The 63,160-nt window shown below is 39.9% G+C and overlaps 1 protein-coding gene across 1 annotated transcript; it reads left to right on the plus strand.

The window, feature by feature from the left end:
* The first annotated feature begins 18,225 nt into the window (after window positions 1-18,225).
* Window positions 18,226-60,427, plus strand: il17rb (interleukin 17 receptor B). The gene is made up of 12 exons (XM_073867471.1): window positions 18,226-18,937; window positions 19,024-19,048; window positions 19,182-19,304; window positions 26,159-26,278; window positions 30,930-31,067; window positions 31,154-31,183; window positions 53,736-53,875; window positions 53,966-54,034; window positions 54,148-54,217; window positions 55,288-55,368; window positions 58,549-58,818; window positions 59,026-60,427. Exons 1-12 carry the CDS (start codon window positions 18,842-18,844, stop codon window positions 59,310-59,312), a joined length of 1,449 nt encoding a protein of 482 aa, XP_073723572.1. The 5' UTR covers window positions 18,226-18,841; the 3' UTR covers window positions 59,313-60,427.
* Window positions 60,428-63,160: the final 2,733 nt, after the last annotated feature.

The raw sequence follows: 63,160 nt of genomic DNA on the forward strand, positions 1-63,160 counted from the left end.
TATGTTAATAACTAATTATTTGAACATTATTTGCATAAAACCGATGCAATTAAGAATGCTAGTGTCTCTTAACGACTATGAAGTCAATAGGTGATGGTTTTATGTCCATTTTGTTGGTGGAAGAAGGAAATATTTGTTATTTGGTTTAGCCAATACTTTACATAGCCATGCTGTTTCCTAAAGGAATTTTTATGATCACCCTGGCTTCAGATGAGAGTGAAGAATAAGGAGAAATTATATGGACCAATCAAAACGTCCTTTTCTCAGCTTTGGCACCGAGGTCAGCCATAAAAGAAGTCTGTCAGTCCTAATGTATGGGCACCCTCCTCCAATCCAGTTGGTGGGGGGCTAAAATTCTTGTTATCTGTTGTTGCTACACATCCTCATCCCATGGCGTCAATATTTGACGCACTTGACCATTCGTCAATATGTTACGCGGAGGGTATACCTTTCGCGTCTTTTTTTGACGAACTGGGGACTTCAATACTATTACGTCCGTTGCATTCTCTTTCCTATTTTCTTACCATTTTCGCGTCGGTTTAGGGTTAGATTACGCAAAATTAAACAGTGTACGCGAAATTAAACAGTTGTCACCTGGCGTTGGGGTTAGAGTTAGGTACGACAGTTGTCACCTGGCGTTGGGGTTAGAGTTAGGTTTGGGTAGGGATGTCAATATGTAAATCTAACCCTAAACTGACGCGAAAATGGTAAGAAAATAGGAAAGAGAATGCAACGGACGTAATAGTATTGAAGTCCCCAGTTCGTCAAAAAATGACGCGAAAGGTATACCCTCCGCGTAACATATTGACGCATGGTCAAGTGCGTCAAATATTGACGCCATAGGGGTGAGGATGGGTTGGTTGTTGCTATAGCATTGACAAAACCAAACCATAATGATCAGGCTTTGTTGGAACCATAAGGCTTCTTATCAACTTTCTCTGTTAACTCTTTCACCGCCAGCGTATTTTAAAAAAGTTGCCAGCCAGCGCCAGCGTTTTTCATGATTTTCACCAAAGTTTAATGCCTTCCAGAAAATGTTCTTCTTTAAATATATAAACATACAATACACCAAATGAAAGAACAGACCCTCTGCTTTCAAACAAAAAAACCCGTTTCATCCTACCTTTAGTGGTTCTTTTGTAACCAGCTTTTGAATATGGGTAGGTTTCTGCAAAAACACCACATTTTGAGCAAAAAGCAGAGAGAATTCAATTTTTGTAACGGACTTTTCATAGAGATCCCATTCAGAGCGATCTTTAAAACAAACACGGACATGCAGCCGCTTGCCATAGGGCAATACTTCCAGGTATAAAAAGCGGTATTGCGGATAGACGGAAATACTCGTCATTGGCGGGGAAGCGTTTTCTCTTAATTGGCGAGATATCTCGTCAATGGTGGTGAAAGAGTTAATTCAGGCTTTGATCTTAAATTTATAATTAATTCAGGAGTGTGTGCAGACAAGAGAGTGACGTCGACACTGAACAGCCAATTGCATTCAACACAGACAGGGCAAGTTCCAGATTTCTCAGTAATAATTTTTTATAATTATGTGCAAATATTAAGTATTAAACAATTTACTGCAGCCACAGACTTATACTGTTTCTCTGCTGCAAGAAAGAATTTGAGAAAGTTTGCTGATAGATGATGAATGTGTTAATGTTCAAGTTAAACAAAATTGTAAAACAGTAATGTCATATATTGTTGTCAGGACTCTGCCTTGAAGTCTTGTTATATTTGTATTTTGTCATGGTGGCAGAGTTCTGGCAGTCCCTGGCCTTGTGTGGAGGTTCATGCCTTGTTTTTGTGTTTGGGCATGTACCTCCGGTGTCTTGTCATTTGTCCCCGCTCCCTCGTCCTCCTGCTTATTGTTAATTATTACTTATTCCCATCACCTGTTCCCCGCTCGTTATCTTGTTTGGTTTGTTCTATTTAATGTCAGTGTTTCTTTAGTTCTGTGCAGGATCATTGTGTTGTGTTGTGTGCTCGTGTTGCGTGTGCATTCAAGTCTAGCGATCTAGTTCAAGTCATAGTCTCAGTCTCAGTCTCAGTGTTATCTGTCAGTTTATGTTTCATGTTGTGCACCCCCTCGTGGGTCTTTGTTTTGTTAAGTGTTTTGTAATAAAGTGTTTTCTGTTTTCCCTGACATCGTCTGCTATTGGGTTCATTCGTCCTACAATCCTCACAGAATGATCCTGCCAAAACTGAACCCAGCGACGGTGTCGGGGTCCGTCGCATCGCCTCCAGTCACGGTTCTGCTGCCCATTGCTGTGCGTCCAACTCCTTACTGGCTGACGGAGAAGACACGCACAGCACTCTTCAATGCGCTCTGGAGAGCCATTGCCATGCCAGAGCCATTCCTCAAGAGGTCTGCCGCCGTGCTCGGTCCATTCCTCGGTTTGGCCGCTGTGAGGGTTACTTCACCTCACGGGATGACAGAGCCCGCGCCGCCGGCGCATCTGCAGCCAGAGCCGTCTGCCCTTTCCGCGCAGCCAGAGCCGGAGCCCGCGCTTTCCGCGCAGCCAGAGCCGGAGCCCGCGCTTTCCGCGCAGCCAGAGCCAGAGCCGGAGCCCGCGCTTTCCGCGCAGCCAGAGCCAGAGCCCGCGCTTTCCGCGCAGCCAGAGCCGGAGCCCGCGCTTTCCGCGCAGCCAGAGCCAGAGCCGGAGCCCGCGCTTTCCGCGCAGCCAGAGCCGGAGCCCGCGCAGTCCCAGCTGCGTCCTCGCCCCAAACCCCCGTGGACTGTTCTGTTTAGTATCTCGTGGACTTATGTGTGTATGATTTAGTTTGGTTTTTTATCCTGTTTTTGGCACCTTTTGTTATGTCCTATTCTGATATGTTCTTAGTCTAGTCTTGTATATTATCTGTCATGTGTTCTTGTCTTGTGTGTTCCCTTTATGGACGCCAGGTGGCGTCCTTTGAGAGAGGGCTACTGTCAGGACTCTGCCTTGAAGTCTTGTTATATTTGTATTTTGTCATGGTGGCAGAGTTCTGTAACATTATTTGCAGTAACCACAGATTTACAAGAAACATGTGGTAACACAAATGCAATCAATCACTAAAATCATGCATACTATGAGTTTACTGTAATAAAACAATAAATGTGCATGTAAATGTACACAAAATAAAAATATAAAATAATATCGCATGTGAACTGTGATGTAGTCGCCCCACTCACGTGTCACTTTGCTCAAAGCTGATTGGATGAACTTCCGTGTGTGATCTTTGATCCACAACTTAAGCTCCCCAGAGCCGGTTAGCCGTGAAGCAACCTTACAATGGCAAGGAACACCATTTAAAGCGGAGCAACTTTCATGGGCCCAATAACCAGGATTGGCACAAACTAATCCTAAACTTACCTGGCTAGCCAACTAAACCAGCTTCATGGTATAGGCCCCTGCTTACTGGTCAGTCCTCATATTACCTCTGTGTTAATTACACGACTCCCTCAAATGCTTGATTCTGATTGGCCAGTCACAAGATTCCAGGGTATGTAATTACTAGATATCAACCACCTGTAACAAAACACAAGGTAACTCAGATGCTGCAATTCATTATAACAGGTACAGTTTAATATTACACAAAGATTAAATATAAATATGTCTTTTAATAACATATATGACATCATATTTACAAATGATTAAACCAAATACTGTGTTTGTGACATTTAAGTATCTTGTCTTATCTTAAAACAGAAAGTTAACGGGTTTATCTCACGGAAGGTCTGCATTTGTTAAAAATGAGAAAATAAATAATTTCAAATCAATATTTAATGTTCCTTACCTTACTTATAAGGTAAATAGCTGTGTAATAAGCAGGAAAATGTACAGTCAGATGGTCGTTATCACAGAAATAAGACCTGATCACACTGTCTGGGCTTATTTCTGCAATAACAATCTGATACCTTTACATTATTCTAGGAGTGACCCCGAATAGTCGAAGATTCGATGCATCGATAGGAGAAGCCTGATTCGATTACCAATCTCACAGTTGAATCGTCGCAGATGTGTTATGAAATGAGGATCCTTCAATTTTGGCCATAATGGGTGCACACACTATCTGATTTCACATATAACAGCTTTCTCCCAATATATTAATATACATCATATTATTATAATCCTGCAAATAATATGTGAAGTAGCAGCTTTCGATAAATATTTTTTAAAATGCGTTAATAAATCCAACAATCCCTGTGACAGGGCTACTGTACACGTCCAACAAGAGGTTCCTATGTTAATAAACCATTTGCCTTTTTGTTTCTACATTTAAAAGACCAAACTGGCAATTCTGGCTATACTTTCGTTCTTTTAATAATTTCTTTATTTTATTTTATTTATAAATCACTCTGGGTTATCTGATTTATCTATTTGGCTTGTGTTTTGTTTTCGTGCACTTGAGGCATTTTGCACATTTGTTCTGCACTTTGTTACTTCTGACCTTATTTTATAAAAAAATGTATTTATTATAAACGTGAATTCTGATCTAATTTAAGTCTGTGCATTTTGGATTGCTTTTCGTTGTATCGATGTTGCGCTATTGCGTGCTGGCCATGCTTGCGCATGCAATTTAAGCGAACGCGCTAGGTGATCTGCGTCTCATATTTAGGACTTCATCAAACTAAACATTAAAAAACGGATGTTTTTCGACGAGTATAAGTTTTTAAAATGTATTTAAAACATAGTGGTTATCTTGTCAAAAGTTAAACTACAAAACAGGTAAGCTGTTTCTTCAAATTTCGGTGATGAAACGGAAAATATCTGCACCGAACCTATATTTATGCCTGACACGCTTGTCTTTCTTGTGATTTAATATTACGGTCGGTGTTTACTTTCAAATGATAGCAAAGAGATTCCTGAAATAAATAATATCGTCAGGTTTTTTTTGTATCTAAAGTAAATACAGAGATGATCAAAGTCAAAGCAAGCAAGCAGGTATTTCTGTGTTAAATAATACGCGTAGTGTCTATAATCATTCATTTCAGTGTTTTAATTAACTTGTTATAAATTAACGTTTAATGAATTGTATATAAAGCTTAGTTTTTATCATTTGCAGTAACAATCACAAATTATTTGTCATTTCTCATTTGTTGTTTTTTGGGTCATGACTGCTTTGACGCGCTAAATCTTCAAATTAATTAAAAACACTGAATTGTAGCTGGGGTTTCCAAGGCAGGATCACCTTTGCGGTATATTTTTAGGTTTAGTTATCAAAACGTTTTTTTGTGTGATGTTCTGTAGATCGTGGCTTTAAAATGTTATGAATAATTAAACAAATGTTGCCTTACATTTTACCTCAAAAATATATAAATGCATCGTCAGTTTTGTCTTCGTTCATCACTTGAAATACAGTTTTGGTCACTTTATCAGAAAATTGTTTATGTGTGCTGCTTGTGAAAGAAAATAAAAGTTACCAATTTGTACCTGGTCTGACACCCTCCCAACCCTTGCACACACATAGATGATTCGACTATCGGTCGACTATGGAAAGATTCGACAATTCTGATTTGAATATGTAAATCCTTAGTCGAGGTCACCCCTACATTATTCCTTACATAAAGTCTAGTATTGTGTTGATAAAGTAGTCCTCTATTTCAGTACCTTGTTTTAGTAAAAGTATGTTTATTAACAGCCTTGTCGTCATTGCCTGTCTCTACTTCACCACAACCGTGACACATGCTTACAGACTAATCGCAAGTTAAAAGATCAAAGCTTTACAGAGAAAGCTGATAAGCTGCTTCATGGCAGAGCCTGATCTTATCTGTTTGTTTTTGTCAACTCAAGCAAATCCTGTAACTCCGAGCTTGTTTTACCATCTTCATGATACAGGTAAAAAGTGTCATTGCTTCATCCCTATGTCTACTTATAACGTTTAGCATTTCACCTGACAGTCTGTTAAAATCCTCTGCTAGTGAAAATTAAGTTGTTCTTTATACGTCTTGTTTTATTGTGCGGGTTTAAAAACACCTTTAGCCTTGGTTTTTTTTTTATTACCAATTTTTGTTTGTAGTACGTACAATAATCACTATGTCCCCACCTATCTGACAAGCTAATAAAAAAATTTCACTTCAGTCCGTCAGGAGACGGCCTTCATGGGATGTTTGTTAGCGCTAAGGTTCTAGTTAGAAGCAAGCCTTTTCTAATTCAAAGTAAAAGAGCAACAGACTGTCACCGGAGAAACAAGGTCACGTCCAGTTTCTGTCAAACTTGTCAAAAGTTGCCACGTCCAAATTCCCCTTCAGTTATGTCACAGTCCTTGGGAAATGCATTCAAAAGAAATGCATAAATACGCCAATATTCCTTTGTTCCTTTTTGCAAGATATCCCATCTGATGGTACCTCACTTGTCTATCCTTTATATGTTTAATGCATTACTCTTTCTAATACATGTTTTTTCTCTTTACTTCAATAAACAGTTGATACAATATTGTGTTTTTGTTTTTCTTTAAACATGCAACATGTGAATTATCATGCATACATTTTTTAAACTCAATGGTTACAATAATACTTAGTGCACATAGTAAAAATAACAACCTACAGGTTATTAGTTGTTTTCAAGGTGATATAGCATAATACAACTCTTCTAAGGGTTTCTAAAGGTTATATAGTAAAATAGTAATACATATTACAAAAGGGTAGGACAACTTTTCATTTCACTCAACTGTCTCCGTGGGGTTCTTAATATAAACTGTATTCATCAGTCAAAAACAGCACTGCCGAACATTTTTGCCACTTTACTAAAGCCTTCCTTTTTTTACATCATAATCATCTTGTAACCAATCACATCGAGTGTAAATCAGATGGTACGAGCTGTTGTAATTCAGTGAAGGTGGGTATTAATTTGCATTTCCAAGTATTCTCAAATACTAAATTAAGTAATGGTGTACAGTTACATTCAAGCCTTTTTAAGACATGATCAAAAATGAGTTTTAACTGATAAATTATCGACTACAGAGAGACTTTAATGTTCAGCTCAACCATCATCATGGGTATCATCAGTATATCAGTGATATTGACTCTGGCATTATTCTTAATAAAGAGATATCAATGTTATTGTGTAATGTCAGTCAGTATTTATTTAGGCTACGTTTACACGTGGGCGGCTATTTTCATAAACTGACATTTCAACCTCTTCGGTTTCAAAAATAATATTGTGCACACATGTAAGTTTTCAGAAAAGTGTTTATTTACTTGTACCCGTGCATGTATGCCGTCAAGAGAAGCTCAAGCCCACGTAAGCCAATTACTGGCGGCGCTGGTGGTGACGCCGACTGGTTCTTCATTTTGGAGGGAGGAGTTGTTGCAGTAGGTGTTCGATTACGTCAAAGTACCGCGAGAGCGATTAGAAATGAGACCTCTACGTGTGATTTCTCCACTCGCTCTCGCGGTACGTTGACATCATCCGCCTGCCGGTTGTTGCAGCGCCGCATGAAGTCGAACACGCGTAAAACTGCTGACCTCCGAGCACTCGTCTCAGCTCCTCGACATAATGGAGCAGCTGTATTTGCAAATACAAACAGTTTGCACGAACATATATGTGATCATGGAAGCATTCAGAGTAGCAGTCACATGTAAACATAGGTCGCACTTTTGACGTAGACGCGAGCTCTGTTGCGTTGGCTGCCTAAACATCCAATTGTCTCAGTTTACATGCAAGCGTGCAAAGAAGGTTTACAAAATATCCACTTTGGCGAGTTGGCTTTTATCCACTTTCGGAGTTTTTAGAAAGAATCAGTTTCAGAGGCAAAATCTATGTTTACGTGTGAACGAAGGGCGCAAAGGAAAGGTAAATGTCTCCGTTTTTCAAAATAGCCATGTACGTGTAAACATAGCCTTAGATGAAGGGGTTATTAAAGTTCATTATATATCAGGGAGAGAAGTATGAGAAAATGAGAAGAGAGTCATTGGATTTGAGGTGTTGATATATGAGTGAGATTAAGATAAGACGTTTGACACGAATCAAAGCAATTCAAGTCAAAAGGAAAGAGAAATACTGCAGAAATACTCGGTTTCTGTATGACTAGTTGATACATATATCACATTACAGAAATTGTGTAAACTTAGAGCGAGTTTTAAGACATAAAACGTGTTGGTGCATGAATCAAGTGTTCTCCACTCCAGAAAAGTCCAATAATGTATTTTTTGAAATTAATTCCTCAGGTGGTCTATTACAACAAGTCATAATGCCATAAAATAGAGATGACTAGGTTTTTTATAAGCAAAACTCCTCTGTATGATGTTAGTGGTAATAGTGATTCTTCAAACAATCAGGCAGACACCTTTTCCAGCATTCCCATCAAATTTTTATTTTGGAATTGTTTATTTCCTATAAAAAAATGCTAACATTTTTAATTATTCTCTTTCCCACAACAATCCACCTGGCAATTTTAGAGACCCTAGTCCACCCGTCCAGGGACCAATAATAAGACACTTTCCCCCCAATTTACTCTTGCTGATGATGCCTTCTCATATTTCTCAATATTTTTTGGTAAATCATGACCCAAAAGTCAGTCCTAGGGCCCGTTTCAGAAAGAAGGTTAAATGCAAACTCAGAGTGTCTTGTGGTCTGCCCGCTTTTTTTTAAAGGGGAAGTCCAATCTAGACATTTATTCCAATCTAGACATCTAAACAAACGATTTAAAACAGTAAATTGAAATGACTTGTAAAGCCAATTTGATATACTTATGTGCAGAGACCATATAAGTGACTAAAATATCATGTCTTTTATAAGGGTCCTATAGATGATGATGTTGCATTCATTTGTAGGGAGATACATTTATGTTGGGCGAGGATTGTGAGATCCAGAATGTCATATCCATGTGCATTTATTTGAGCAAAATCATTTTTCTTTGCATTTATTTTTTATATATTTCAAAACTCATCCTTAAATGACTATCAACCTTTGTGGTCTTGCTCTTGCATCTGAAAAGTGCCTTTATGTTTCTTACATATTCATTCATCAGAGCTGCTGGTCTCTAGTGGGTAGTGCAGTGTGCAAGGCATTTTCGGCGACATGAGTTGGCGTATTTTGGTTTCATTAATTTCAAACTTTGTAAAGTTAGCTAGCCTTTTATCCCCAAGTCTTATTCCTAATTTCATTTTTAGCTGCTGTCATGTTCCATCTGTCCATGGGATTGCATCTGCATAAAAATTTATATAAGGTTCAATAACCTGCAGTTCTCAGTTTATTTACATCTGATATTTTAACCGTGATGAAAAAATTAATGTACAAATTCCCTAAAGTAGCAATTTCCTACAACAACTCTTTTCCTTAAAATACATGCTTGTAGTTGCTGTACACTTGCAGCATTTTTTCAAAATGCTATAAATCTGTTGAATCAATATATTCATGAATCAATGCATTCATCTCTGCCATGTTGTGTGATATATGTTATACTGATTAAAAAAATAAACATTAATGGCATTAATCAAAACACTTACTTTGTCATATTGCTGCTGTCATCCTTGGGACGTTGTCGCTGAACTTTTTTGACAACGATCAGCTGTAAAATATTTTGGTCCTGCTCGATTTTCATGTCATGGCTCTGCAATCAAAAAACATTGTTATAATGGAAGTCAATGGGGCAAAAATGGCCACAAACCATAAATGAGGGAGAAAAAAATCAAATCTGATGCTGCACAAAAACAAAAAATGCAAATGTAATTTATAATATAAAGCGTTACCAAATCATTTTATGCAGTATGATGCAGACATGTAGTTCCAGCACTATCTTTGACCTTCGTTTTTAACTGAACTAAATTACACATTTAGAGTTGTTGTTTGGTTTTGCACTGCAGTAAGTTGGACGGGGTACCTAAGAAGTGACAATTGTTCTAAATCTTTGTCCATGTACAGCACAAGATGTTTAGTGTGGGACTCAGATAGAAAGCAGAATGAGCATGATCATTAGAAATACTACTTGATGTATCTTGATGTACATTATTAACAGGGACAAACTATATTCTGGAATACTCCAGGTCACCACAGGCTCTATGAGAATGCAGCACTGTCCTGTCTTCTACTACACCTGCTCCCCTCTCCAGATCCATCCAGAGGATCAACAAGGATAAGGCTGTTGGTGTCTATCAATCACAACATTCACAATTTAAGTAAACCTGAAATTTAACCAAACCTGCCCTTTAATCAAATTTTGCCAAGACTGGACCCAAGAAGTCAACATACAAAAAAAACCTAAATTATGATATTTCAGGAAAAAAAACACAGAAACCTGGAACATAAACACATATTTACTCTGAACAACACCACACTTCAACACACCTCACAATAATTACCTTGGTCTGGTCTTAACTTCCTCTGGAAATTTCAATTTAGCCACTAAAACTTTACTTATGAAAGCCAACAGAGCAATGCATGCCATACGTATGAAATTATTCAAAATAAACATCCCAATCAGAATCTGGAAAAAGATATTTGATTTATATAGCAGTGAGGTATGGGGTCCTTTGAGTAACCATAGTCATGAGGTTTGGGATAAACATCCATTAGAAGGTCTACATGTAGAGTTCTGCAGAAACATCCTACATGTTTATAGAAACACACCTAACAATGCTTGTCGAGCACAACTAGGCCATCTTCCTCTTAATTTAACAACTAAAAAATAGTTTTAAAGTTCTGGATTCATTTAAAATCTAGTTCTGAAGACACAATACATTATAAAGGCCTCAAAGCTCAAGAATTGAGTTTACTTACAAAAGTCCTCTTTGTTTAATGGTGTGTCAGAACTGACTAACTAAACTTTCAACATCACAAGACCTGATATTCCTGGAGGAATTATAGAAATAATGACTAAAGAGAAACAGACATACAACACTGGAAAGAACAAACTAAAGGCCAAAGTCGTCTTCAATGCTATCTGAGATTAAACAGAGATTATGGTCTAGCTGAATATATGGTCACAGTCAGAAATATAAAATACAGAAGTTTATTAACTAAATACAGACTGAGTGACCACCAGCTGGCCATAGAAAGAGGCGACATAAAAAGACTTGGTTACCTAAAGAAGAGCATATATGTAATGAATATACATCAGAAGTTGAGACTGAAGAGGATTTTCTACTTCAATGTAATAAATACATATCTTTAAGAGATTTACTGTACAGTCAAATACAGAAGATTATTCTGTATTCTAATATGAGTTTCAGTCATTTGATGAAAATTAGAAATTACGGTGAAGGACCTACTGCTTCTTCGGTTGCACTTTAAAATTATAACTGTCACAAACTTAGAAGGATGAGTGAAAACATCCACATTAACTATATAGTATGTTATGTTTTATGTACCTCATAAAATGTAGAAATGTCTGTTTAGTTTATAAAAGTATGCATAGTTTAGCTCCTCCGCCTTTACTTGGCCTTATCAATTATAAATCGACTGCAGATAGAGTTACAAGAGGTGCAAAATTGCTATCTGGGTATGTTATACTGATTAAAAAAATAAACATTAATGGCATTAATCAAAATACTTACTTTGTCATAGTCATAGCCAGAAGAGACTGTACAATTCTACTTTAAAAAAACGACATTTAGTCAGGCCGACATTTAGTCAGGGCGTTTTTTCATTCATAGCATCACATCAATGGAATTCAGTAGCACCATTAATTAAAGACTCTCCATCCTATTATTCATTTAAGATTAATGTTAAGAAATGGCTTATTGAAAATCAACAACATAGATATTAGTCCCATTCACCCATAAATAACTGTATCATCTATCGCTTATAATTATGGTTTATTTCTTAGATATTGATTGTTTACCTCGTTTTAGATTAATTGTGTTTTTTAACATAGTTTAAAACTTTTTTATTCTTTTAGATTAATTGTGTTTTTTAACATAGTTTAAAACTTTTTTATTCTTTGTTTATTGTATAAAGAATTTTATTGTATTATAATAGTTTATTATTTTAGAATGCCTTATAACATCTGGCAAGGGGACTGCCGATAAAAACTAGCCTATTGCTAATTCGGGTACTCTTACATTTGTTTCAAATGTTGATAAGTGTACATTGTCCCCTTTTTCAAATAAATAAATAACTTTACAGAAAAAAGATTCATTAAAACTCTCAAACAAACTATGTAATAAACTAAACAACCTTTCCAGCCTAAAACAATCCATATACGCATGAAATATAGTTTCTCTCTTTAAACAGAAAGGGTATCCTGCAGTAACATCAGAATTTCAGACAGATATAAAAGCTTTAACTGCTAGAGCACCATGTAAAAGTCTCCATTGTACAGTATGTCCCCAACTCTTTTACCCAACGGTGGCTCACAATGATCTTCACTCTGGTTTTTCACCATCACTCAATTTTAAAACACTACGCATGATGTGTCAAATCTTTCGTTAAGCATTTTCTTGTTAAAAACAAAAAACACAAGCTTTATAAAAAACTTACCATCACTTGAAAAAAAAACGAGACATAGGGATTCCCCAGAACTTCCTGAAAAAACATTCTTGAAACATCATTTAAAACAAAAATCAGGTAAGACATCTACTTTATTAGACACAATCTTTCTTTCCCAGTAAGCACCAAATGTCTTGATTTAACCTTTAGACTCATAGCAACTCTTTCTGTATTCAAAAAGTCTGGTCCTGTCAAATTAACTAGGCTGTCAAATGTACACATTTTGGAGGCCACAAGCGTTTCAGTATACCCAGGAATTGCACAGTCATCATTCAAGTCAAAACATGTTCCATTCAATGGTTCTTCAAGGAGCAAGTGAAGAGATTTAAAATGTCATTCTCTTTGCACTACTGGAAAAGCATTCTGATAAAAATAGGTATTCCACTGATGTTCAGTTTTGACAAGTTTATAAAGAAAAATTTCTGTCCAACTTCAGATTTCCAAGATTTTGTAGTATTTTACAAGCAAATACTTTCCAGCTTGATGTTATTAAACCACTGAGAAGTCTTTGCAAGAATTGTAAATTGAAAGTGACCTTTAAAGGTGCAGTGTGTAAATGTTTGCGGCGTCTAGTGGTGAGGTTGTGAATTGCAACCAACGGCTCAGTCCACTGCTCACCCCTCGCTTTTGAAACACATAGAGAAGCTACTGTAGCCACCACCGGACAAACATGTCATCATCATTTGTCCGTTAAGGGCTTCTGTAGAAACATGGTGGCCCAACATGGCACCTTCCATGTAAGGGGACCCTGTGTATGTAGCTAAAAACTAAGACATCATCTGCATATGCAGAGAGACTATTTTCAAACATTGCTCCAAAAAAGGTTCAATTGCCAATGAATATAACATTCCAGAGAGTGGGTAGCCCTGTCTTAGGGTGTTTTCACACCTAGTTCGTTTGAGCCCTTCAAACGCTCTCAGAGCAGTTCAGGGTGTATATGTGAACAAACCAAGTGATCTCACACCCCCCCAAAAGGACCCAAAAGTGAACCGAACCCAGACCACGTTTGGAGGTGGTCTGAGTACGGTTCACTTCTGGGTTCCCTTGTGGTTCGATTTCTTTTTGATATGTGAAATCAATAAGGTCACGGTCCGTTTCGCATGTGGTTCTGACATTGTATCAAAATAAACTGCTGCATAGAAAGCTGGGGTCTGAGTTCTTATGAAGTTGTGATGTGAACAAGAAAGGGTCTGAGATCACTTCAGTTCTAAAGAGGACTAAAAAAAGAACTGGGTCCTCTTTTGAGTTCACTATATTGTGAACACCAAAAAGGCTGAGGTCACATTCAGCTAGTTCCTTTTCTGGTTCACTTTAAGTGAACTGGGTTTGGTTCTTTTAAAATGAACTATATGTGAAAACACCCTTAGACCACTAAAAACTTTAAAGGGAGTGCATAAGCCACCACTGATTTTGAGTATGCTCTCAATATCGCTATACAACACTTTAATTTTATCTATATTTTTTTTACTAAAACCAAAAGCTTTTAGCATTTCCCATAAGTATACATGTTCCACTCTGTCAAATGCTTTTTCTTGATCTAGCTAAATCAATCCAATGTCACTATGTGATGATTTAGAAACATCATAAATATCCCTAATAAGATTTTTTTTGGTGAAATTTACCTTTTGGGTACACAGTAGGTTTGGTCCGGATAAATCACCTTATTTATAATTTTTGATAACCTTTTTGCCAAAACCTTTGAGAGAATTTTATAGTCACTACACAGAAGCGAAACGGGTCTCCAGTTTTTAATCTCTGTGAGGTCTCCTTTTTTGGGAAGGAGGGTAAGGATTGCTCAACGGCAACTCAAAGGCAGAAGACCTTCGTCTAGGCTACCATTGAGTATGTCTAAGACATCTTCTCCTTTTTTGAAATACTTTAAACTACTGATGTTTTCATGTTTTTACTTTGAATGTTTGATGTTTGTACTTTGAACTTCTTATTCTCTGCTTCTATTTCAGACACATCTTCTTCCCTCATATTTCTACATCACTGTTAAACACCCCAGTTTCTACATTTAGAGATGTTGCTGAAATATTCCTACCTACATCTATTAAGGTCGATCCTGCTTAAGCCGCCTTTCCACTGTACATGACAAACGACAGCCGGAAGTCATTAATTTCCTTTGGAGAGTCACAAAGGTGCCGACCATCTGCAAATGCATAATTTCGGATCAGTTTTGAGCGTTGTATCCTTTAAAAAACAAGAACTTGTGCGACTACACCACATGCAATATGCTGACCGGAGGTAATAAATTTCAGTGAATTTCAATCATTGTGTGAGGGGAAAATTATGAATCCTTTTTGTTTAACTTCATAAGTAACATTTGTACCCTAAAAGGATTCTTATATACTATATTATTTGATAGTCTTTGTTCATATATTCAGAGCTGTTTATTGTTTCATTCATTTGCGTTAATTTATTTATTCCACTATGATAAATAGTGGAATGAAGCCTCTTGTGCTGGAATGAGCTTCTCTCCCAGGTTACGATTAAACTGAAACTTAATTACGACTGCCACTAGGGAGAGAAGTCCTACAATTGTGTCGTAATGCCTTGTGCAGTGGAAAGGCAGCTTTACACAGGCTCCGCGACAGTCGTTCCTTCCCCAGCAGTTTTATCCGCGGTCGGCGCTGCTTCGGCAAGACCGATCTCAAACGGTTTAACAGCAGGCATGTTTTCTTTATTTACGGCACTGTCATTACTACCTCCAGCCGCGTTATTTTTGTCAGGGCATAAGCGGTTAAAATGGCCCAATTTACTGCATCTGAAGCATTTCATTTCATCAGTAGTTACAAACACAACATATTCAAAAATCATCCACACAAAACTTTAGTGCCAAGTCCAGTTTAGCATCTTCTTTGATTATCATAAATGCACATCTTCTAAATAAAACAATATGTTTTAATAAAGGTGACTCACACCCGATCACAATCTTTTTGATCGTTGAAACCAATTTTAGATAGCGTGAAAGCGCTTATATACAAAACATTATCACTAAGGAAATGAGAAATATTTGATATTGTGACTTTCTTTTATGGTAACATCAGAGGTAACAAAGGTGTAAGTATGAGGCTGTTTACACTTGGCATTAACCCTCTGGGGTCCGACCATTTTGGGACACTGGCAGAGGTTGTGACATGCTCTTACATTTGGTCTTTTTCAGTTGCTTTGAAACATAATAATGGCAAGTGTCTCATAACACTGCATTCAGCACAAACTTGGCCACAATATTATATGAGCTACATGTATGTACATGTTTGTATTTTTGAGAGAAAAATGTTTATGTGTCTTTTTTTAAAAAGCAAAATGTTTAAGTCACTGATACAAATCCACAAAACCCATACTAAACATGTTTTAACAATACTTTTCTAAACAGAGAACTTTTTCTTTAAAATGATGTGAAAATCATTCTGCCTACTCACTCACATAAAACAATATATTGATTTAGAAATTGTAAGACACTTTTTGTTTAGAGGGGCCGTATGCAAGAAGGATTGATTGACAGCTGAGCAAACAAAGACTCGCATAATGAGCTGCATAATGAGCCTTTAGGCAGAAATGTGAGAGGAAACTACAGTAAAGAATGTGAGGAGGACAAATAAATATATACATGTTTGTTTGTGGTTTATTAAGAAGTTAACAATATAATCAAAATAGAAATGGAGGTAAGTAGGACATTTTCGGTTTATTTGGAAACAAACCCAATTCAAAAAATTGTATAAACAAAGAAACTGATCAACAACAGAGCTGTTAATTTCATATGGCTCATGTTACCATATAACTTTATGTCCAAAAAGTGTGAATATGTTTTTCCACTTCATAGTTTTGTACTGATAAGAGGGATGCAGACCTGTAAGAGAGTTATAAACAGCTGTTAGCATAAATTGTCCACAGAAATACCCTTACATACACAACTGATGGGTAAATTTCACTGATAGCATTACATTTAGATAAACTATCATGTACATAAACTAAATTCAGAACATCTCAGATAAACATTTGCAATGATTAGTTTTATAAAAAGCTGTTTTCAGATGCCCATTGACTGATCGTCTAGTTTCTGTTTTTAACGCGTTTCTGTAAGCGCTTATGAACTTTAAAAACACATCGCATATGGCGTCCATGTGCGTGAGTACTCGTGTCTCTGCCTTAACAACGCGGCGCACATAAAAAACGGTGTCGTGTGTAAAGCGCATTGTATGGAATTGCGTTGCATGTAAACAAAATATGGAATCATATTACAGCACACACTTAAAAGATCCTGCAGTGCAGCCTTACTTAAAGTTGCCATGAAGGATAAGAAAGTAAATAACTGTGTTTAACACTGTACGACATGTAAAAGTTATCCACCATTACGTGAGATCACGCGTCCTCGTTTGTAAACAATGCGAACATTTTTCAATCCGAAGCGTGCAGTCTGCTGAGGTTGCTTGTGTAGGCCTAACTGCACAAGCCATAAGCATATTACATAATAGCAAATATAAATAAGGATAAATTAACTGTTACTTCTTTCATTGTTCGTCTTCTTAGGTAACGTTAACGTTTAAAATAAACGCTTCTTTTCCTCAATGTCCAGACATAAATGAAGATATTACTCACGTGCACAGCAAAATCATATATGGGGACCACCAGGTCTGGTGTTTCTCATATAAGCACCAGCAGTGTTGATTTTACACTGCTAGTTTTGCTGTGTGTGTGTATAAAGTTTATCATCCAAACATGCGGTAAAGTCTTTAAATCTTACATAAAACTCTACTTCTTCGGTTTGTTATTGTGTTCCTTACCATGTGAACAGCGTGTACCACCTGTGGGCGTGGCCGCATTAAAGATAATGAAGTCAGCCAGGAAAAACTGTACTCTCTTCACTTCAATGCAAATTATAAAAACATGCAATATTTGTTTTCGATTATAATTAGCTTGTTTAAAAGTAGACATTTCAGGCTTTCTTTGGATATGTGTATCATGTTTGTGTGACGAGTATTCGCCACAACTGATTTTTGTAACGTGTTTTAAGAGACAGCTGGCGGAAACAGAAATGTCTGAATGCACACCCTGTTTATTTTCTTTATTTGACAAAAACACAAAGATCTGTTGTTATTGTGAATGTACACTAATTATAGAAGACCCTTCACAGTTTCAAATGATGTCAAACACGTAAGTGTTTTATTAATGATGGAGTATTTTAAGTTGATTCTGCTATGATAAGGAGAAAACACGTCAAAACGCGGCGCTGCGTTTTTAGACCCCTGGGGGTTAACATGCATTTTCATCGATCAGATCACAAGTGGATGACGTTAATGCCAGGTCTAAACGGTGTTCAAAATGTTTTGAGATTGTCCACTTTCGACCACATTCAGAGGTAGTCGAAACCCCTTTCGATCGGATTGGTTTCGTAGTGTAAACGCACATGTGGTTGAATGTGTTCGAACAGCCACACGCGACCGCCTTCTCTCCACCCATTTATCTAATCTGAGGTACTGAGCACAATTTTTTACGTCTTTTCTGACTTCTGGCGTGAACACATAGTGTACAACGCTATATTTAGCCTTTCCTTGATAAAAACTAAAGCGGCTGATCTCCGCAGTTTCATTTTGGAAGCGTGTGAAAGTTGCGCTATACTATTTCATCAATTGCACTGTAAATTCAGAGAAAGCTCTAACATATGCATGTACAAAACACTGTGCAGCATGTTTACTTACTACACAAGCAGTGGACTCCAACATAATATTAGTTTGTGTCCATATAAACTCATCAATACTCCCGCTCACGTTTAAATGACAGCGGAGTGACTCGCCCACATTCTCACAGACCACCCCCCCCTCAAAGTATTCATAACAGAAGTGGTCGTAAGTGGACAAAAGAGACGGATTTAAATACCAGGTGTAAACGTAATGTGTCTTTCTCTTCCACATGTGATCTGATCGATGAAAACACATCTTAATACCAAGTGTAAACAGCCCCTATTTCATCAATGATTATTCCTCTCGCAACCACCTCGTTTGCTCTTTCCACCGTATACAAAAAATCATGGTCGCGTTATTCATTCAGGATGCAGAGAGAAACATGACAGACAAACTTCCCTTACCCCCCAGACAGCAAGCCTCTACATTTGCCATGGATATAATTTTGACTATGTGACAGTGTGAGAGAATCAAACCCCATCCCCACTAACGAAACACAAAATATGTATACTAATAAAATAAAACAAAAAGTAGAAGTAAAAAGAGAAAAAATAAAGAAAAAAACCCAAAAAGAGCAAATACACGCGCTCACAATCAAGAAGCCCTCACACACATCACAAACGCCCACGCATGCGCACGAGAGAGAGCGAGCGAAAGAAGAGAGAGTTCAGGAAGTGAGATGAGATGTGTTGTGGTTTCAGCAGATAAATCAGACAAACTTCTGCTCAACTGAACATTTCTCTGCTGATGTCTTCTGATCTTTTACTCAGTATGAGGACAATTGTTGGTTTTATTCTGTTAATCCACCTGACAACTTCTAAGAGTAATTCTCCCAGTAATGTAGTAAGTATCTCACATCTCATGACAAAAATATTACAAATCTTTTTCCATGTCATTAATGCTTTAGTAAACCATGTTTATCTTCACAGGTTGCTGAATGTAATCAGACATGGAGTAAGGGCTACAAAAATGTAGTACTATGTCTATTATTTAATGTTTTTTTTTAAGCTGAAGGTTTTTTTAACATTAAAATGGTTTCTGCTTTATTCCTATGAACAAAATTTTATATAATTCAATGTTGTTTTAGATCATGCACCTTCTGATTTTATAAGGGAACATACGTTCAACCCTTCACCCTTACACAGTCTGTCTCTGAAAGTGAATGAATGTGAAAACTCTCTCTCTATCAACTGGTCGGTTAACATTGATGGTAAGTCATCTTACGTAATTCTTATGTCTATTACATTTGATTTAATTCCTTAATGTTATCAATGCCTATCTTTTGATAGAGTGTTAAAACTTTAGTAGGCTTTATTGATACATTTTAATTTTCTTTGTTTTGGCTGTGCCAATGTTTTTTTTGGGTGGGGGGTCATTTCTGTAGTTTGTGACATCTACTGTACAGTCCGCTGTTTTATGGAAGCCGAGATAGGTTGCGTACTATTATTTTCGCTTGTTTTCTCATGATCTCAGGATAACAAAAGTTGTATTCTTGTGATGATTAAAGCTTATGTGTACTCAATAGAAAGTGTTGTTTTGTTTGTAGACAGCAAAAACATTTTTAGCGGAATTAGCATCTATAAACAAATAAGATTTTACGTGGATCAGGGATTTGCTCAAGCTAAAATAGATTTGTACGGTGGCCAACAGGGGTCACTGCACTGCAAATTTACACAACACGAACAAATACAGAAACACACTGCAAGCAGAAATAAATCACAACGGAAATGTTTTGGGAATTGCAAAAAGTTGTTTACATAATGCATCAAAAAATGTTTTGCCGTTTCTTAATCCGAAGGCTTGCATACTTCATTAAACCTTTATTTAAGTTAACTAAGCATTACATTCGCTAGTCAAAAGTGCTGCAACGGATCACAGTTCATCCGTGATCCATATACAGATCTTGACCCACGGTTCGGCTCGCATGTGATTTGCGGATTAATACGCAAATTTAAATAGGAAAAGTTTATCATTTGCACGCATTTCAAAGGTTTCCAAATGTTACCATTCAAGTGATTTTAAACAATTTAACCACAAGAAGGCACTAAAGTGAGCAGCTTACTTTACACACAAACGCACATGCGGTGAATGCGTGTGTGCTTAAGAAACCAGTCTGTGTTTATTTGATCTTAAAGAGACAGTAACCTCAATTAACCTACTTAATGTTAATCAATTAACCCAAGACAAAGAAAAAATTACTTCTGAAGCTCTAAAAAATAATCATTACATTTAATAAATACAATAAATACAGTGTTATTATTCATTTGATTCAATTTCTGTACCTAATGATTTTAGACCTTACTTAATCTGCAACTTTGTAATTTTTTATAAATGTTTCTTGATTTGTTATTAGATTTTTCCCATCCTTTTTTTTGCTCATCCGAAAAATCATCCAATTTGTGCCTCAAAAACCGTAACGTGATCCGAACCGTGAGAACGATTAACTAAGAATAATAATCAACTTTATGATTGTTAATATTCTGAAATAATACAGTCTTGATGAGGTATGCAGCCTACAAATGCGACCTCTGGAGGGATTGAGAAACGGCCTTGTTTAACTTATCATTCGTCCGTGGAGTTTACGTATAAATAAAATTAAAGTTTCAGCTTTACGCAAACTTCACGGACGAATGATAAGTGACTTGTCCCCTCACAGAATACAAACCAAGGACAACAGATCGGGATCTCTTTTATTTTTCTGCAAAATAGGGGACACTTTATGAAATAAACAGCCCTGCCTACACGTCAGCCTCTCACGCACACAATATTAGTGGAGAAAGTAGCGAGAGAGCATTACACAGGTCTAGCCTCTCTTAGAACGCAAAAGCGTCTCTCTCACCCAACAGCGCTACTGTGTGCATCACCAATCAGTGCCCCGATAACAACATTCAGTCTAACTTTAGTTCCAATAGTGTTTGTGCATTTATAAACATATGCAAACTAGGGCTGCACGATGTGAGGAAAAGTTGCGATGTGCGGTGACATTGTTTAATATTGCGATGGCTATGTGAGTTGCGATAAATATTTTATATTTTTCATGTTTTAGGGGCCATTCACATGTCGCGCCAAAAAACGCGTGGAAAACGCTAGGCACGTAGACTATTGTCACATGATCTGCACGCTGCGCTTGTGTCATTCTGAAAAGTTAAAATGTTTTTGAAAAGCCTGGAAAAACGAACGAGTCACAACCGCGGCGCTTCCAGAGCGCACATATAGTTGAAGTGCTGTTCCTTTTCACTACAAGGTCTTCATCTGACAACACATTTTCAACACTCTTCTCTCCTTCCTCCGCCATCGTTTTTGCTAACAGGCACAGCGTCGCAACTGACACCTCACAAATCAATCTGAGCGTAGCTGACTTGGGGGTTCCCCTGATTGGCCTAATAGCATGAACGCGCAAAGCATGTCTTCAGGACAAAACGTGATAGGTCAAACGTTTATTACATTCGCTTACCGTTTTCCCTTCATTCATCGTGTCTAGGCTGTCTGTTGCGATGTGTTCATCGCGCGAGTTCATATCGCGATGATGCTGAAAAATTTATGTATCATTCAGCCCTAATGCAAACAACACAATATAAAGTTTTGAGAAGTTCATTTCAGATTCAGTTTGCATTCACTTTTCTATATTTGTTCGTGTTGTGAGAATTTGCAATGCGTTTCTGTATTTGTTCATTCTGTGAGTATTTGCAGCGCATGTGTTGTCAAACTGATGAAGATGTTTTCCTTAATTTGCTGGTGTTTTTTCTATTTGCGTGTTTTCTTTCTTTGCAGTGCAGTTACCCCTGTAGGCCACCGTAGATTTGCCCATAATGGACAATTTCATAGTCGTGAGTTTAAGGACCATCTCTAAAGTTACTAAATGAATGACTTGCAGTCAACAAACAGTCACAAAACCAACTGTACAGTGTTTTTTAGATTTGTGATATTTATTAATTAATATAAACTGTTGAATGCTATTGAAGATAGAAACATGTACATTTTAGCTTTAGATGATCCCTAAATTCAAAAACATCAACCGTCCAATTTTATTAAGTCCATCGTGGGCATTATAAGCTACACTTGTGGTGACGGCGAAGTTAGACCCCAACTCGTATACATCAGCAGTCCACTTTAAAATAGACTAAATATTATGGAGAGGAGATTTTACATCATGAGATTTGGATTATGTCAGGATAATGAGAAAACAACTTTTGTTATCTTGATATCATGAGAAAATTAAGTTGTGATCACAAGAAAACAAGCAAAAATAATAAAAGTACACGGCCTCTTTCGGCTTCCATACTGTTTAGTAAAGCAAATTTTCTTTTGGTTAAAATTCCATTCTCTTAATCAGTTTCTAGGAAATCTTGTGTATCTACATTTAGCGGTTAAATGTTTACTGAAGGTTTCTCACGCTCAATCTGTGTCACAGTAGTATCACAGCATACCGTTTCACAAAAGTCTTCTTGTTACAGAATATACACATACAGGTAAAGATAGAAGATATAACATATCATTTTATTCCTCAAGTCAATTTTATTGTGTTTATCAACTATTTAGAAAAAGGTCTGGGATTATTATAGTCTATTATATATCGGGGGGCTTACAAGAAAAGTATGAGAAAAGAGTCATTGGGTTTGAGATGTTTATATATGCAGAGATATGAGTGAGAAGCCCTTTTCACACAGACATTACGGAAAATACAAAGAAATGCATCTGGGATTTGTCCGGGATCGTTTGATTTTTGATTCATCACACTGCAGAATCTGTGTGTGCATCTAGTATGCTAGTAAATGATCTCAGCTTCATTCCAGTTTGCCGACATTTCTCATATATCTTGTTGCGATGACAAGCGTGCATTTTTGTTTTTATAAGCTCATATGAGTGTGTGATGCATTAATCTTTTTTTATGCTACTGAATGATCTCAGTTTCGCGTGGATAATGACGAGTGTCAGGACCCGTCTGAAATCATGTGTTTTATTACATCTAGTCTTTGTGTTCGGGGTCCTGGCAGTACCAGGTTTTATGTGGGAAATGTGTGGTTTTAGTATTGGTTTATTCTGACCACGCATTTCCCGGGTCTCGTCACTTTTTCCCCGATCCCTTACTTGTAATGATTTCCAGGTGTATGTAATTTACTTTGTCCCTATTTATTGTCCTTGTGTTTGATGTTCTGTGCGCGTTAGTCTTGTCACTATCCTTGTCGTGTTCCTGAATCGAGTATTTAGAGTGTTTAGTCTAGTTTGTTAATTGTAGTTTATTGTTGGTTTATGTTTAGTGTTATGTTAGTTAAGTGTTGCGTTATCCTGTCTTGTTTTGCCCCCTCGTGGGTTTTCTTTTCCCCTGTTCTGTCGTCAATAAATTATTAATTTGAAGTTCTGTCTGCATTTGGGTTCGTTCTTTGTACAAATCCTTACAACGAGCTCCCTAATCTCTGCTTCAGTCCAGTTTGCAGACATTTCTTGTCGTTAATGTTAATTTGCATGTAAATCCCTCGTTTTAAAGAGCTGAACCATAATTTAATGTTGCCATGGCATGCTCCTTACGGCATTGTTTTTGCATCTCATTCACACAGAGGGCTTTTCGGGTATCTTATGGCAATGTTACTAGGTCCTCTTTCCGCAAGCGATTTTGTGTTTGCGTTCACACAGAAGCATGTCTTCCAATTTTACGGGTATTTTCTGGGACTGTGTGAATGAAGTTAGATTGAGATAAGACTGACAGAGGATGTTTGACATGATTTAAAGCAATTCAAGTACACAGGAAGAAGAGAAATACTGCAGAAATACTTTGGTCTCTGTTTGTTATGACTGTTTAATATATCACGTTACAGAAATGTCCAGGTCGACGAGTGTCCATCTAGTAGATCTTTCTGTAAAAGAAACGCACCAGTCTAGGCCCTGTTAAAAAAACAATAGACACCATCACAGAAATTCCATTGGTTTTATTGGGAATTTTATTGGTTCTAATGGAACTTATACAGTGTATTGGTCTTTGTTGGTCTCTAATGGTATGTATTGGTTCTATGTATTGGTTATAATGGAATATGGCTCAAAACACATTACAGTGTAGTGGTTTTAATGGTAAAAGCTAATGGTTCCTATTGGTATTTTAATGAAAACCATTAGAATTTTTTGTAATGTTTCATTGTTTTTTTCCAGAAGGGGGATTATACACGTGTCTTATCAAAACCCTTTTGGTTATGATAGATGAGTTAATAATTCTTGTTATAAAAATAGTATCATATACACTCTAAAAATGGCTGTTTTGTTAAACAAAATAGGTAAATATTGGACAGAACACACCGCTGGGATAAAATTGACCCAATCCTGGGTTGTTTTAACTCAACTGTTTGTTTATTATAATCCATGGTTGCTTAACAACAACTCAACATTGTTTTTTAAACCATCATTAGGGTAATTTTTAACTCAGCTAAAACCTAGCCTCTTTATCCACGGATGTCACCCTTCTGCTAAGACTCAGTACTATCACTCAAAAACCAACAGCTTATCCGACTCTCGTGCTCTCTTTAAGACCTTTTCTACTCTTCTCTGTCCCCACCTTCATCTGACTTAAAGGGGACAGAGAATGAAAAAACATTTTTACCTTGTCTTTGTTCAATAATGGTAGTCTACCTACATTCACAAACATACAAAAGTGCTAAACATGCTAAACATCTCAGTCTCATAGAAATTCCTCTTTTAGAAATGTCAGCCAGAAAACAGCCCAATCTAAAAAACTGATGCTTTTTGACATCACAGGCATCTTACTGCCCATCCACTTTAAAATAATTGGCTAAATTTTTTGAGTGGCAGCAAAGTCAGCCAATCAGTAATGGGATTGCAAGTTAAGCCAGTAGGGGGAGCCAAATAGGTGCAAAACCACTTGTTTAAAATCCCCCACCCTAATAGAGCTATCTGAGAGAGGTTTTTAGGAAGCTTCTAAGGCATTACAGACCCAAACCAATAAAATTTTGTCTACATGTCACATCACAGAACAAGGATAAATACTCCGTTCAATCATTGTATGTCACCTTTAACAGCTGACGATTTTGCTTCTTTCTTTGAGAAGAAAACGCACACTCTCAGCAGTCAGTTCTCTTTTTAATAGCATGTCTAAAACAAAAATTATGGCTATCAGCAGTCGGCTGATCGCTGTGATTTTCAGAAATGGAATTTTGAGAAAAACAGGTTTTTACTGTGGTATAAGACTTGTAGTCACTATACATGTTGTTAAAGATACAAAATGGACCACAAGGTACACACAACACTTACAAACATTTAAACATTATATTACATTATTTAAACCGGGTCTATTCAAGTTTATCATGGGCATAGTCTCTGAATTTTTGATCACCTCTTGTATGTTTAGATGGCACGACTATTTTACTTTGTATCTTACATTAGAATAGCAAGCACAGCCCAGGTTGCCTCTCATGACTAGTCTACCTTCATCACCAGGACTCCTCTTCAGTAACGTCTCTCGTCTAATCATTTATCTCTGGATGTGAAATAGTCCATTATAACATCGTTTAGGGCACTGACATCAGCAGGATTGATCAGGTTGACGCGATCATGTTTATCATTTTAGAGAGCAGCTACTCATGTAGACTCATGTGCTTCACGATCTTATGATAACTTTGTATAAAAAAACTTTGTGTGCCATAGTCTACACAGGTCTGTGGGAGGTGTGCATTCTATGGGTTATGTGGGTGAACTGTCTTTGTAGTGTTAAGAGAGGAAAGCTATGTACAAGTGTTCCTGTATAGCTCAGTGGTAGGGCATTGCATTAGCAGCACAAAAGGTCATGGTTTCGAACCCAGGGAAATCATACTGAAAAAAATATGTATACCCTGTAATGCACTGTAAGTTGCTTTGGATAGAATTTACTAAAAACCCAATTTTGACAAAAAAACTTTTTTTCTGAAAATGTTCCAGCATGACATCCAACAGGTATTCCCAGAATGCATCACAATTAAGAAAAGTAATGGGAGGGGTCTTAATACTTTTTGGATGAACTGTAAATGGAAAAAAAACTGAGACATTTGTGAGTACTAACTGTTTTTGTTTCTTGTATTACTACAGGCAGCATCCAAAGCCTTGAAAGAACATGGATAAAAGTGTTGGATCCTCTTGATTTAAAATATATATGTAAATACCAGCCTCCATTTACCTCAGAGCAGAATAATCTCACTGGAATACAGCAGTTACATGATATAAACAATAATAATAATAATTATTAATAAAACACATTGGTTTGTTTTACCAACTTTTTACAATTGGGTAAGAGTGTATAACGTTTCCCAGTAGTTTTATGTAAAAAGCAAATCTCTTTCTGTCCTAATAAGACAGACAATAAGACAATTTATTACACGGCTCTCTGGAATGCTTGATTCTGATTGGTCAGTTGAGACATTTGCAGGTTCGTTCTTTTCAAATAATAACCGCTCCAAAATAATAACGCATAGCCGGTACTACTTGCACAAGTAAAATCGCTCCGCGCCAATAAAGATCAATAAAGATTACTGTCTGTTTGGCGCCATCTTGTGACAAACACTCGACAACCACGACAAGACACAGACAGCTTACTGAGACTGAACTTGACAAAAAAGAGCATGACAGCTACGAAGCCATCACACAAAAAATACAGAATGGGCAATAAAACTTCTCAAAGACTGGCTAAAAGAGAAAAAATGGAGACAGACAAGTATGAAGCAGAGGATCTTAATAAGGTATTACGATCATTTTATGCATCTGTGCAAAGTTTCGCGGAAGGATAAAAATGTTAATTTAAAACAAATATGCCAATAAAACGTTTCAAATTCATATTCATGTTCAGTTTTTTTTCTTATGTGGCAAGTAGCCGTGTAATAAGCGGGATAATTTAGAGGCAGCCGGTAGTTATTGGGAAATAAGCCCCTTCAGTGTGATACAAGACCCTCCGCTTCGCGTCGGGTCCTGATCACACTGTCCGGGCTTATTTCACAATAACTACCGGCTGCCTCTACATTATCCCTTACTTAAAATGTAAGGGCATGTTTAAATGACAAAAACTCCACAAATGCCAAAGTTTTACATTCGCAATTTTGAAACATCTCTCGTACACACCACAATGTTTTCAAAATCATCCCCGTTCACACAAATCCATCACCAAGTCAGTAGTTAGTGATGTTTACTAAAAAAAATACTAACCAACCCTTGACTATGTATATTGTGTTAGACTTTATAGGGTGGCATAAGAACTATGAGGGGTGGCAACACTGAAGCGAGCTGATACATTTCTTAACATCTATGCAAACTTAGGGAGTTTAATTCTATATACTCTTAACATGGCTGGGTATTTTTAAGCCATTTTGGGTAAATATTGGACAGAACACATGACCCATTGGGTTGTTGTTATGCAATCACAGGTTAAAATAACCCAGCAGTTGGGTTAAAAACAACCCTGCATTGGGTCAATTTTAACCCAGCAGTGTGTTCTGTCCATTATTTACCCATTATGGGTTAAAAATAACCCAGCCATTTTTTTGAGTGTACCAATGGCAAAACAACACAAATATGGATAGCAAGACTCAATGTATCAAGTGCTGGTTTGTTAAGGTTAAAAACACATAAGAAATATAGTCATCAAATATCTTGGATGGAAAGTCCTTTTAAAGAAAACCACCAAACTTGAATAAATCAAAACTTAAATCAAAACTTATGACCAGCAGTCTATTAAATCATCAAAACAAAAATGTCCATAACTTGTGTAGTTGCAGACGTATTATCTACTATTGATATCTAAAGAAAGCAAGTGAATTGAACCTACATTAGCTGAATGCGGCAATTACCATGTTGTTCAGCAAATCTTTTAACAAAGTCATCTTATTTAAGGCTTTGGTTCGTTTTAACTTAATGCTGAGAATTGCCAAACTTGACCATCTACTCTCTACCACTTTAGACCTTAGGTGAGTTTTGATTATCTTCAGAGCTGTTAAACTAGGAAAAACTAAAAAGTAGTAAGATTTTCTTTTGCATATATCTTAAGTCTATCTAGGTCTATCCAGGTGAAGCTCATACTAAGGATCTTCAACACTTGAATTATAAGCGTTAGCCAAAAGGACAATATCTTCCTCCCTCAAAAAAACTGCTTGATGGATTTAGAGTCTGGATGCTTTTCATGATTTTGCAATTGGTATTTGAAAACCGTCTTTACGTTTCCCCAATCATGGTGTCCAAGACATGGTAGAGACATGAAAATTCTCCTTGCTATCTGATTCTTGATGCTGTCCAAGTGTGGAAGTAAAATTTTTAAAATTTCATAGCTCTCTGTTTTGACCGCTTTCGGATGTGAAGTGTTGTTGAAATGTGACTTTTCACACGTTTGAAGTATCTCTGACCAAAGGTCTTCAAAAAAGTCCTCACTGCGATAATTTGTCAGTTTTTTTTTCAGTGTGTCAATGAGTTCAACAGCCTTAGAGTGGTCAACAGATTTAGACTGCAGCATCTCAGACAAAATTTAAAAATCATTTAACATCTTTGAAAGAGCACAAGACATCCAACAAAATTGACATCAATTTGAGCCAGTATGCCTTTAGCTTTAACAGCTCTTTGAGGATTGTCCACAATTGAGATCTCTTCAAGCACTTGCAAAATAGCAGAATATCTATCCATGATATTGCAACATGCTAGATGTCTACAAGCCCAGCGTCTATCTCTGGAGCTCCCGTGATGCACCATTGTACATGTTCTGCTGTTGTTAAATCCATTTCTGATGAATGTAAGATCCAGACATGAACACAAAGTCGTTCCAACAAAGAAAAGAAATTGACAGCCAGCTTGTGACCACCTTTAGACCAACCAATTACCCCTACATCTCACCTGGATGACTGCATAAATTAGTTGCTCATTACTCACTTTTGTGTCACCACAAATACAACAATCCTTCATTTATCAACAGTAAACTTTATTTGTTGCAATGATCAACGCTGCAAAAACAACGAATAAAAAGAAATATTTGATGCAATGTAACCCTGTAATCAACACTGCGTTCATTTTTTAACATTTCATTGTAATGGCATTAAAAACAAAGCAGATGCTGATGGCATCAACGCCATTTGACTGTGTTCTGTGTTGTTGTATGTCCTGAAAGAACGTTGTTTGGTTTCACTGTGTACTGTAGCTGTACATGGTGAAAATATCAAAGGTGACTTGACTTGATGTACAAGTGACCCTGTACTATGAAGCCTCAACATTTTGTAAGCTGCTTTGGAGAAGCGTATGGCGGCAATTTTATGGTATAAAAATATTAATATTACGATATAAAATATTGCGATAGCATAACAGATCTGTGTGTTTAAAAACGAAAGCATGCACTCTAAAAATGGCTGGACCAATAATGGGTAAATATTGGACAGAACACACCGCTGGGTTAAAATTGACCCAGTGCTGGATTGTTTAAACCCAACTGCTGGGCTATTATACCCCATGGTTGCACAACAACAACCCAACATTGGGTCATTTTTATGGGGTCATTTTTAACCCATCATGTGTTCTGTCCAATATTTACCCATTATGGGTAAACAAATAACCCAGCCATTTTGCAAGCTTGTTTTAAACCCTTGCGCGCACATGCCATCTCAAATGCTCACAATTCAAGGCCCCACTTGTAATTCTGTTAAAAATTCTGTTAAAAAGATTTGATAGATACTCTAGTGATTATATGTTATTCTGTGTTGGCAATGTCAATCAGACAGGATTTCAGCTTTAATGTAAGTTTATTTTTAAACAAATTTATCACCACCTACTGGACAGGAGTGTGAAGCGTTGATACAGAAGTACCAATTTTTTTTGTACAAAATTAGGGGTGGGCCGATACGATATTCAGTATCGATATTTGTCCGGTATTGGCGAAAATGGCCGGATCGAATATCAAATAAGCTGGGGGTACAAGCCGATCCAATAAAAACAGACCTTGTCATAGCTGAGCAACATGAATTTGCACAAAGTTGCACTTTAAATTGTCCAAAGTTACACCTTAAATTTAATTTTTAATTTTTGTGCTGACTAACTAAAAATGTTGCTTCTAGTCTGTTTGAAACATTTTAATAAAAATGAAGCAGCAGTATTGCACAAGGTTTCATTGAGTCTTTGCTACTAGTCTGTTTGAAACATTTAAATAAAAATGAAGCAGCAGTATTGCACAATGTTTCATTGAGTCTTAAATTTGCAAAGTCATCAAATGTTTGAGTTCTGTAGCTCTGTTTAAGATTTTTGTACGGCTAATAAATGTGTTATTTGCAGCTTAATTGATTAAAAGGGCGATAGAGATGATATTGGATCAGTATCAGTATCGACAGATAGTCAAGGTTGTGGTATCAACATCGGTATCAGACATGAAAAAGTGGTATCGACCCAGCCCTATACAAAATGACAGTTGAGATTACATGTAAAATAATAAGTCCCGCCCCACAACTGCCAATGTGTTCGCGCAAGCAAAAGTAGCAAGTGAGAGAGGATAGAAATAAACTCAGTATAAATTTAAAACAATGTAATTTTCCCAAAACTTTCACTGTGAAACCTGTTTTCAAAAGTTTGCATTTTCAGGACCCCGAAACGCTGTTTTTGTTGTGTAAACAATTATATCAAAGTTTCACTTTTTGGTTGAAAGTATTGTCATGTACCGTAAATGGCCCATGGATGGATTTCAGGTGAAGATTTCATTGGGAGGTTTATATAATATTTATGAATTATATTTTAATTTTAATTAATTTTTTAAGCAGATGAGAATATTAGTTTCATTTCCTTTAGTTTATAATCAGTGTTGAGACAGTTGTATATCTCTTTGTTTCCTAATCTGGGTTTTTTTTTTTGTAGTTACATTTCAGTTTGACTGTTGAAAATGTTTCTGTTGATCCTGAAACCGAGTATAATGTCCTTGGCTATAATCTTCCCCCTCCACCCAGTGAATCACCAGGGGATTACATGAAGAGAAGCGTTTATGAAACTCAAGGTTTTATATTTAGTTACTCTTAAAGCCTCATAGTCTTTGGCTTTTTGTGATGTAATATTTGATATTTGTCTTCTCTGTCTTACTAGGATGTGAAATAAGAAAGAAACCATTGTGCGGTAAGGCTGTGTTTCTCATTATCATGTTAAGCTTTTTTTGGACATGATTACTATTACAGGGGTAGATGCAGGAGTAATGCAACTTTACCACAGGACGTCTGTAATATTAATGGCCAATTTACACGGGATTAGAAATCTCAGTAAAAATATCAGAAGTGAGAGGGGAAACTCGATTACACACACCGCCGTCACCTGTTGCTTATGTTGCTTCCTGATATCATATAACATATGACCATTGGCTATATATTATTAATGAATCATTCAACTAAACCTATACATAGCATACACACACAATCTGGTTTCCATGTTTTGTGGAGACATTCCATAGACGTAATGCATTTTATACTTTAAGAAAGTGAAACAATCTCTTACTGAGTCAAGTAACTTTATGCAATTTATTTGTTAATATTAAGGAATTAAATACTGTTTTTGTTATTAATTACATATGTTATTGTCACAAGGTGACGATCTTTTGGGCGGAACCGAAAGTCGGGAAACTTTGGTTCCGCCCGGATGTTTCCGCCCAGACCGGGAAGAGGAAACACCGGACATCCGGTAGCATCGCAAGGGCTGTAATCAGCGAAATAGAGCGCAGCTGTGGGCGTTTAAGGAAAACGCCGGTTGATTGGAGGATTACAGCATACAGAGGAGTATTTTAGGACAGTGTAAACCACAGTTTGGCGTGTTAGTTGTGAGTTGAAGTACGGAGCTGTGCTCGTCCGTTACATGTTGGCAGTTGGTTGCACTTTCTCTCTTTCCCTCTCATAGTTCTCAGCGGATGTTACCGTAAGCAGAAACCCTGTGGGTAGAAGAAAACAACGGTAAATGTGACACGTTTGGAGTAACCAAGGATTAAGGAAACGAAGCTGGTTGTAAACTGTTTACCAAGGAGATCGCCGTGAGTATTGGCTCTAGATTTGATCTGAAACCATAGCTACCAACTTGTGTATTGTTGAACGCTCTAGGAAGAGGAAAGCGGCCCTACCCCCGATCGAGCGTGGTAGGTGAGCCGCAGGAATAAGTGGATTACATCGCCATAGCAGCAGACCTAAAAGCTCCGGCCGTAGTGTCATCGCCCCCATCTGCCCTTAGCGAAGTGGAGGACGCTGGGCGTCGCGTGTGTGCACCTGTAGAGTGGTGGGTGAGTCTATGTCCTTTGAAAACCTTTTCACGTTGAAGTGGTGCTGTGTATTTGCTGTGGGTTGCTGTGCAAGTGCTGTGTGTCTTGTCAGACGTACCCCTCATCATCCCCTCCACTGAGGAAGAGACGGAGAGGCTGACGGCTGTGTGAACACTAACTATTGTATGCTGTGTGCGATTTAAGTGAACAGTGACGGTGTGGGCCGTGGAAGTTGCCCCGTCGGTGTGTTGACAGTTGCAGAGTGCGGCGGTGAAAACCTGGAAGCTGGCAGTGTGTGTGTGTGAGTACAAACACGTACCTGTATATTGCTACTTTACCTGTGTGTTCCATCTGTGGCAGAGTGAAGGGCGAAGGAGTTCCGCCGCCCCGTGGTCTCTACAAAGGGGCGCCCCTGTCTGGTATTCGATCGGCCTACGGGCATTGAGGACAGGGCAGCGCTCGGCCCGGTGAGACGGTGTGACGATTCGCCCCCCCTGCTGACCAGCGGATCCGCCGAGAGGGTTTTTGCCCCCGGCGCCCCCTTAGGAAGATCGTCGCCGTTTGCCTTCTGTGCAGGCCAGTTGTCGTAAGCCGCCCTGAGTATTGTCGACCAAAACACCGTATAGCGAGCTGAGGAAAAGCTGCGCTACCCTGAGCTGTAAACAGCAGAGAGGTGAGAAGTACCCAAGTTGCACTAACTGTGTCATTGTATTCAAGCTGCCTGTAAAGGAAGAGAGAACAAGAGTGAACGTCAGTAGAACAAACTGTGGACAGTCACACACGCCTGAGCTGTAAACAGCAGAGAGGTGAGAAGTACCCAAGTTGCACTAACTGTGTTATTGTATTCAAGCTGCCTGTAAAGGAAGAGAGAACAAGAGTGAACGTCAGTAGAACGAACTGTGGACAGTCACACACGCCTGAGCTGTAAACCGCAGAGAGGCGAGAAGTACCCAAGTTGCACTAACTGTGTTATTGTATCCAAGCTGCCTGTAAAGGAAGAGAGAACAAGAGTGAACGTCAGTAGAACGAACTGTGGGCAGACACACACGCCTGAGCTGTAAACTGCAGAGAGGTGAGAAGTACCCAAGTTGCACTAACTGTGTTATTGTATCCAAGCTGCCTGTAAAGGAAGAGAGAACCAGAGGGAACGTCAGTAGAACGAACTGTGGGCAGACACACACGCCTGAGCTGTAAACTGCAGAGAGGTGAGAAGTAATTAAGCTGCACTAACTGTGTCATTGTGTCTAAGTGGCCTGTGAGGAGAGAGACAAGGCGAGAGCGAAGGTCAGGAGAGTGACCTGTGGAAGGAAGACCATACTTACCACGAGTTACCAGCAAGCCAACAGGCGAAGGCGATCCTAGCCCAGGGTGAACGAGTCTTCGCGTCCCGGTCAAACCCTGTGGAGAGAAACACCCAGTGGAGTGAGCAGAGGAGTATCGGCCCGACGTGGCGCAGGTATCACAGTAGAGAGAGAGAGATACAACCCCAAAATTCATACTGCTTGTCTTTTGCCTCCAGGAGAGAAGAGGAGGGCGCCACGGATAGTGGGATTGGCAGGAGCCTGTGTTCCCCCGTCCCCTCCCCCCCTACACTTGGGTCACCAGCCCCTGGAGCCCCCGTCGCTCTCCCCCCTTTCTGCCCCTCTCCCGTGCTGTGGCCTGTCTGGAAGGCAGAGAGGAGTTAGTTTTAATTGCCCCTTTCCCCATTTCCCCCAGTTATTTTAAATATTTAAATAAAGTTTGTTTTAATACTTACCTGCTCTCGTGTTGTTTGGTCATTGGGTGTGGCTTTGGGGACCTCCTCGAGGTGGAAATTGAGAAGGGGCGTGGCTTTAGGTTTAGCAGCCAGCCCCTAGCCGTGGCAGTCGGCAGGGTTCCACCTCGAGTTGAGTAACCAGGGTCGCCCAATGACCGACAACGCGGGGCCCGCAGCCCCACCCCGTGCCACGTCCATCATCATGGGCAGCCCATGGATGCAGAAGTATGGAGGAGCAGAGTCAGAGGTTCGACTGACAGAATGGAGGGCCCAACTAGAATATTTGGCCGACCTGCAGGGCCTCAGCGCCGCCCAGCGGCTCCAGTTTGTGTTAAACTCCCTAGAGGGAGAAGCCCGGCGAGAAGTGCAAGCCGCCCCTGAAGCAGTTAGAGCCACCGCCCAGACCGTATTCCAGTTTCTCACCGAACAATATGGTGATCACACCCCTGTAGCTGTCCTCCGGTCCCAATTTTTTAACTTTAAGCAAGGCCCCCGACAAACCATTAGAGCATTTGCCCTGAGGCTGCGGGAGCAGTTCACCCGATTACAGGCCCGACGCGATCATGGGCTGGGAGACGGGGAGAACCTGTTACGTGACCAGTTCCTCCTGGGGATGAAGGAGGGCCCTGTGAGACAGAGCCTGCGGGTCCAGTTTCGGAGGGACCCCGGGCTCACCTTCGAAGACCTTAGGAAAGAGGCATTGGCCTTGGAAGGTGATGAGGTCGAAGTCAGCGAGGCTCCAGTATGCGCGGCGGTAAGCGAATTGGCACTCACACCACCCGAGCGGGTGGATTGGAAACAGGCCCTGAAGGCAGAATTGCTGAAGGACGTCCAGGAACAGATATCGGAGCTGTCTAAAGCTCTCTTGGGAGAGTTGCGCCAAGGAAGGGCGCGGGAGGAACCGAGGCCGGCCCCCCCGAGAACGAACATACTCGGAGCGAGGCCGAGAGCCGCCCGGACGTCCAGACCGCTTTAACCGGCCCCGCGTTGAGTGGGATGACCAAGGGCGGCCTATTTGCAATCGCTGTGGTAAACCAGGACATATCAGTCGCCAGTGTGGGCCTCGTAGGGCATCGGAAGGGGGTTTTGAGATCGGCCGGCCACAGTGGGTCGTGTGGCCGGGAACCCTCGGGAAGACCCCAGAAGAAATAATCCCAGGCACCAGATGATTGGGCATAGCCCAATAGCGGAGGTAAAAGTGTGTGGCAAGACAGTACAATGCCTGGTAGATACGGGCTCTCAGGTAACGTTGTTTGCAGAAAGCCTTTCACAAGAAATATTTGGGAAGAAAGGAACACAAGGAGCAGAGGCCCCCTGGCTGACGTTGCGGGGCGCAAATGGCCTGGAGATCCCTTACGTCGGTTACCGACTAACGGACTTGGAAGTCCACGGGGTATTAGTCCCCCAGAAAGGTGTGATCATTGTCGAAGACAGGTGTTTGGGTGCCCATCGAGCCCTGCTGGGCATGAATGTCCTCTCGGAATGCTGGGAAGAGTTATTTCAGGCTAGGCCTGGCCCCAGGATCTCACCTGCAGAGAGGCCCAAATGGGAGCGTGTAGTTGCCGACTGTCGTCGAGTTCAGATGGCCCAGGTCCGTAGAGACCGAGAAGAGGTAGGAAGAGTGATGTGTCGTTTTGCCTTGTCTATTCCCCCTAGAAGTGAGGCCATTGTGTGGGCGAGAGTGCCCCCTCGAGAAGTCGACCCTGAGGAGTGGGTATTGGTCGAGCCTCATGCAGACTGCCCTCAAGTGGAGGTAGCACGGGGCCTAGTGGCGGTCCGCCGGGGGAGAGTCCCCGTGAAAGTACGAAATGAACACCCTTATGCAGTCCACTTACATCGACACCAACGACTGGCCCGACTAACGGCGGTCGCGCCCCATCAGGTGAGAGAGGAGAGAGACGTCAGTTTCCGTCAGGTGTGCCCCTCCGTGATTGAGGTGGCCCTGACACAGATGGATGCCCCCAGGAACGACAGGAAGAGTGAGGTGCCGAAACATCTTGAGGGTGAGTCACTACAAGGGAAGAATTTGGAACCAGTACAGACACAGAAGCTCCAGGCGCTTCTTCGAAAATGGCAACATGTGTTTGCAAGTCATGAGGAAGACTATGGGTGCACCAGAGTGGTGGAACATCATATCCCGACTGGGGACGCTGGGCCGAGCAGAGAGAGATATTGGCCAATTCCACCTACCCTATACACCGAGGTACGCACACTCTTGCAGGGCCTGCTGGAGCGAGGCATTGTTCGGGAGAGCAGTAGCCCGTGGGCGGCCCCCATCGTGCTTGTACAGAAGAAGTCAGGGGCCTGGAGGTTCTGTGTGGATTATCGTAAGCTCAACCTAGTAACCAAGAAAGACGCTTTTCCCCTACCACGGATCGAAGACTCCCTTGCCAGCCTCACACAGTCCGCATGGTATTCCACTCTGGATCTGGCCAGCGGGTATTGGCAGGTGCAGGTGGCCAAGGCAGATCGAGAGAAGACCGCCTTCACGACCCCGTTTGGATTATTTGAGTGGGAACGGATGCCCTTCGGGCTTTGTAACGCTCCGGCCACGTTCCAGCGACTGATGCAGCGCTGCCTTGGAGGTCAGTTGATGAAGTCAGTTTTAGTATACTTGGATGAAGTGATTGTGTATTCCCCAGATTTCGATTCCCACCTTCAGCACCTCGAAGAGGTCTTCCAGGCCATGGAAAGGTACGGGCTAAAGCTGCAACCTGATAAATGCCATCTGCTGAGGCGAGAAGTTCATTTCCTGGGTCACGTGGTCAGTGCCGCAGGGGTGTCTGTGGACCCCGGAAAAGTCTCTGTAGTGAAAGACTGGATTGCACCCAAAACCGTGCGGCAGGTACGATCATTTCTGGGATTTGTGGGGTATTACAGACGATTCATCAAAGACTTTTCCAAGATTGCTAAACCTCTTAACCAGCTGTTGGTTGGTACAGGGCGAAATCGGGGACGTGGGTCACCCTGAATTAACTGGGATGACCCTTGTGAGGCTGCGTTCCAGAGACTAAAACAGGAACTGTTACAGGCACCCATCTTGGCATACGCAGACTTTACTAAACCCTTTGTTCTGTACACAGACGCAAGCAACCTGGGGCTGGGAGCCGTATTGGCCCAACGGCACGAAGGAAGGGAGCGGGTGATCGCCTATGCAAGCCGGAGCCTCCATCCAGCGGAGAGGAACGATGCAAATTACAGCTCATTTAAACTGGAGTTGCTGGCCTTGAAGTGGGCCCTAAGCGAAAAGTTTAAAGACTACCTTTGGGGTGCCAAGGTAACGGTAATTACGGATAATAACCCTCTAGTGCATTTGCAGACGGCGAAGTTGGGGGCCGTAGAGCAGCGGTGGGTAGCCCAGCTGGCCAACTTCGACTACCACTTGCAGTACCGACCGGGGCGCGAGCACACGAACGCTGATGTCCTTTCGAGGCTGCCGGAGATGGACGACCCCGGGTGCCGGGGAAGAGAAGAGGAGAACAGCCCGAGGGAGGATTATATGATAGGGGCCGTGGATGCCCCAGGAGGACAGCAAGAGGCCGTCCCCGGGAACTGGGGGTGGGACCCCCGTCGATGGATGGAGAGGCAAGCCCGGGATCAGGATGTGTGTCAGGTGAAGACGTGGGTGGAGCAGGGGCGACGACCGACGTCGCCAGAAAGAATAGCCCAGACGGAGACGGGGAGAAAACTGCTGGGGCAGTGGGACAAGTTAGAACTGCAGGAAGGAGTGCTGTGCAGAAAGGTCAGTGACCCGAAACTGGGCGAGGAGGTGCGCCAGATTGTGGTGCCCGCCGATCAGACGGCAGCATTAGTCTCGGCCTACCATGATCAGCTGGGGCATCAAGGACAAGAGAGGACCATATCACTGCTGCGCAGATTTTTCTATTGGCCGGGGCTGGAAGCCACGGTTCGTAGCTTGATCCAGGCGTGTCCCAGGTGTATGTTGTTCAAATCTCGGCGAGAGGCTCGAGCGCCGATGGTGCCCATCCAGGCTAAAGCCCCCCTCCACATTATGGCCATGGACTTCCTGACCCTGGGCCGGCCGCAAGACCGCTACCAAAACATCTTGGTAATTACCGACCTATTCACCAAATATGCATGGGCAGTCCCCACCCTCGACCAGACAGCTAATACCACCGCGACGGCCCTCTGGAGGAATGTCTTTCAGACATTTGGATGCCCGGAGTTTTTGCACTCGGACCAAGGGGCCAACTTCGAGTCAAAGGTGATCCGAGAATTATGCCAGTTGTATGGGTGTACCAAGACCCATACGACGTCGTACCATCCCCAGGGAAATGGCAGCTGCGAGAGGTTCAATCAGACCCTGTTGGGGTTACTGGGGACCCTGGATCAACGGCAGCAGAGCGACTGGGTGAGTGCTTTACCGAATCTACTACAGGCATATAATAATAGTGTACATAGTACGACGGGGTATGCCCCTACTTACCTGATGTTCGGCAGACATGTGCGGATGCCCACGGACCTGGTCTTAGGAGTGGCAGCCGGCCAGGAGGAAGTGAGCTTGACCGAGTGGGTGGGACGCCATCACCAGCGGCTACACTTTGCCTATGAACAGGTATCTAAGAGAATACAGACCACAGGGGAGAAGAACAAGCGGTTGTACGACCGGACGGCCCGGGACGCCCCCCTGCTACCAGGAGAGAGGGTCTTGGCGAGGGACAACAGGCGCCAAAGCAAGGGAAAGTTAAGCGACCGCTGGGAGACCATCCCGTATGTGGTTTGTAGGCAGCAGAGACCGGGACAGCCGGTGTACACCATCCGGCCGGAAGGAAAGGCCGGCCCTGAGCGGGTGGTACACCGGAACATGATTCGCCCCTGCCCCAACTATCCCGAAGCAGCAGAGGAAAGGGTTGTGGAGCCGGTGCCGGCGGCCCCCTGGATGGGAGGATGGGCTGTGGTACCAGGCCGACCCGTGTTGGCGTTGCCCCCGGCTGCCCCGAGAGGGCGAGAGTTAGCACCTGAGCCAGCTGAACCCCCGGCCGCCCAGAGGCAGCGAGAGTTAGCACCCGAGCCAGCTGAACCCCCGGGACAACCAGAGCCGGCACACGAACCAGCTGAACCTGATTCACCCGTGAGACGCTCCCAACGGGAGAACCGAGGCCGCCCCCCTGCCCGCTACGGTGAGTGGACAACCCCGAGGCATTCTAGGGACTAGAATGCATTGGCGAGGGAGGATGTCACAAGGTGACGATCTTTTGGGCGGAACCGAAAGTCGGGAAACTTTGGTTCCGCCCGGATGTTTCCGCCCAGACCGGGAAGAGGAAACACCGGACACCGGTAGCATCGCAAGGGCTGTAATCAGCGAAATAGAGCGCAGCTGTGGGCGTTTAAGGAAAACGCCGGTTGATTGGAGGATTACAGCATACAGAGGAGTATTTTAGGACAGTGTAAACGACAGTTTGGTGCGTTAGTTGTGAGTTGAAGTACGGAGCTGTGCTCGTCCGTTACACGTTGGCAGTTGGTTGCACTTTCTCTCTTTCCCTCTCATAGTTCTCAGCGGATGTTACCGTAAGCAGAAACCCTGTGGGTAGAAGAAAACAACGGTAAATGTGACACGTTTGGAGTAACCAAGGATTAAGGAAACGAAGCTGGTTGTAAACTGTTTACCAAGGAGATCGCCGTGAGTATTGGCTCTAGATTTGATCTGAAACCATAGCTACCAACTTGTGTATTATTGCACGCTCTAGGAAGAGGAAAGCGGCCCTACCCCCGATCGAGCGTGGTAGGTGAGCCGCAGGAATAAGTGGATTACATCGCCATAGCAGCAGACCTAAAAGCTCCGGCCGTAGTGTCATCGCCCCCATCTGCCCTTAGCGAAGTGGAGGACGCTGGGCGTCGCGTGTGTGCACCTGTAGAGTGGTGGGTGAGTCTATGTCCTTTGAAAACCTTTTCACGTTGAAGTGGTGCTGTGTATTTGCTGTGGGTTGCTGTGCAAGTGCTGTGCGTCTTGTCAGACGTACCCCGCATCATCCCCTCCACTGAGGAAGAGACGGAGAGGCTGACGGCTGTGTGAACATTAACTATTGTATGCTGTGTGCGATTTAAGTGAACAGTGACGGTGTGGGCCGTGGAAGTTGCCCCGTCGGTGTGTTGACAGTTGCAGAGTGCGGCGGTGAAAACCTGGAAGCTGGCAGTGTGTGTGTGTGAGTACAAACACGTACCTGTATATTGCTACTTTCCCTGTGTGTTCCATCTGTGGCAGAGTGAAGGGCGAAGGAGGTCCGCCGCCCCGTGGTCTCTACAAAGGGGCGCCCCGGTCTGGTATTCGCTCGGCCTACGGGCAGTGAGGACAGGGCAGCGCTCGGCCCGGTGAGACGGTGTGACGATTCGCCCCCCTGCTGACCAGCGGATCCGCCGAGAGGGTTTTTGCCCCCGGCGCCCCCTTAGGAAGATCGTCGCCGTTTGCCTTCTGTGCAGGCCAGTTGTCGTAAGCCGCCCTGAGTATTGTCGACCAAAACACCGTATAGTGAGCTGAGGAAAAGCTGCGCTATCCTGAGCTGTAAACAGCAGAGAGGTGAGAAGTACCCAAGTTGCACTAACTGTGTCATTGTATTCAAGCTGCCTGTAAAGGAAGAGAGAACAAGAGTGAACGTCAGTAGAACAAACTGTGGACAGTCACACACGCCTGAGCTGTAAACAGCAGAGAGGTGAGAAGTACCCAAGTTGCACTAACTGTGTTATTGTATTCAAGCTGCCTGTAAAGGAAGAGAGAACAAGAGTGAACGTCAGTAGAACGAACTGTGGACAGTCACACACGCCTGAGCTGTAAACAGCAGAGAGGCGAGAAGTACCCAAGTTGCACTAACTGTGTTATTGTATCCAAGCTGCCTGTAAAGGAAGAGAGAACAAGAGTGAACGTCAGTAGAACGAACTGTGGACAGTCACACACGCCTGAGCTGTAAACAGCAGAGAGGTGAGAAGTACCCAAATTGCACTAACTGTGTTATTGTATCCAAGCTGCCTGTAAAGGAAGAGAGAACAAGAGTGAACGTCAGTAGACCGAACTGTGGACGGTCACACACGCCTGAGCTGTAAACAGCAGAGAGGTGAGAAGTACCCAAGTTGCACTAACTGTGTTATTGTATCCAAGCTGCCTGTAAAGGAAGAGAGAACCAGAGGGAACGTCAGTAGAACGAACTGTGGGCAGACACACACGCCTGAGCTGTAAACTGCAGAGAGGTGAGAAGTAATTAAGCTGCACTAACTGTGTCATTGTGTCTAAGTGGCCTGTGAGGAGAGAGACAAGGCGAGAGCGAAGGTCAGGGGAGTGACCTGTGGAAGGAAGACCATACTTACCACGAGTTACCAGCAAGCCAACAGGCGAAGGCGATCCTAGCCCAGGGTGAACGAGTCTTCGCGTCCCGGTCAAACCCTGTGGAGAGAAACACCCAGTGGAGTGAGCAGAGGAGTATCGGCCCGACGTGGCGCAGGTATCACAGTAGAGAGAGAGAGATACAACCCCAAAATTCATACTGCTTGTCTTTTGCCTCCAGGAGAGAAGAGGAGGGCGCCACGGATAGTGGGATTGGCAGGAGCCTGTGTTCCCCCGTCCCCTCCCCCCCTACACTTGGGTCACCAGCCCCTGGAGCCCCCGTCGCTCTCCCCCCTTTCTGCCCCTCTCCCGTGCTGTGGCCTGTCTGGAAGGCAGAGAGGAGTTAGTTTTAATTGCCCCTTTCCCCATTTCCCCCAGTTATTTTAAATATTTAAATAAAGTTTGTTTTAATACTTACCTGCTCTCGTGTTGTTTGGTCATTGGGTGTGGCTTTGGGGACCTCCTCGAGGTGGAAATTGAGAAGGGGCGTGGCTTTAGGTTTAGCAGCCAGCCCCTAGCCGTGACATTATCTTAATCTATAAGGAGTCATTATTTAACCTCATTATAATATTTACTTCATTACAAGTTTTATAAATTAAGTGAATATTGCATAAATATGCAAAATAAATGTTTCAGTCAATCAGTCGACTACTAGTAATAAATAATAACAGAACTATTCATTTCATGTATCATGGATGTCACACAGAATTACTGTACATGCTGCACACATTTAACAATCAATTCAATTTTATTTATTTATATAGCGCTCACAACTGGTAATTGTTTCAAAGCAGTTTTACATCAATTAAAGCAGAGAAAAACACAGAAAAATCGACAGACAACATAAGTAGCAAAAAAAACCCTAGGAAAAAAAACTCCTGACTTTTTTTAGCCAGGAGGGAAAAAAGTCCTAGGAGGAAAAAAACCCTTGGGAGATTTATATATACAGTGTGGCATCACGTTGAAGGAAGGTCAGTAGATCAGTGGTGTGTTGACCTTCACGGCAGCCAGAACTGGGTCTGTTTGTCTCAATGTCCTCGGGTACGAGGACGAGACAGGGAGAGAGAAACAAAATCCTATTAGCATAGGGCCCATTCGCATGTAATGCAAGTGTCACACAGTGTTGTGGTTTAATATCTCTTTCGCCGCCATTGACGAGATATCTCATCAATTAAAAGAAAACGCTTCCCCGCCAATGACGAGATTTTCAGTCTTTCCGCAATACCAATATTATCCACCAGGTGGCGCAACTTATTCAACCCGGAAGTAGCGCCTCACGTAAAAGAGAAAGAACTCCGTGTATGTTTTAAAGATCGCTCTGCATCTGATCTCTATCAAAACTCCTTCGCAAAAATGGAATTATCTCAGCTTTTTGCTCAAAATTGGGTGTTTTTGAAGAAACCTACCCATGTTTGAGAGGTGATTACGAGAGAACTAATGAAGGTAAGACGAAACGATTTTTTGTTTGAAAGCGGAGGGTCTGTTCTTTCATCTGATATATTGCTTGTTTATATATTTAAAGAAGAACATTTTCTGGAAGGCATTAAACTTTTGTGAAAATCATGAAAAATGCTGGCGCTGGCAACTTTTTTAAAAAACGCTGGCGGGGAAAGAGATATCTGCTTGGTTCCAGACAGGCTAGCTTTGCGGCATTAGCATATTACCCAGACGAGTTATGTGAATGCTTTGTTCCGTACAGGCGAGACAAGTACATTTACTAGACAATTATGTGAATGCTTTGTTAAAGAAAAAAGTCTTAAGTTTATACTTAAAGTGAATGACTGTGTCTGATTCTCGGACATCAGTTGGCAAATCATTCCAGAACTTGGGGGCTAAGTAGGAAAAGGATCTACCACCTTTAGACACTTTTTATATTCTAGGGATAATCAAGTGACCAGAATTTTGAGACCGCAGTGTACGTGACGGATTGTATTCTGATATTAATTCTCGAAGATACAAGGGTGCTAGGCAAATTAGGGCTTTGTATGCGATATTTGTCTGGTAGCCAGTGTAAAGATGCCAAAATTGGCCTTATGTGGTCATACTTCTTAGAACAAATAAGCATTCTTTCAGCTGCGTTTGAACTAGCTGAAGCTTGTTTACCTGATTTGCATGGCATCCCCTGAGTAACGAGTTACAATAGTCTATTCTAGAGGTCATAAAAGCATGGATAAGCTTTTCTGCATCTGATGCAGACTGCATATGGCGTATTTGTGAGATAGTTCTAAGATGGAAGAATGCTGTGCGGCAGACGTTGGAGATATGACTATCGAAGGATAAATTGCTGTCGAACATCACAACTAAGTTCTTAACTGTGGAAGATAGCACCACAGTGCAGCTATCTATGTGCAACTTGTAATCTGACATGTTCAGTTTGGAGCGATTTGGTTCAATAATAAGTATCTCTGTCTTATTGGAGTTTAGCATAAGGAAGATATGTGTGTATACAGTCTGTTAGTTTACAGAACTGGTGTGTTTCGCTAGGATGTGAGGAGATGTAAAGCTGGGTATCATCCACATAGCAGTGAAAACTTAAGATATGTTTCCTGATGATGTCTCCTAGAGGTAACATATATAACGAGAACAGGATAGGACCTAAAACTGATCCCTGCGGTACGCCGTATTTAACCGGGGAGTAATAAGACTCTTCCTCATTTACATAAAATGATAGTGATTGCTTAGATCCGATCTAAACCAGGCTGACGCCTGACCACGGATGCCAACATAGTTTTGTAGTCTATTGAGTAAGATTGTGTGATCTATTGTGTCAAAGGCTGCACTAAGGTCTAGTAATATAAGAATTGAGATTTCACCATGATCGGAGGTTAAAAGGAGGTCATTTTAAACTCTAAGCAGTGCTGTCTCTGTGCTGTGGTGGGGCCTGAATCCTGTTTAGAACTTTTCATATGTACTGTTATTCACTAAGAATGCGCATAGCTGGCTTGCCACTACTTTTTCTAATTTTAGAAAGAAAAGGGAGATTTGAGATTGGCTAAAGTTATTGTAGTAGGTATAAATGACTCAAGATGTTCGTATGGTAATCTAGTTTTAAATGTACTATTGTGTAGAGTGGTGGCTGCTTGTGTAGCTACGATGTTTTCCCTAATAAACGTAATTTTGTTAGTAAAGAAGTTCATGAAGTAGTTACTACTGTGTTGAAAATAAGTATCGGTTTCTGTTTGTTCTTTGTTTCTAGTCAGCTTCGCAACTGTACTAAAGAGGAAACAAGGGTTGTTATGATTTTCTTTAATAAGCTTACTGAGATGGGATCTGGCGTTTTTTATAGGCTGTCTATAGTTTTGAACACTCTCTTTCCATGCTGCACGCCATAACTTTAGGCTTCTATAATTTTGTTCCATTTTTCTAGCAGTATGATGGTCATACCATGGAGCTGGCATTTTTCTTTATTCCTCTTTTTTCGAATGAGAGCAACGGCTTCCAGTGTGCTAGAACAAACAGCCAATCATTCGACTACTAGTAATATTAAATATTTAAACTACGACAAATCTGTTGACTTGTGTTCCTGTGGCTCAACATAGCATTGTGTAAGCATTGCAAAATCATAGGTTTAATCCCAAGAAACACACATACATATTGATTAAAAAAATTATACATTGAAGTAACTTTTAAAGTGTTCCCCAGGGATCTATTTGAGCACCCATAGTTTTTCCATTGTATATACTTCCACTGGCGTGTATGTATAAGAAGCATAGGGTGTTATTTCATTGCTATGCAGATCCTTATTGCTATCACGTCCTTATTTACTCCTAAAACATAATACTTATGGATGGAAATACTCAAGGCTGTTTGTCTGATGTGAATGCATGGCTAGCTTTACATTTCCTTCATTTTAATGAGAGTAAAACAGAAGTTAAAGTGTTTGGTGGGTCTGATTCTCCTAGCTCATATAAAATAACCTTAGTTATCTTTTTTGTAAAGCCTTGGGTGAAAAACCTGATGATGGCTTAAACTTTGATAAACAGATAAATGCAGTGGCTTTTTTTCACCTTTGTCCCTTAGCAAAAGTAAAATCTGTTATATCGTTTAAGAACTTGAAAAAGTAGTTTATGCATTCATTACATTGAGACTAGCCTATTATTTTGTTTAGTCAATTATTTCTTACATATTTGTGTAAACAGATATTTGTGACCAGTATAAATGCTTCATCGGCGCATTTGTGAAAACAAAACAATTAACTCTTTCCCCGCCATTGACGAGATATCTCGTCAATCAAGAGAAAACGCTTCCCCGCCAATGACGAGTTTTTCCGTCTTTCTGCAATACCTCTATTATCCACTAGGTGGCGCCCTTCCGCAACTTTTTAAAAACTTTTTATTGCCCTATATGGCAAGCAGCTGCATGTCCGTGTCTGTTTTAAAGATCGCTCTGAATGGGATCTCTATGAAAAGTCCGTCACAAAAATGGAATTATCTCTGTTTTTTGCTCAAAATGTGGTGTTTTTGCAGAAACCTACTCATATTCAAAAGCTGATTATAAAAGAACTGCTGAAGGTAGGATGAAACAGTTTTTTTTGTCTGAAAGCAGAGGGTCTGTTCTTTAATTTTATATATTGTTTGTTTATATATTTAAAGAAGAACATTTTCTGGAAGGCATTAAAGTTTTGTGAAAATCATGAAAAACACTGGCGCTGGCTGGCAACTTTTTTTTTAAAAAACGCTGGCGGTGAAAGAGTTAATGTGTAAAGTAATTTTGTCATTGCTCATTTGCTCATACAACAAAAAAGAGCTTGAGATAAACGCGCTTTAAAGATGCAATCTGTAGGTTTGATCAGTTAAACACAAAGAGCAATCAAACAAAAGAGGACTCAGATATCACACGTGTGTATTTGCTGTGGATGGATGATGGAGTGTTTGTACTTTTGTTTCTTAAAGTTTAAACTAGTCACCAGTTAGATGGTTTAATCTTTAAAGTTAGGGACACATCTAAGGAAGGACACATCATGCAAACATCTCAAGTCCTTATTCTGATTCTTGTTAAAATCAACATAAACTTAAGCAGTTAAAGAGCTCATGTGAGTTATTATCAGCAAGGCTTTTCAACATCTAAAGAGATTAAAGATTGACACAGAGATGACTTTATCTTCTGAACAGGTCAGACAACAACAACATGACTGATTTTTAGGGGCTGTCCACACGGAGACGCATATCACTGTATACGTATAAATTTGTTATCGTATTGCCGTTTCGTCCACACGGATCCGGCGTTTTGAGACGGTGAAACCGCTATTTTTTTGAAACCGGGTCCTAAAGTGGATAAATCTGAAACCGACACCCTTGCAGTTTCGTGTGTACAGCCAATACATATATTTTGTGAAGCGAAAACGTCATCACATCACGTGTCGGAAGCGTCACACGTAACAGCAACAACAATACCGGCGGACTACGTGATTGTGTTTGTGCTACAGAAGCTACTAAAGCCTACTAGCTTTATTACAGCAAAATCTATTGCTTCTATGCAATTGTGGTGAGCAACAAGCGATAATGGACAACACCATACGTTGGTTATGCGCATGCTCAAAGTCTTCTTCTTCGTGTATAGTGTATATCTGTGGCAGAATTACAGCGCCCCATACTGGTCCGGCATATATACTACACCGCTTTCAGTCGGTTTCGTGTTTACGGTTTCAGGGTTTATACAGAAATCCTTAAGTTAAATTTACTACTTTTTACTACCTTTTTTACTACCTTCAGAATATTTTTTAAAACCATCACGACACTGAATTGCAAGTGTTAATCAGCGACCTTTCTATTATTTACACAGATTTTGACATATATAACATACAAAAAAGAATTAAAGTGAAAAAATTCTTCTGACTGAAATATTTTTCAGGCCAAGTCATATTCCTTTACCTAACACTTTATGTAGGCGAGACCAATAGCATTTTAAGGGGAGATTTTTTGCCATAAATTCCATATTGGAGTCTCATGTGGCATATAGGTAGCTGTAGTTTGCAGGGCATTTCAGATTAAGGCAAAACAGCTAAATAACTCACTATACTGTATAAAAAGAAAACATGAATATCACCACCTTTAATGAATCTTTTATTAATTATTTATTAATTGTAAATGCATTTATTTTAGCATTTACTAATAATTTTTTAATCAAAGTTGAAACTGTTAACATTAGTGAATGCACCATGAACTATCGTCAATTACTGTAATGACATAAACAAGAATTAATTAATGATTATATACTCTATATTTTTCATTGTTTGTTTATGTTATATAATGCATTTACTAATGTGAACAAATACAACTTTTTCATATCATATTATTCAGTACACATAAACAAATAATCCAAGGTCTGCTCTGTTCACACAACAGCTTACAGTCACAGCTCTAATACAGTAACGTTATGTATCAATATAAACCCTGAACGAGTAACTCGAGTCAAACTCGTGTAGAATTCACACAGGATGTCTGTAACCATAGTGACAGTTGTTAATTGAACGACTGTAAGTTACATTTATCAACAAAATATTATGTTACAATAGAGGCAGCGCTGATGTGCTAGTTTATGCGCAATGTTTCTGCTGTTTACTTTCTTCTAAGACCTGAATGGTCGTGTTTATATGAGGATATTTGCAAAGACAGGATTTTTGACGCATGTGTGTTATTTAAGGCCAATTAAGCGGCAAAAATACGTAGAACACAAGCTCAATGAGAAACGAATGCGCGGCTTGCGTGCTCCTCACAGCGGACGCACTGTTGTTTGTGTTTGAATGGCTTAAAATCACCTGTTTTTAAACTGCTGTGCTTAAATATATGTACAAATGTTACGTTTTTATGACCACACGCAAATGCAACTGCAAGAACCGACAGGTGGATGACATCAAAGTCCCGCGAGAGCATTTCGGAAGCAGGCTCCTCTTATGATTCCTCGTCAATCGCTCTCACGGGATTTGGATGCCACCACAAGTTTACCTACGAGTTTAACAAACCAGTTGTATCAGCCACTGGTTAAATCAGCATAGCATTAAAAAGCGTGCCGCGGATGATCAGTAACGTGTGAAATCATTTACCCCCAAAATACAGGACCCCTTACGTTAGTCATACTGTGCAAAGACACGCAATTACCTGTTTGGTTTTCTTATCCCACGAACTGAAAGGCTTGCCAATCTTCATTATTTCGCTAAGCCAAGTCAATCGTCTTTTACACCTTTATTGATCTTCAAAACATCGGAGCCTTCCTGCATTATAAGTTTGACCATGCTAGCTGAAAACGTTTTACCTCAGCTTAACGTGATACAGTCAGAAAACACGGAGTGGATCCGGTCCGTAGTGATTACAGTACGCTTACAGCGGAGAGAGGAACGTGATTTGGCTCCACTCCAGGCTTTGATCACATCCCAGAGACGAAAGATCTTTGATTATTTGCCCAGATATGCAGGCGATTTGAACTAATTTCCAGGCATCATAACATTACAAAAGGCAATCGAAAATGTACTACCTCGTCAGATGACGTTTACTACTTTTTACTACTTTTTACTGGCCTTAATTTGGCATAATTTAATTTACTACCTTTTACTACCTTTTACAACCCCGCGGAAACCCTGGGTTTATTTTTTTAGAACAAGGAAAAAAATTATCGGATAGGGAATGCACCGGCTTCGTGTGGACAAAGCCTTAAACATGTTTGCTTTCAATTGGACGGATCAAAGTTGACAGATAGTATTGGTTCAGAACGCATGGTTTCAGATAAGATTTATGTTGTACTGTCAAGTTAAAGTAAGATGAAAAATTACACAGGGAATAACAGGCTCCAAACAACAAGTGTAACAAAGAGGCATTTATTACAAAGACCACGAGGGATTCACCAACACACATGGTACGCAGTCTGAGCAAACACAAACACTAAATCACTTTTAACAGATCATGCTCATAAAACACAATCTGCATAAAGACGTTAACAGTAAAATTCATGTATATCACATCATCTTTATGGATGGGGCCATACCCATATGCACATGCATACCTAGACGCTACGCCACTGCGGTGTGTGACATTACATTCATCTAGTTGTACCAATGAAAGAGTTGGAGGTCAGTAGTTTAGAAATGTTGGCTACACACTCTTGTGTGCTTGGTAAATGTTTACATCGTCTTGTTGTATATTAACTACCCACCTCTTGTGTATTACCTCAACTTTAGGGAAACCTCTGGAAACTAAAGGAAGTGTTAGATTTAGCAGATGTTGTACAAACAGCAGAAGCTGTGGCTTGAAGTGTTGTTCGCCTGTTTTTAAAATCATATGGTTGAATGTCGTTGTGATACTAAGTAAACATAAATGCATATATGTCTAAGCAAACAATTTAATGTGTTTAATAAATGTGTTTATTTTTTTTAAACACGTATGAAAGATTTTAATTATTAATGTGTACAAGCATTTTTAACAAAACACACTGGACTAAAACTGAATCTAGGGATTTGGACTGCAGTGTTTGTTATAAATCCATTGCATGGTTAGTCAAGACTAAATTGTCACAATGTTAAGGCCGGGATACACTGCACGATAATTGGCTGTCCCAGACGAAAGATTGCCATCGTGAAATTATCGTCACGATTTCTGTGATCGTGGCTCTCCATCGGTGGTCCTATGTCGTACAGTGAGAGAGGTTCAAAGACGGCCGTTTTCCCGGTCTTGCGTCCAAAGATAGCCTACGATAGTTTTCTGGCAGTGTCAGAAATTCGGCATGATCACCGCACAGTGTGTTTGCTGCTACGACCTGCGCGCCGGTATTTGTTTACCACGAGCGCATGCTGGTGACGTTGCGCAACGTGTGACGCAGCCGCAGAAGCTTCTGTGTTATCATCGCACAGTCTACACGCCTCTCGTACCCGAGCTTAAACGATACATATCCCATAGTGTGATAAGGTAATGATCTTATAAGAGGACAAAAATCGTGCAGTGCATTCCAGGCTTTAGACTGTGTTCTGTGTTTGTCATGTTGTATTAGTGTTGTTCTCAGAGTAGCCACCAGATGTCTCTTCCCCTCACTGTCACATGTACCATGAACTGCATCTCCCATAATCCTGTCTGTGTTATCATTGATCATTGCACTCAGCTGTTTCCACTCACCTTGTTAAGTGTTTGTGTATTTAAGCCCTGTCTGTTCAGTCAATGTTATGGATTCCTTATTGTAAGTCACATCGCACTCTGTGTTTTGATATATGTTCTGGATTGTGTATAGACCCCTTCACGGTTCACGTCACAGGCTGTTCCCACTGCGCATGTCGGGGTCAGAAAAGTCATTACAGCAGATTGAGTTGCGTATTATTCGGTATCGTCAAAAATGCCTACTTACGTCGTGGGCTGTGAAAATCGCATCAGGTCTTCCGTTAAGTTTTCGCGATTCCTGCAGAATCTCAAAAACAAAAAAATACAACATCTGCGTCTGCAAGCAATTAACGTGCAGACTGGGACAATGCAAATATCAAAGAGGCTTGTGTTTGTAGTGCTCACTTCATTTCAGGTAAGTCATAATTTTTCAGCCCTGTTAGATTAAATTATAAAGCCTAAATGTTATGAACAGTTCGACCCCGTGCTGCGCGCGCACCCGATAGTCATTCAATGTTTACAAACCTTGAAGGGGTCTATATGGATATTGACCTTTGCTTGGATGGATTAGGATTTCTGATCACCCTTATTAAACTGCTTATGGATCTAACTTTTTGTGTGTGCGAGTTGTGACATAAATAGGAATTTTGTGTTCTTAATCTTTTTACTTCACCTTCTGGTGCTTGTCTTTCCTGCTCCAGACAGATAGCTGTAATATCCGAATGAAGACACATGTTGATAGGCACGTCAACCGTATGCGGAGCTGCATAGATGGGTGATTCTCACGAAAACTTGGTTTTAAAAATGTCAAGCATGAAAATGTTAAAATTGCTTAAATTTACTTTTCTTCCTAAAATTGAAAAACAAAGTCTGGAGTAAATGGGAACATTAATTTAAAAACTTTTACTTATCATTTAACACTTTTTGTAACATAATTAAAAAAATTAGTCCTAAAAAATCTCATTACCGCAACAGTCAGAAAACATCAACACTGACATATTTTCAAAATGACATGACAAACCTGAAAGAACAGAATTTGGAGATTCTGCACATGCATTTAAAATCAAAGTATTATGCTTCTATTAATTAAATTAACATTTAATAAGCATCTCTTGCGGTAATGATAATCAAAATGTGGTGTAAGCATTCTGACAAGACAATATTTCAAATTAACTGTAAAAAAAAGATATTACCTGGTAGCCATCTTGAAGTAACTGGTCCATGTGCTTGGTCACTCAAAATCAAACTTTATTAAAATTCTGTATGTGTGCTTAAACTGCTCTTAAAAAGTGTTGCGGAGGATGAGAACATCAGGCATGGACACATCATTTTCCTAATTTTTCTTCATTATTATTATACATGAATATTCAGTAAATATTTTTTCTGTCATCTAAAGTAGTCTAGCAAAACATCCATTTATTTTTTTCTTAATATTTCTGTGTCAATTTGATTAAATTACAACATAACGCATGTTCAAACACAGCCGGACACATTGCGGTAATGAGAATTTCAGCAGAAAATGAGATAAAATTTACAATTATAATTTCTTATGTTGAAATCACAAAAGGTAGAACACAGTATTGGGTTAATTCTGATGCTTTTTAATGTTACTATATTACACATTTTAAAGCTAAAATCATTAGTGCCGTGGTGTTTCAATGGTTTCGTGAGAATCACCCAGATGGACTGACAACTGTAATTGAAGTATCGTGAGATCATACTGCTTGTTATAATTTTGAATTGCTCGCGTGGCACAATCATGTCACTCGCCAGCTGGTCGTTGCAGCGCTGCATGAAGTTAAGAACAAGGGAGCCCCCTAGTGGTGCGGGGCCCTACACAGCTCGCGTAGCCTGCGTACAGGGTGGATCGGCTCTCCCTACTGTACATGTTTTTTTTGGTGCCCATGTTAACAAGTTAAAGCATGCACCCCGCACAAGTGCTCGCGTGGCAGGAGCGTCGCTGAAGCAGCAGTGCTGCGATCGTTTCGGCGTTGGCTCTATTTTTGCTGCGCTGCTCACCCTCAATTAAAGTGACAGTGCATTGTTTATGCTATAAATGGTCGTGGATTGACGCGAAAAAGTGTAATTTTACCATTAAATCATAAATGTGATGCCAAGTGTGTTTCAAACAGTCATGACTTTGAGCAATTTAAAAGAAAGCAATTAAATATTTTAAAACACCAGAAGGGCTTTTTATATCTATAATTGTGTACTGTGTCTATATCTGTCATTACACGGACCAGAACAGCACGAAAACAATGTGGGTTAAACAAATCACAGTTATGTAAATTACAGTGACCGTAAAAAAGTGTCTTGAAGAGGTTTTGCTCATTACTGCATGCAAAATGAAGTAATGTGAACTTGAGATTGTTATACTCTTATTAAACTGCACAGTATGCGCTGCAAACGCAAGCCGGTGTGAAAGCACAATGGACACGCCCAGCAAACGCTCTCCTCACGCGCTGCTCATGCTACGCAAACGCGCTGCTCACGCTTGCGGTGTGAAACCGGCGTTACTCTTTTCTCAAACTAGTTCAGCGAAAGTGCTGCCCATGCAGCTAATCTCATTGGTTTAGTTTAGGGTGAGGGTAGTGTTGATGGGTACAAGACATTGGTGAGCGTAAGGTAGGTCTGACGTAATCTTGTAAACTTTTGGGGGCGTTCATGCTACAAGGCACTTGCGAGCATGAAGCTTACCTTTGATAGGAATCGACTGAAAACACCCAGCCCAACTTAAACCCTGGCTATGTTATATTGTTAAGAAACATTACTACACACATGCACACATACACATTCTTCTATAGACCCAACTGTCACCAAGCATCAAACAATTTTGTTCCAACTGATGATTTATTTAAGTGATCGTGGACTATATTGAAGATTTAAAATGTTACAAGCTTTGTTGGAGAACTTGAGTATCTTGAGCAGTACAAACACAGTCCTGTTGGCCACCATTATGTTTTATACACGCACATGCCCAAATCACATCAATGTTTTAACAGACTTCTGTTTTTGTAGCTTACACAGAAATGATTTCAGTGACTCGCACCATAAGTTGGTGTTTTCAGAACACCACAATTAATGCTGATGTTGTGTAAACAAACAGCCAACACATAAAAGGTTTCTGGTTGAAAATCCGTGCCTGTGGGATTTTTTGTTGTTGCCCGTTTTATTGCCGGCAAAGTCAAAATCAGATGTCAATTTACTTTGGAAAAGTTCAACAGGGGTTTATTTAGATGTTGTTTTTGGCTTTCTACTTCCTGTAGATCCATGGGATGCTAATGTTTCTTCAATCCTTTATGATGAAAAGATAGCTGTGAAGTTTTTTACCACTTCAATGACTGATAGGTACCTCGTTGAACTCAGGGACGAAACTGATATATTGAACTCTACTTTAATAAAGGAGGTTTGTTTTCACCACAGTCTGCATACGAAACAATTTCAGGTTTTCAAACATGGACAGGGTTTCTGACATTTATTTCTGTTTGTCTTACAGGTGGGAAAAGAAGAAAAGCTTAAAGTTGAACTGACATACTCTGGGACCTGTAAAGACTTCATGATATGGGTGATTATCAAAAATCAAGTTCTGTAACTGTGGCCGATCTCTTTCGTTGTCTACATCATATGACCTCTAAATAAGTCATGAATTAATTAAAGGCCCTCAACTCTATATGCCAGATCATCCCATTCATTGAAAACTGTGAGGATTTACACTGTTGTACTGTTAAACATGAAGTGAAGTGTACAAGTAAGTATCTCACATTTTCATGCTTATATCAATCAATAGTTTTTAATAAAAAAAAATGTTTTCAAACATTGTGTTAAAGGCAGGATAGGCAGGAATTATCTAGGGAAGCTTTTTTGCAAATTTGTTTAAACTGTCTTTATATACAAATACATAATTAAAGTACTCTGAAAGAGAGAGTGTGGGACTCGGGTGTCTGTGGACCTCTCACAGCTGTTTTAAACACAGTTAATTATTTCCATCCGGGACGAAACAAATGATGGGCTTACGCGACTATCACTCTCTCTCGCGACCATGGCACCACCCCTGTTGCTATGGGATCTGCCCACACATGCGCACACCTGATTGATTTGAACGTGCACGAGGCACTCTAGGAAGAACAAAAGTATGGCAGAGAAAGTGCATTCAGAACTCACAGTACCTGCATATCCAGTCAGCGAATGCAAACAAGGCAAAAAAAGCAAACAAAGGAATAAACGAAGCAATCAAACGAGAGTAAATATCGCGTGAATTTTCCTCGAGTCGACGATGCGGTAGCGGTATTGTCTCCGGAGTGTAGTCGTCATCAGAGTCAACACTGCTTTCATCACGGAAACTCTTCCATGCAAAACACTGGCTTAATAGTGAGTACTAAAAGCCATCCTATTTGTTTATATTCATAGTGATAAAGTTAGGTGTATTATTACATGTGATTGTGACATGATGTTACTATATGCACCGCGCTCGTTCCTCTCCACTCGTCTCAGGTAAATGCTGCTCCCAGCGCGTTCATGTGTTTTGGGGGCGTGGCTTAATAAGAAACCCAGAAAGGAGGGGGTGGAGTGAATGGAAAAATGAGCTGTGTTTGGAACGGTCGTGGGAAGTCTGCAGACACTCGATTTTTGTACTCTCTTTTTCAGAGTACTTGCATTTGACTTGTGTGTTGTTATATAAAGACAGTTTAAACGAATTTGTAAAAAAAATTTTTTTAGATAATTCCTGCCTATCCTGCCTTTTAATAATAAAGTGCTAAATAAAATAAATATTTCAATTCATCTAGTTTAATGAGTTTTGTCTGTGATTTTGTGTTTTAGACAGCTCAGGACTGGCTGTCGCTGTTGCTGTTGGATGTGTGCTAGTGTTTCTTCTTGTTGTGTTCGTCTGCTACTTCATGCGTAAGAAAACACTCAGTACCTTTACATATTATTAATTAAAATAAAATGGTTATGGGATTGTAAATTAAAAATCAAACATCTGCACACTGCTATGATATAATGGTTCAGTGATTCTTGGGAATTTGGATAAAACAGGCTTAAATTTTGAAAAAAAAGTTAGTTAAATTACAAAATCTGAAGGTATATCATTATAGACCAAGGTCTTGGCTGTTCAGCAATTTACTGGTGCAACCTCCCCTGTTCGTATTTTTTTTCATAAAAATAGGTTTTTCCAGCTATTACTCGTACAATGTTTACTTTAAGCCTAAATAGAAAAAGTAATGTTTTTTTATTTAATAAACATATTTTTGTATTAATAGAGGCTATTCATTTAATAACTCAACAGCACTGAAGAAACATATTGTAAGCATATTCATTTAAAACAAATAAAACTACGTCTGACGGTGGTGACACTAATCTGACGGTGGTGACATTGGCCTCATTATTCCAAAATGTAAACCACTCAAGTCAATGGCTTCTTGCTTAAACATGCTTTAATATTTGGTCCAAAAAATAACAATCCTGAGCACTGTGATGAAAAAATATCAAATCATAACTTCCTAAAATACATAAAACCTGACAGAAAAGACGGTGACGGTGGTGACATCTGACGGTGGTGACAAAAACCTAATATAGATTAAAAAAATAGATGAGTGGTTCACATTAGCCATCTTGTTTCCCGTCTGTTGCTAGCTACTTCAGACCTCTTCTTAAAAATTATACATTTATTTCATAATCTAATCTAATATTTTTTTACAAAGATAACTGTGTTGACATGTTATGGTTGTCACAGTAGCAGTGTCCAAAAATATGAAGAAGTTTAAGAGAAAATAGCAAACATACAGGAGCTTGAGTGATCTTGAAGCATGCAGTAGAGCTGAAGGTTTGAAAATGGGGTCCTCGGGAATGCAGTTGACCCTGTAGTTGTCTGATTTTATTGCTTTTTAAAAATATCTGACGGTGGTGACGAATATGTGGGACACATTTTGAGCAATTACAAAATAATAGTAAATGTTGTTCAAAACTCACTTTGTAGTTTTTATCATTAAATTAATACAAAATAAAAATAAACCTATAAAAAAACCTTACATATTTGCAAAGGACCCCCTGATTATAACATTGATTCTTTTTCTTCATTTAAAATGTTATTAATTTCCAACAGAATTAGCACTTTTCTTAGTGGGACATGTTTTTGCCAAAGTTTCAAGAATCAGTGGGTTAATTTTGTACCATTGGAGGATCTTCATACATCAGCAGATAAAAACAAAAGTGCTAATTTCTGGGTTTCCATTAATTCAATATTTAGCTTTTATCTGGTTTGTAAAGTCTGCATCATTTCATTCGTTATCCATTCACACTGATGGATGAGACTCCTATCATGTGTTTAAAAACTGCAAAATGTCAAAGCTCCAGAGGATCAGCACAGGTCAGATGGCAGCAGTATATTGAACAGATTTGACTTCAACAATAAACTTTAAATAGTGTTTTTTGATTCTTCTGAAATTTGAAATCCAAAGAATTAACATGCAGTTTTAGTGCCAATCACTATTTCAGCTCAGCGGGGGTTGGGGGGGGCGTTGTTTCAATACTGTATCCTGCACAAATAGCATAGAGGCAGGGTTCCTATGCATTTTGGAAAAGTATGGAATTTGATTTGAATGTTTTCGAAGGCTGGATTAGTATGGAAAAAAGAAAATTGAGTTTTGAGAAAAATATTAATTTCCAGTCTATTAAATGTCTTTCAATATAAAATCAAGAATTATAAATTTATTTTATATTGTTTGGAGCTGCCATAAGATCAGCGCTAGACCAAATCTGCTGCAGGACTGTGTGCTGTGATTGGATGTTATGCAGTTAAGCAGCAGTAAAAATATGAGAGTCAGGTGCCCCAAGCTGTTCGACTAAACACATTGAACATTGTCAAATTTTGCATTGGAGTGTGAATCGAACGATCGGCCACAATGGGTAAAGGTGCATTTTACAATCCTGACTATAAAGACTGGCTGGATAAGGATCCCAAAATGGAAACGAATGCTAAATGCAAACTTTGTGTAAAATATCTCCAAAATGGGTGAGGCTCAAAATTGTAAGCCATGTGAAAGGGTAAAAGCACAGACTCTTGTTTGCAGAATCGTCTTATACCCCAAGATTAACAACATTCATGGCCGAGTCCAATGTGACACCACAACCGATGTCAAGCAACAAAGCCATCAGCGCAACCAATAAACCATGAGAACCTAAGCTAGTCAGTCTAGTGTTAAAATGGTGTGCAAACATTACAACGCCTCAGTGTCACTAAATGTGTATTTCTATAACGCAGTTCTATCGCTAACATAGTGATCATTCTTGTCATAATCCTCTACTTTCAGCTGAGCAAAACTGTAAACATGTCTATTGTATTTTTAATATTTATTTACCCTTTATTTTACCAGGTGATGTCCCATTGAGATATTCAAATCTCTTTTACAAGGGAGCCCTGGAACAACAATTACACAAATAACACAGAATCACAGAAACGGACACAACAAACATTAACAGATTTACAGTACATATAAAACTTAAAAAAAAAAAAAACATAAAGGGTTCATTGAAAACATGTACATTGTTCAAATTTGGAACATTTAAGTAATTGTTTAAAATGTTCAAGCTAAAAACAGAAAGCTTCAAAACTTTTTGGAGCAGATTCCAACACCAAGGAGCAGCATAACTAAAAGCAGTCTTACCAAATTTAGTTGTTATACGTGGAATGTTTAAAGCCAGAATGTGAACGGAGCGGAGATTGTAAATGGAATGATTCCAGGTCAACAGACTGTTAAAATAGCTGGGTAAATTACTGTTAATAGCTTTGTAAATAAAAATATGCCAATGGAACCATCTACGCAAACCTAAAGAGCTAAAACCAGTCATCTCATAAATATCCATATCCCTATTAACCTGTGTTTGGTGAATTTTAGTCTTTCTCCATCCCTGATAGATCACTTTGCACGAATAATTAATCAAAGAAGCTGTAGTACCCTGCTGAAATATCAATAGAAACCATCACAAAAATTCTAATAATTTCTGTTCATTATGAACCATTAGCTGACACAAAACCTAGCAATGACTTTGATTATACTATCTAAGCCTCTCGTCTTCCTTCAGGTCGGATGTTTGTATGGGGTCACAGCAGTGGCTCAGAGCTCACCACATGCGTTCAGGTGTTGGTTGTGTATCCTGCAGTAGATGGTGTATTTCAGCACAAAGTGATGCTCCTGGCAGAGTCATTGCAGAGCTGTGGAGATATAAGAGTCGTGATTGACACCTGGGACAGAGGAAGTTTATCAGAACAAGGTCTAATCCGCTGGCTTCACACGGAGGCTGAACTCGCTGACAAAATTCTCTTCGTCTTACCACCTCAACATCCACTTACTGGTATATTAAACCACGTGCTTTATTTCTTGTATTGATTGACTTTTAAGTCATATGTTCCTCAACCTAAAGTGCCAGAGCTGTAAACAAAACACACTCCCAAAATTCAGATTTACAATATTTATCATGCAAAGTTTAAGGGGTCAGAGGTCCTGGTTTGTCAACAATTCAAAAGTCTAAGATTTATTCTTTGCTCGTCTCTCTTTGCAGAAGACATAAAAGTGAATCCACACCACACTGTTTCAGCCTCTGCCAGCAGTCTTTTCGCCTTGGCCCTAAACCTGGTTACCAGCTCAGCCCACGACCCACACAAGCTGGACAAGTTTTGGGTCATCGACCTGGAGCAGAATGAGGAGAAGAGGAAGGTGCCTGTTGAACTGAGAGGCTGTGGGATGTTTGTTCTGCCCCGAGATCAGCAGAAGCTTCATCAGAAGATCTCAAACCGAACAAACCTCCAGAGATCATTGCGGATAAGATGCTTCAATAATTTCCCATGAAATAAACCAGCTGGGGAAGTGAAACCAACCTTTACTGGATCAGTACAGTATTAGCACAGAACAAAGTCTTCAACTCTTTGCATGATATGAGCAGATGAGCACCATACAGTAGTTATGAAGGTCCATACAATACTAACATTCATCTTTATTTTTATTTCAAGCCATTCTTTACTATATTGTGTATCGCTCTGCAATCTCTAGACATATATTATCAACAGTATAATACATAAGCTAATAAATCATTTCCATAAATCAATCAGCTTCATTTATTTTGTAATGATCATTAGCAATTCAACACAGTTTTAGTATATAAGATAAGTTTAGTCCTGCTATATGAGTGAAAACAAAATTTCTTTAACATGCTACATCTGTTCTTCAGTAGCAAAGTTTGCATCATCACAATTGTTTAAAATCAATATGAATAAACAAAAGGTCTAATATCACAAACACCAGACTATTGGATAGTTAAAGATAATAATATTGCTCACGACGTGAACAATGAATTTCGTTGATATTTTTGCTATATTTATTGCTATAGTTTTCAATATAGCTCTGATAAAAAATCCAACTGACAGGCAAAATAAGGTTAAGCTACACCCCAAAAAGGCAGATAGAAGACTGTACCATTTTCAAACTTTTAACTTTTAAGTCATATACTGATATCCACATGATAAAGGGGTCTTAGCTGAACATAATAATATCAATGTTTAAAATATTTAAATTTTATTAAAGTGTATTATGAGGAAAAACCAAAGGCATGAATGTGATGCTGGTGCACATCTTGTATGTGATGTAACAAAACATGAAATATTTATTATATGTAATGAGAATGTTTACATGTAAAATAAAATAAGGTATTGTACAGACCCAAGTAAACATTTTAAAAGCAGGTCTGTTTGTCTGTGCCCAACTTTCTTTTTATGGTAATGATGACCTTGGCACGTAATTGCTCAATTGCTAATGTACATTTATTTTCCAGTACTACCATTTATGCTGTATACCTGATAAGCTTCGGTTTTAGTTATGTACTGCCTTTATTAATGTGTATCTACATGATTGCTAATGTATGGTAACCCATATTTGAAAAAAAAGCCTTTTACATTAAAATTTGTTTAAATTAAGTGTTTATGAAAAAAAGTAAACTTATTTCAAGATTTTTTCCTTACCCCATTGGCAGATAGTTTTGCTTGTTTTAAGCACAAATTAACTTAAATTATATGTTGTTGTTTTTTTAGTTTAAAAATCAGACTTATTTTCTTAGATCAGGAAAAACATCTTGATTTAAGAATTTTTTGATATTTGTACTGAAAACAAGTAACAAAGTCATATTTTTGCAATATACTTTCATGTAACACATTATATATTTATGGGCAGTCTACTCTTAATTTATGCCCCCAAAGTTTTCAAAAGTGTCTCAGCAAAGGATGAACGCCCTCTGTGCTATAAATAGTGACATGTAAGACTAGCCTTGCATATTTAGTTCACCCCAAAATAGGTCAGTAGTATTTGCACATTGTCACTTAACTTCTGCTGCTTGACTTTACAAAGTAAGGATCATTATGAAATTATTATTAAAAGATCAAAACTGGCACACAGTTTACAGGAAGAGACAATGACATAATAATGAATTTTGAATTAAGTATTCCTTATTTACGGAGCCTTTTAAGGAACATGATGGTGGGAAATATTTGGGATGGGAGGAAAAAAATATAATTTTATATTATATTTTAATTACATTACATTTGAATAAAAATACTATGAAAGTATAAGCTGAAGTGTCAAGTATTTAGGGTAAATTACCCTTTCACTTGAGCAATAGCAGGAAACTGTAGGATCTTTTAAAGGTGGTGTGTGTAAATTTTAGCGGCATCCAGTGGTGAGATTGCGATTTGCAACCAACAATCAATTTCAAAACGCATATGGTAGCCGCTACAGGACAAATGCACTTTATAGAATAGTTTGTCCGTTTAGGGCTAATGTAGAAACCATAGACTGTAAAAAATATGGACGGAGTGTCTGTGACGTCAACCATAGGTTGGGTAACTAGGCAAAGAGGGTGAACGTGGGTGAAGCTGAGGTGCTGAAACCACGCCTGCCTAGTGCGACTGTAGTGACGGCATTGGCAGTTCAGCCGTCACTCAAGAGGCCACGACCCTAATCATGCAGAACTTTAAGGCTTAAAATATGGGAATTGACTCTCTTTTGGAGCCAGCCTCTAGCGGCCAGTCGAGAGATCGAAAGGTTGCCCCTCGGTAGAGACCTGACGGTGACTTCCATGTCACGCGGTGTATGGAGATAAAAACGTCTAATTCTAAGGTAATAAAAACTATGTAATGTCTTTATACACCACTGATAATATAGTTATGTTTACTATATTGCATTTCTGTCAAGGAATTATTCTAAAAGTTACACAATGCCAAAGGTGGAAAGTAACGAATTACATTTACTCGCATTACTGTAATTGTGTCATTTTTTTGTGTACTTTTTAAAAAATTTGTAATTTTACTTTTACTTAAGTATGTTTTGTATAAAGTATTGTACCTCGCTAGCCTGACGTTGTCACTCGATTCTAGTCAGAATTTGAGTCTGATACCGCTCCATTGAGCTAAAATTATGAGGCGTGTCTCAACCGAAAAATATTAGCATGTCCCTCCACTTATTCAGCAGTCACGATTCCAGGCTTCCGAAAAGAAGCTGGCAACGACCGCTAATTATATCCATCTCGTCGTGCACGCCGAGTTGCATCGCCATGATTCAGTTGCTTCTTTAACTTTGTCCTCCATAGGAAGAACGGCGAAAACATAAACAAATGCCTTGGTCGCGTTTCTCTGTTCCTCTTTTTAAATCAATGCTCTGTCGATATCTTTTAGAACAGACTCAATGTCAGAATCCACACATCTGAATTCACCAGCGGCAGCCATTTCATTGTAAACAGATTGAACACACGCGCTCTTTGGTGACGTGGTTGATACGTTACTGTCGATCATCTGTCCATCATCGTATAAAGCCCGCCCTCACAATTTGATTCGTCGGCCGGTTTTGGTATTCGCATAGTAGCTCCTCAACGGTGAATCCCCGTTTTTCAAACTGTGGTGGGCGGGGCTAAGATCGGCTGGCACCCAGGCTAGTACCTCGCTACAACGTAAACGAATACCGATTGATTGATGGCCGGGGAACGTGTTAAACAACCATGGAGACGGACGAGACAGGCGCCAGTGATGGAGCATTGAATTTTATTCTTATGAAAAAAAATACTTGGTCGTATTTATGCGACCACTTTGACTACAAGTGCAACAAAGGCAATAGCTTTATTATGCAGTGTTTGCTTTGTTTGCCCAAGGTGACTGGACTTTAAATTACGCAAGCATGTTCAGGTAAGTTGCTCAGGGTTTAAATTGGATGGGGGCTGAGCCACCGGCACATAGGCTGAAGGTCTCGCTCTGCTCCTCTGTGCCAGTGTGCCTGCTGGTGCGTGTGCAGTGTGCACTGACGCGAATTGAGTGCTTTCATTCATTAATTTATTCCATTTGTAAATTTTACTCTGAGTAAAGTTAAAATCATCTACTTATTACTTTTACTAATTTTAAGACCAGTAAATTTACTTACGCTTTACAGTAATGCGATTTTTAATTGAGTAGAATATTTAATGACGCTTTCCATCCTCTGCACAATGCCCATTTAAACCTAAATGAAATCACCCCAGAAGGTAAATCCTCATTTCTAATTCTAGTCAAATGACTTTAGGACTTCAGTCTCCTCAAAATGGCTCAAGATGTGTTAAGTGCCAAGAGAGGTCACACTAAATACTGACTGAAGTGATACTTTCTTAGTAGAAGTATGGGAGCAAA

Source organism: Misgurnus anguillicaudatus, chromosome 5, assembly GCF_027580225.2.
Source record: "Misgurnus anguillicaudatus chromosome 5, ASM2758022v2, whole genome shotgun sequence".
NCBI classification, from domain to species: domain Eukaryota; kingdom Metazoa; phylum Chordata; class Actinopteri; order Cypriniformes; family Cobitidae; genus Misgurnus; species Misgurnus anguillicaudatus.

What these genes read in the sequence shown, in the direction of transcription:
- il17rb (XM_073867471.1), top strand. Translation starts at nt 18,842, where the DNA reads ATGTCTTCTGATCTTTTACTCAGTATGAGGACAATTGTTGGTTTTATT. An exon ending in GTAATTCTCCCAGTAATGTA is followed by an intron (nt 18,938 to 19,023) that starts GTAAGTATCTCA and finishes TTATCTTCACAG; the next exon opens with GTTGCTGAATGTAATCAGAC. An exon ending in ACATGAAGTGAAGTGTACAA is followed by an intron (nt 54,218 to 55,287) that starts GTAAGTATCTCA and finishes TTTGTGTTTTAG; the next exon opens with ACAGCTCAGGACTGGCTGTC.